This window comes from Phascolarctos cinereus, unplaced genomic scaffold (genome assembly GCF_003287225.1).
Source record: "Phascolarctos cinereus isolate Bilbo 61053 unplaced genomic scaffold, phaCin_HiC Scaffold_2;HRSCAF=192, whole genome shotgun sequence".
NCBI classification, from domain to species: domain Eukaryota; kingdom Metazoa; phylum Chordata; class Mammalia; order Diprotodontia; family Phascolarctidae; genus Phascolarctos; species Phascolarctos cinereus.
In genome coordinates, this window is record NW_027555625.1 from 63628827 (window position 1) to 63692438 (window position 63612).

At 38.4% G+C, this 63612-nt stretch overlaps 1 protein-coding gene across 1 annotated transcript; it reads left to right on the forward strand.

Moving 5' to 3' along the window:
• Positions 1 to 10038: 10038 nt before the first annotated feature.
• On the forward strand, positions 10039 to 59391 carry NAE1 (NEDD8 activating enzyme E1 subunit 1). Its single transcript, XM_020989441.2, is given in 21 exon segments — positions 10039 to 10067; positions 16390 to 16493; positions 16620 to 16680; positions 24877 to 24907; positions 25939 to 26010; positions 26408 to 26487; positions 27490 to 27599; positions 28268 to 28377; positions 31448 to 31510; positions 31906 to 31969; positions 32919 to 33010; positions 43493 to 43552; positions 43640 to 43773; positions 45064 to 45139; positions 45310 to 45349; positions 51570 to 51656; positions 53300 to 53392; positions 56507 to 56621; positions 56718 to 56767; positions 59137 to 59210; positions 59213 to 59391. Coding segments are annotated over 17 exon segments (1338 nt in total). The 5' UTR covers positions 10039 to 10067; positions 16390 to 16493; positions 16620 to 16680; positions 24877 to 24907; positions 25939 to 25956; the 3' UTR covers positions 59249 to 59391.
• Positions 59392 to 63612: the final 4221 nt, after the last annotated feature.

Sequence of the window (63612 nt, forward strand, 5' to 3'; positions counted from 1 at the left end):
TATGCCCTTTGACCCCTAAATACTGCTACTAGGTCTACACCTCAAAGAGATCAAAGAAAGAAGAAAAGGACCCATAAGTACAAAAATATTTAGAGCAATACTTTTTTGCGGTAGCAACAAATTATAAACTCAAGAGATACCCATCAATTGGAGAATGGCTGAACCAGTTATGTTATGTGAATGTAATGAAACAGTTTTGTACTCTAAGAAATGATGAAGGGGATGGTTTCAGAAAAACCTGGGAAGATTCGTAGGAATCTCTGTGGAGTGAAGAGAACAATTTATAAAGCAACAATGTAAAGATAATCAACTTGTAAAAGACTCAGGAACTCTGATCCACACAATGACCAATCACAATTCCAAACAATTCACTATGAAGCATACTATCCACCTCCAGATTGAGAGCTGGTGGACTCAGAGTTCCAACTGAAGCATGTTTTCTTCTAGCTTTTTTTTTTAAAAACATGGTTAATGCAAAAATTTGTTTTGCACGACGATAGTTATTTGTAATTGTTTTGTTTTCTCTTGCCTTCTCAATAGGTGAGAGAGCAAAGAGTAGTGAGAGAATTTGGAACTGAAAATTAAATTAAATTTTTTTTAAAAAGAGCACACTACTTGCCACATGAAAGAGCCAAAGCCAGAAAGGGCAAGCTGGAAGTTGTGTTGCCATTTAAAATGTCCACTGAGTCATTGGCCTCTCCAACTCAGAAGCCAAAGAGGGGATCTATTTATCACTTCAAAGCACCCACAGTATTCAACACTGAGTTTCCATGACAAGCAGTCAGAAATTCGTTATCATGTCTCGGAAATTTCTGGAGATACATAATCCCTGGAAGGGCCTTTATAGTTCAGTGTTTACTACCAGCCAATTCTAGCATTGTGTTAGGAGGTTGTATCAGATGACCTTTGATTTTTTTTCCCAGCTCTGTGATTGTATATTTTGATTTATAAGACACTAGGCTAATTTGAGTTTATTAACTAGGCTTATAACCAATGGGAAAGGTAGATGAAAATCAGAAACTAAAAAACTTAATCCTACTTTAGTAAAGGGGGGGCCCAAAAGTAGAAAGACTTTGCTGGGATATATACATATGAAAGTCAGCAATGTGACTAGGCTGGGAAAAAAGACTTCACCCTGTCCTCTGGGGTCTGATCTCAAGTGTCATTCCTTCCTTTCCCTCCCCACACCTCCTTCTTAGGAAAGCAAAACATGTTTCAGAATTGAGAAACTGGGAATCCTGAACTCCAAGAGCCTTGGAAATTTTTAGGAAAATTAGCATCTTCATGGATGATGACTTGCTTTAGTTAGGCCTGAGGCATCAAACACTGGGCCCACAAAACTCCTAGCACAGCCTGAACAGATTAAAATATAATGCAGAAATATTTAACAAAACAAATAAAATCATAATAAAGGATAGATTTTTTTTGGTTTTTTTAAATGTTATTAATTTATTTTGATTTATCAATAATCACTTCCATATGCTTTTCAGTTTAAAATTTTTCTCCCCCTTCCTCCCCACCACCCTCCCCAAGAAGGGGCACAATCTGATATAGGCTTTACATTTATATACCTATTAAACATATTTTCACATTAGTGAAGTTGTAAGTAAAAATTAAAACCAATAGGAGGAACCATCAGAAAGAGGAAACAAAACTTAACAGAAGAGGAAAAAAATGATAGTGATTCAACTTCCATAGTTCTTTCTTTGGATGTGGACAGCATTTTCCAACACGAGGCCTCTGGAGATATCTTAGATCCTCATATTGCTGGAAAAGGTTAAGTTTATCAATATTAGTCATTGAACAACATGGCTGTTATTGTGTACAACGTTCTCTTGGTTCTGCTCACTTCACTCAGCATCAGACCATACAAGTCTTTCTAGGTTTTTCTGAAGTCAGCCTGTTCATCATTTCTTATAGCACAATAGTATTCATTGCATTCATATACCACAACTTATTCAGCCATTCCCCAACTGATGGGTATCCTCTCAATTTCCAATTCTTTGCCACCACAAAAAGAGCTGCTATGAATATTTTTGTACATGTGGGTCCTTTTCCCATTTGTTTGATCTTGTTGGGATATAGCCCTAGAAGTGCTATTGCTGGGTCAAAGGGTATGCACATTTTTATAGCTCTTTGGGCATAATTCCAAATTGTTCTCCAAAATGGTTGGATCATTTCACAACTCCACCAACAATGCATTAGTGTTCCAATTTTCCCACATCTTATCCAACATTTATCATTTTTCTGTTCTGTCATGTTGGCCAGTCTGATAGGTGTGATGTGGTACCTCAGAGTTGTTTTGATTTGCATTTCCCTAATCAGTAATGATTTAGAGCATTTTTTCACATAATTATAGATGTCTTTAATTTCTTCATCTGAGAACTGCCTGTTCAAAGGATAATGTTAATATGTAGTTTTCTAAGTCAATGTGCACCCACAGAGATACTTACATGTGGTTTAGTGACCCTATCTATATTTGAGTTTGAGATTGATGAGGATGGGAGCTAAATCCCAAAAAGGAAAAACCCAGGACTTTCCCATGTGGCCAAATCTCTGGTGTTTGCCTGAGGCTATTGTTGTACCGAGAAATCATCGAGCCAGACGCAGACATAATTTGAAATGTGCATTTATTAGCGCGCGGCTGCAAGGGGTATGCACACCCAAATCAAGCAGCCCCAATCAGGGGCAGAGCTTGAGTTTATAAAGGCAGAGGCCACAGAGGAAACCGTCAGGGGTTGCGTAAGCGGGAAGTTATAGAAGCCAAACAAGCGACTGGTTAATCCTGCCTTTGGGACCATATAAGGATCGTGGAATAAGATTGGGGTGGGTATCTTTCTTGGCGGGTTTTCTAAGGTGGGAACTCCTACTTCCATGAAGAAGGGCATACAAAGTGAAGGTCAGAAAACAAAATGGAGTTCAGCACATGGAGTTCAGTACTTCACTATAATCCAGTCAACTGGCCTTTCTTTGTGGCTACACCCAATCTCCCAATTCTGTTACCCTTAACCTCGCCCAGCCCTCCCTGTGGCCCCCTGCCATTTCCCACACTTAATCCTAGCTAGGCTCCATTGTCTAGGTCCCAGGAGTCCTATTTACCCCAGTTTACTGGCCACTCTCATTCAGATCTTCCTTAGACCCCTCCTCCAGTCACCCCAAACTACTTGGCCACTCCTAGATCCCTCCCACAGTCTTTCTGTGTGTAAGGTCTTTCTTGTCTCCATTAAGGTGCTCAGATGGCTAAAATCTAGCCACTGCTCAGGTTCTTAGAATCTAGCCAATACTGCAGACTCCTATATTCCTCAAGAGTCTGGCAACATGGTAGATCTTTAATAAACCTTGTTTTTGGCTGAAAGAAGGCTTGGGTCGAATTCTTTCAGGCAGGATCCATGTGTCATGATGTTGGGTGTGAGAGATGATCTCTCAGAAGTGAAGCCTCCTCAGGGATTCAATGGTTCTTGTTAATATTTCTTGATTGAAACCCTCCCCTCAGAACCTGTTTTTAAATGCTTAGCAGAAAGAATAGCCCTGCCCCCAGTCTGAACTGGTTGCCCTTTGAAAAGCTTCCCGCTTTTTCTTGTCTCTGGGATAAGGGGAAAGGGGGTTAGGGGAGGGGAAATTGCAGTAAATTTCAGTTTCCCTAACTCATGGGAATTCGGCCCTACACCTCCTCCTGACCATCACACCACTGCTACGTCAACATTAGGTTTACTAAATAAGGACATGTATGTTTGGATTGGCTATACCCTGTTTCCTTGTTCTTGTGTCTTTGAATTTTCACGTGGAGAATGAAAGCCCGCCTCCCAGTTAACAGGATAGGAAAATTTTCTTTCGGTGAGCCTACTTCCCAACCAATGGGAGTAAGAGGTAGTGGCGGGTGGAGGTTTGTTTGCATTAGGGTATATAATCTCATTTTGATTTCTGTGCCTTGCCTCTCTCCTCCTGGTGGTGTGCCAGAGGAGCAGATATCCCTTCTCCCGAGATTGTAATAAAAAGTAACTTTTGCTTTCACCTTGAGAAGTCTCTGAGTTTAATTGATTTAGAGTCACTGTACCACACATTGGGGTTCCAGCACCCCTAAACCTCTAGACCTCATCAAGACCACTGCTCTAGGCTTCAGAGGCTAAAACCAGAAAGCATACTGAATGCTTACCTAAAGGTACAATGAGATCTCTGACAGAGAGACCCAAGCCCTGGAATAAAATTTTAGTTTTAAAGATTTGAGCCTGGAGGTACTAGCTATTTAGCTAGAAAGATCTCTGCCAGGGAAGATGGTTTCTCCATTCACCCTACCTGTCCTTCTCGGTTTGCAGCTGCAGTTGCTACTTTTCTATTAGGCCTATTTTTGTTTTTAAACCACAGTATTTTTCAATTAATAGATGGCGACAGAACCCACTCTTCTCATGAGAAAGAGATAACACTTTAACCACGAACTAAAGTTGAAGCCAGAAGCTGGAAGAAGAGACAAGTACCACAGTGGACCTGTTCCTGGCAGCGGTCAGCAGAGATTATGTACTAAACAGAGGAGCAGTGAGGGGGGAAGGTTGCGAATAAGCCCTCCCATCGCATCTCTATCTCTTGGCTTCCCAGGCTTCCTGCAAGTCCCAGCTGAAACTCTGTCTTCTACAGGAAACTTCTCCAGATTCCCTTTCATGCGGGTGATTCTGTTGATTTTTTCCAGTTTGTCCTGCATAGAGGTTGTTTGTACATAGTTGTTTGCATCTTGTCTCACAGACTAGAATCTATTAATCCAGAAGACAACAGCCACGTTGGACACGTGTGAGTCGTCGATTCATCTTCATGCCGTAGCCACAGATGTTTCCTACATGTGTGTCCCTCCTTGTGTTTCCCACGGCCATTGGCATTTCCTGCTTGTGTTATCTCTCCATGCACATGCCCAGCCCCACGTGTTCTGCGGGTGCCTGCCCGTGTGTGCTCCCTATCTTTGTCCACTGTTTCTACTGATGATGTACATCTTGATGGGAGTTTTTGCCCCTAGACTATGTGGGAAACCTTTTATTGATACTTTCCTTGCTATGCTATTATATGAAATACCTCTCTTTTGAAGTAATCATGTCCTCTAATTAGTTATTAAAGGTAAACACACTGGTAGGGGCTTGTAACATATGGTTTTCAGCGGATATGGACCCACAGGGTACCTTAAATTCAGAGTAGAGGGATCCAGTCCGAAAGTTGGAGCTGTTATGAATTCATTTAGAGTTGACACAGTTTTTTCTTCCCTTCTTCTCCCTAATAGGATTCTATGACCCAATAACTGAGGAAGGCCATTGAAGGTAGTCCCAATTGCCTGCAGCGGAGAGCTAACTTCATTTTAGGGAAACAATAAATCTACTGCCAAGTCCCCACCCGCACCCCCAAGTTTAATGCAAGCTCCTGAAAGGCAGGTTCTGTTCTGGTTTTGTCATTGTATCTCCAGCACTTAGCATAGTGACTTGCAGGGTAGGTGCGTAATAAATTTTTGACTTCCATGTGCCCAAATTTTGAAAATGTTTGTTGGTACCTTTTTTTTTTCACATCATCTTCATTTCCAAATTTATCCCTCTCCCTTCTCCCACCCAGGGAGCAATTCCTAATAATAAAGCATTAAAAAAATGAGGAGAATGGGGCAGCTAGGTGGCGCAATGGATAGAGTACTGGTTCTGGAGTCAGGAGGAGCTGAGTTCAAATCCAGCCTCAGACACATAATACTCACTAGCTGTGTGACTCTGGACAAGTCACTTAACCCGAATAGCCTCACCAAAAAAAAAAATGAGGAGTAAAAAAAAGTTTGGCAAGACTAGCCATTTCTTAACCAAGTCTGATGGTAAAGGCAATGTTCAGATAGTCATATTTGGATACACAAATAACTGCCCTTAGAGTAGATGAAATAGAGACAATTGCCGTGGTCCCAAACTTTAAAGGCCTCTCCCAAAAGCAACTGGTATTTTTAAAAAAAGATGACTTTTCATATACAATCAGACTATAAATTTTATCCTCCCAGTAAAGCAAAGTAGAACAAACTGCCCCTACTTTATTCCCAACCTTCCCTCAATGGTTACTTTTTCCTGAATCCTTATCTGGATGTTCAGTCAGTAAGTCAGTCAATAAACCTTTATGGACCTAGCATTTGCCAGACACCGTCCTAAGTATGTTCTGGGAATATGAAGAAAGATAAAATGTTGTCGCTTCTTGCTCTCACAGAGCTCACAGTCTAATGGTGGCACACTACATGCAACCAAACAATGATGTACAAACAAGTTCTATACACGATAAGCTGGAAATAACCAACCGATCACTAGCATTGAGGGGAATCGAGAAGCTTCTGGAGATGATGGGGTTTCAGCTGGGACTTGAAGGAAGCCAGGGAAGCCGGGAGGCAGAGACGAAGAGGGAGAGCATTCCAGATGTGGGGGACAGCCACAGGGAATGCTGGAAGTCAGAAGATGGAGTGTTACGTGGAAGGAACAGCAAGGAAGCCGCTGTCACTGGTCATGGGTTTTGTGGAGGGGAATAAAGTGAAAAAAGACTGGAGAGGTAGAGAAGGGCCAGGTTGTGACAGGCTTTAAAAGTCAGAGGACTTTATGTTTGGCCCTGCAGATCACAAGGAACCACTTGAATTGACAGACTGGCATATAGATTGCACTTTTAGGAAGAGCATTTGACTGATGAGTTTGACATCTGAGTGGCAGATATTCTGGCATGGGGAGAAGCTTGAGGCTGGGAGATCAATCCATGGGCTCTTGCAATATTCCAGGTGTCAGAAGATGAGGGCCTGTACCTGGATAGTGGCGCCTTTGTGGGTGGGGAGAAGAGGACTCACTTGCGCAAGGGATGTGGTAAAGGTGGAAACTACAAGAGTCAAGGGTGACCGATATCCAGTAGCCTGTAAGCCCCTTCCGGGTAGTGACTATTTTCATTTTTGTCCTTGTATCTCCAATACTTAAAGCACTTTTGGAACACAGCAGATGCTTAATGAATGCTTATTGAATTTAATTCTCTTGTTTGACTTTTGGAAGGGAGTATAATAAGGTCTGAGATTTTTTTCTCCCCCAAGCCTTTGGTATTATCTTCCCTGTGATTCCTCCAGGTCCTCAAAATTATGGTGTTTCTGGCACAAATCTCTTCTCTGTATAATCTTGGTTTAATTCAGCTGCTTTCCCCATATTTTTAGCACTATTTCCACTTCTTCATGTACCATATTTGAGCTAAGATGTTAAAGCCAATGTGGCAGTGTTACTGTAACTGATGGCAAAAGGAGTTATTTATAAAATTTTGTACAGTTCTTTCCCACTTTTCCTGCTTCTTGTTCTCCTGCCAGTTTTACCCCTGAATGCCTCAGGAAATCAAACAATTGATAAACTCTTAAAAACTTTATTTCTTGGGACAGCTAGGTGGCGCACTGGATAGAGTACTGGCCCTGAAGTCAGGAGGACCTGAGTTCAAATCCCCTCTCAGACCAAACAGTTGAGACTTACTAGCTCTGTGATCCTGGGCAAGTCACTTAACCCCAATTGCCTAAAAAAAAACCACCTTTTTTCTTTATTTTTTACATTCAGTTTTTTAAATTTTGAATTCCAAATTCTCTCACTCCCTCTAGCCCCTCCCCAACCCATTGAGAAGGCAAGCAATATATCACTTGAACATGTGAAGTCATGCAAAACATATTTCTATATCATCCATGTTGCCAAAAAGAAAAAAAAAAGAAAGTAAAAAAAATAGGATGCTTCATTTGCACTCAGAATTCATTGGTTCTTGGATGCTTGGACAGCATTTTTCATTATTCATTCCTTGGAATTGTATCATTATATTGATTAAAATAGCTAAGTCTTTCGCCATTGATCACCGTTACAATATTTCTGTTACTGTTTACAGTGTTCTGATTCTGCTCATTTCACTTTGCATCAGTTTATATAAGTCTTCCCAGATTTTTCTGAATTCACTCCTCTCTGTCATTTCTCGTAGCACAATAGTATTCCATCACATTCATATAACACAACTTGCAACAAGCATTTATTAAATGCTTGGCATATAGTAGGTATTTAATAAATGCTTGTGGCAAATTGTGTTAAGTGTTGGAATACTGACTTGAATATATACCAGTTTACAAAATCTTAGGAAGAAAAGTGATGAGAGATTTTGAGTAGTATCACCACATAAAACAGCAAAAAGCCATGGAAGTAACAAGTTTATGTAAGTTTGACAAGAAATGAAACCATGCAAAGTGGCTCTGGAATTGTCTCTGACTGTCCCCCATACTGTGAATGCTCTCTCTCCTCCACTCCCACTACTGACCTCCCTGACTTCCTGAAAGTTCTAACTAAAGCCTACCTTCTACAGGAAACCTTCCCTACTCTATTAATTCCAATGCTTTCCCTCTTAACTATTTCCTATTTACCCCCTATGTAACGTACCTTCTACAGGAAACCTTCCCTACTCTATTAATTCCAGTGCTTTCCCTCTTAATTATTTCCTGTTTACCCCCTATGTAGCTTGCTTGTAATCTATTTGTTTGCTTATTGTCTCTCCCGTTAGACTTAAGCAGGTTCCTGAGGGTAAGGACTCTTTTGCCAACCCAGCACTTAGCACAGTGCCTGGCCTATGGTAGGTACTTAATAAATGTTTACTGATTCTTTGCAGCAAATTTCTCATATAAAGGCCTCATTTCTCAAATATATAGAGAACTGAGCCAGATTTATAAAAATAAGTCATTTGCCATTTGATAAATGGTCAAAGGTATGATACAAGCAGTTCATATGATGATGAGCAGGCAGACTTCAGAAAACCCTGAAAAGACTTACATGAACTGATGCTGAGTGAAGCGAGCAGAACCAGGAGAACATTGTACACAGCAACAGCAACATTGTTCGATGATTAACTATGATAGACTTAGATCTTCTTAGCAACACAATGATCCAAAATAATTCCAAAAAAGTCATGATGGAAAATGCTATCTACATCCAGAGAAAGAGCTATGGAGTTTGAATGCAGATCAAAGCATACTATTTTCATTTGTTTTGTTTTTTCTTTCTTGTGCTTTTTTTCCCTTTTGTTCTGATTCTTCTTTCACAACATGATTGTACATGTATAACCTAACCTATATCGGATTGCTTGCTGTCTTGGGGAGGGGAGGAGAGAGGGAGAAAAATCTGGAACTCAAAATTTTACAAAAATGAATGTTGAAAACTATCTTTACATGTAATAATGAAAAAAGTAAGACACTATTAAGGGATAAAAGCTTGTTGCCGGCTTGCCACTTGTGTAAAAGAATAAAAGCCCTTCCCTTGTCAAGTTACTTCCCTTCTGTGGGACCCAATTTCTTCTCTGCCAAATGAGGTCAAAGCTCTTTTTCCAGGTTTAAATGCTTTGATCTTGGAAATTTTCTGGGTCTCACTTTCTTCATCTATAAAATGAGGGGGTGGCATTAAGTAGTCTTGGAGGCTTCTTCCAGTTCTAACCCAGTTAAGTCCAACGAGCTTTCAGAAGGCAGGTCCCACCAGGTGAAGATGCTCCAGACTTAGGGCTGTGAACCACACTTGTCTTCTCTATGCAGCAATTTAAAAAATTTATCTGGAAAAAAGACTTTCCGACTTTGCCCCAGGCAGGCGTATTGGTTCAGGCTGGTAGGGCTGTCCTGACCAGGAGGGGCCCTGCCCGAAGAGAGCTTGGGAGGAGAAATGAAAATGAAGCCGGCGGTCTTTTCGATAAGAGAATCGGAGCTCGGTACGCGTACACCCCGGCGTACCCATCGTAGCCCTCGCGCGTGCGCGGCCCTTTAGCGTCCCCGGCTGGCAGATTCGGGAAGCTGTAGGGTAAAGAGGAAGCGCGAAAAGTGCGGCTGCGCGGGGACGCAAGGGCACACTGGACGGCTGCGCGTAGGCTGGGGGAGCCTGGCCGGGCTGTAGTGCGCCTGCGTGTTGGGGGCGGGGCAGCCTGGTGTACCGGCGCGGTGGTGCCTGGCCCTCCTCCGGGGCGGGAGTGCAGCAGGTGTGAGGCCGGCCCGGGCGGGACGATGGCGCAGCCAGAGGCGGGGAAGCTGCCCAAGGAGCAGAAGTACGACGGCAGCTGAGGTGAGCCGGGAGGGGAGGATGCGGCAGGTGCCTCCGCCGAGCCCTGGCCGAGTCCGGGCCCGGGCTGGGCATCCTAGGAGAGCGCCGGGCTTGGGCCGGGCCCCGTCTACCTCGGGAGCCGCCGGCTGGAGGGAGCGGCCTGGCGGGAGGGAGCAGGGAGCGGCGCCGAGGCCTGCCGGCCTGCCCCCCGCGCCACCGTCAGACTGAGCTGTCATCGAGCCCTGGGGAGGAGCCAGGCTGGACCCGCCCCCCTCGTGGGGCCCCGGACTGTGAAGAGGGACCTGGCCTGGGAGCATCGAGGGGCGGAGGGGGAGTCCTAGGAGCATTGAGTGTCAGAGCAGGGAGAGGCCTGGGAGCGTTGAGTGTCAGGGCAGGGAGAGGCCTGGGAGCATCGAAGTGTGAGGGCAGGGAGAGGCCTGGGAGCATTGAGTGTCAAAACGAAAGTCAGAACCAAGAAGTCCTTGGAACATAGAATGTCAGAATAAGATGAGACCTTTGAGCATAGCATGTCAGAGCCAAAGGGACATTAAACATTATCTTTCAAAATTGGAAGGGCACTTAGTGCCCAGAGTGTCAGAGCTGGAAGAGATCTCAGAGGCTTGGAGATGGGGAAATTGATGCCTAGAGAATGACTTGCCTTTATTGTACAAGTACCAAATAGTAAGGCCAGGCTTTAAATCCAGCTGCACTACTTCTCAATCTGGTGTTCTTTCTGCTGTGTCTTCCACTGTGCCCTCTTGCCTTCCTTTGTGGGTGAGGGTTTCCATCTCAGGGTCCTCTAGGAAAGGAGATTCCCTCCCCCAATAACATACTTGGCTTTTGTACCCTTTTCCCTCCTCTTGTTCTTCCCCTGCCTCTCCCCTTCCAGCCGTTCTCAGACTGTTCTAGGCTTGTCTCTGAGGATGAGATGTGAGGGCTAGGGGTAGGGGGGGCAGACTCAATTTGGGGCACACCGTCCAAGACCTTGGAGATCAGTCCAGCCACCTCACTTTACTGATGAAGAAACAGATGCTCGGAGAGGACAAGCAACTTGCTTAATGTTCCACTGACATTAGTAGCAGAGCTGGGGCCAGAAATCAGGGCTCCTAACTCTGGAGTCTTTCTAGTACCCTTTACTGCTATCCTGGCTTTTTGTCTTCCTCTTCTTTTCATTCTTCCCCATGCCTGAGCCCCAAAAATTAAAATTATAGATCTGTCTTGAAGTGGTTGCCTTTTCCACTTATTTGAAACAACATTACCCCAGTGTCTGGGGGCTGTAACAGTGTAGCTTCATTAGGTTCCACTTATGGGTTTTTCTCTTGCAATTCATTGTGCATACATTTCAGGATTGTGTGTAAGGTCCTATGCTCCACGATGTGAATGATACAAGGATTTATAAAACAGGGTTCCTTGCTTCCAGGAATCTTAAAAGTATGGTTTCCAGTCCTTCCTGTTTAGGTCCCTGAGAGAAGAGAGCAAGTTTGGCAGATTCCCTGAAATCATACTTTTTTTTTTTTTTTTAGTGAGGCAGTTGCCCAGAGTCACACAGCTAGGAAGTATTAGGTGTCTGAGGCCAGATTTGAGCTCAGGTCCTCCAGACTCCAAAGCCAGTGCTCTATCCAATACACCATGTAGCTGCCCTGAAATCATAACTTTTAGTATTTGAATCTGGGCTTTTACAATCTAAGCGAAAGTGAATGTTAGAGAAATAATCCAGCAAACATTAATTATGTACAGTGGATTGTGCTAACCACAAAGCCCAAAGCAGTGGGAAATACCTCACTTCAAATATGCTCCCCACACTGTATTAGGAGTTAATATACAAATAGCAAGAGCTGAGTTTCATTGTCATCTCTGTTAACAGGTCCAACTCTTTACTCTTTCTTTCGCATCAGTAAACTTTACCGTTCACTGGTATGCAGATAGTAGATGTGAGCAGTGGGGATGGTAGAAGCATTGTACCACCGTTGCACTGGGTGGTAAAGAAAGTGTACCATAATGTTTTCATGTTCTGCACTTTCCTTGAAAGTAGGGTTCCTTTGGGCTATACCAAAATAAGTCAATCAGTGAGCATGTATTAAGCACCTACTAGGTACCACGTACCATGCTAGGCATTGGAAATGCAAAGACAAATATGAGAGTTTTGCCCTGAAAGAGCTTACATCCTAGGAGGAGAAACAACTTGTAAGCATTTAAGTAGATACAATATGTACACAAAATAATTAGAAGGGGATTTTTTGGGGGAGGTTTAACAAGTATAGGGATGGGGGAGGTTTAACAAGTGTAGGGATTGGAAAGAGGCTTCTATGGGAAGTTTCATTTAACTGATCTTTGAAGAAAAGTAGGAATTCTGAAAGGCACAAAGGTAAGTAGGGAGTGTGTTCTGGGATTGGACCATAACATGTTAAAAGTGTAGAGACTGAATATGGACTGTCATGGGCAAGGAACAACATGAATGCCAGTTTGGCTTAACTGTAGAGCGCTTAAAGGGGAATAACTTTTAATAATCCTGCAGAGGTACATTGGAACCATGTTGTGAAGGACCTTGCTTGCCAAATAGAAGAGTTTGTATTTGGTGCTCCAAGTCATAGGGAGACACTGTAGTTCATGAGCAGGTACTGACATGGTCAGACCTGTTCTTTAGGAATATCACTTTAGCAGCTGTATGGAGGTTAGATTAGAAAAGGGAGACTGGAGCCAACAGACCATTAGAAGGCTACCACAGGAGACCACTCCTGAAAGAAGATATAGCTGAATTCTCCCCCGCAACTATTCTACAAGGATTTAGAAAATGCAACAGACCAAATCTTGATTGGGAAATCCAAGAAAAAAAAATAACGGGATCCTTTTCTACCCCATATCAGCACAGGGAGACAGACAGAGTTCTACAGACATTGGAGATAAGGTTTAATGAAGAACAGAGAATGCACAGAGCATTCTAGTAAAGGGACTCAAAGAGGGCCTGCCTGTATCTATGCACCAGGGCAATAAGAGGTCCCGGATCTGGCACAGAGGGGCCTGACTTTTTGAAGGGGAAGAAATATTTGCCAATTGGTAGCTGTGTTGTTTACTATCCACCCAATTCTGGGTCACAGATCCAGTATGGATTGAGGAGGGGATTTGCACCTAGGGACAGCAGCCCAGGGCAAGGAACAGCCAAAGGCCCTTGGAGCAGATACGGAAGCAAGTAGCGGTGGCTTTGACCACATCAAAGTGACTTTGACCACATCTCTGGCCTTAACACAAAGTCTGAAGTTAGTAAGACTGGAAGAATGAGCAAACAAACAAAAAAAGAATCCTACCATAAAAATCTGTTAAAGTAGCAAGGGACGCTCAAGACCAGATCCAGAAGACAATGACCTAAAAATGTCTATAAAGCAAAGTCTCAGAGAAAAACACAGCTTGGGCATAAGTTCAACTAGAATTCCTAAAAGAGATGAAGCAAGAGGTTTTAAAAGTAGCTAAAAATGATTCTGTAAATGAAATGAGAATGCTAGAGGAAACAATTGGAAAAGAAATGAAAGCTATGAAAGAAAAAAAATGGAAAGAGAATGAATAGTTTGGCACAGAGGTAGAAAACCTTACCCAAGTAGCAGACTTCTTGAAAATTAGAAGGGAATAAATAGAAGATAATGATCACGTGAAACAATAATGAATATTAAAGCAAAGTCAAAAGACTGGAAAAAAATAGAAGAATGTGTAAAGTATCTTATATAAAAACCAACTGACCTGGAAAACAGATTAGAAAGAGATAATTTAAGAATCACTGACTACTTCAAAGCCATGACCAAAAAAAAAGAGCTTAAGATTTCAAGAAAACATGTAAGAAAATTTCCCAGATCTCTTGGAGCCAGAGAACAAAGTGCAAATAGAAGAAATCCATCTGTCACCTCCTGAAATAAAGCCTGAAATAAAAAGCCCCAGGAATATTATAACTAAAATCTAGGGCTTCCAGGTCAAAGAAAAAAAAATAATGCTATAAGCAGCCAGAAAGAAAGGATTTAAGTACTGAGGAGCCACAATCCAGATCATGCGTGACTTAGCAGTCACCAATAAAAAGGAGCAGAGAGCTTGGAATGTGATATTCCAGATGGCAAAAGACAGGGGTAGGGAACCTGCAGCCTTGAGGCCACATGTGGTGCTCTAGGACCTCAAGTGCAGCCCTTTGACTGAATCCAAACTTCACAGAACAAATCCCCTTAATGAAAGGATTTGTTCTGTAAAACTTGGATTCAGTCAAAAGACCTCACCCAAAGAACTAGAAGGCTATGTGTGGCCTTGAAGCCACAGGTTCCGAACCTTCCCCTGACTGGGCTAATAACCAAGAATAACTTAGCCAGCAAAATTCAGTACAATCCTATGGGAAGGAAAATGGACTTTCAGTGAAAGAGGATTTCCAAGTATTCCTGATGTAAAGACCAGATCAGGAAGCAAGGAGAAGTAAGAGGAGGTAAGAGAAACTGAAAATGGTAAACACGAGTGAGCAATCGTAAGAGACTAAGCAAAGCAAGTCTGATGTATTTACATTGTAATATAGGGAGATGATACATGGATCCCCTCAGAATCTCATCATCACCAGGGGTCATAGAGGGAGTCTAATATGATAGAGGGTATTGCAGGGGTTTTGTTTTTCTTTTTCAATAGCAGTGGGAGAGAGAGAAGGTGGATTTTTGTCAATTGAAAAAAATTAAAAAGAGGGTGTAGGTTTAATGCCGCTAAGATTAGAAGGGAAACAGTTAAATGGGGAAAAAAACATTTGAAGCAGGTTTATCTAATCAAGCATGATTTAAACTCAGGTCTTTTTGACTTCAAGTCCAGCTCTCTATCCACTGTGCTACCCAGCTGCCTTATTTTATATTAATACTGATTAGCTAAAGGATTTGTATCATTTCCAAGAAATATAAGAAAGAAAATTTGTAAGAATAAGTGCCATTCCTTAATTGGTAAATGGTTATGAGATATGAACAAGCAGTCTTCAAAGGAATAAATCCAAGCTATCAGTAGGGTGGTCAGGAGTATTGAATGCTTCAGAAAGGTCAAGAAGGATAAAGATTGAGAGAAAAGCCATTAATTTTGGTGACAAACAGCATTGATAATTTTGGAGAGAGAAGTTTCACTTGATTGATGAGGTCAGAAGCTAAATTGCAAGGGGTTGAGAGATGAATGAGAGGAGAGGAGGTAGAGGTAGTGAATGTAGACAGCTTTTTCTAGGAGTCTGGCAATGGAAGGAAGGAGAGCTGTAAGACAGTTTGAAGGGACGGTAGGATGTAGTAAGGGTTTTCTGAGAACAGTGGACGGCCCTGAAGCCAGGAGGACCTGAGTTCAAATCCGGCCTCAGCAAACACTTGACGCTAGCTCTGTGACCCTGGGCAAGTCACTTAATCCCAATTGCCTAAAAATAAAAAAAAAGAAAAGAGAATAGCGGAGACCTGAGTACGTTTGTAGGCAGCAGCGAAAGAACCAGTAGATAAGGAGAAATTGAAGATCAGAGAGAAAGAGGTAATAAATCTTAGAGCAGTCCTGGAGGATAGGAAGGAATGAGATAAAGGGTACAAGGAAATAGCCTTATTGAGAGAAAGGGCCATCTTATTTTTTCAGAGACTAAGGGGGGAGAGAATAGGGGATGATATCAAGGGGTTGTGAGATGGAGAGAAGGGAAGAAGAGGGAGCTCATGGGGAATTGTCTCTATTTTCTCAATATAATACAAGGGGAGATCCCTTTGGTGAAAGGGTTGTGGGGAGAGAGTGGTGTGATAAGCCTGTAGTATCACTTAATGAGTGCAATGATGCCTCTGTATTACATCAATGTTCTGTTCATCACTTCTTGGCTTTCTCATTAAAATTTGTTTCCTTGTATCCCAGTCATCTAACTCTAACCATCTCAGTCATCCATTCTATGCTCCTATTTTTTTTTCATTCTATGTTTTATAGCCATATTCTGTACCTACCTGACCCCTCTGACCCATTTTTGTATTTTGGAAAAAAAAAAGGAAACTGGGCAAGATATCATTTAGCTTTGGTCAGATATCATATCTCTGCTTTTTTTTTTTATACAAGTGGGTATATTAGGTAATAATATACATCTCATGTCCATATTTACTTATTTGTATTTTATCATTTGAATTTATTATATATACAATTATAGGGATTATTAATATTCAGTGTATTAATAAAGAGAAGAATTACCTATAGGAAGAAGATTTACATTAAGATCAAAGATACTCTTTCCTTGTTAATGATCAGTAAAGTGTATCTCAGAATTTTCTGTGCTTTTTAAGTTCTTTGGGCCTCCTTGTGTGAAACTTCAAAAATATTTGAAGTTTTTATGTTTCTTGTTTTATAGATTATGGGGTGATCATGGACAAGAAGCTTTGGAATCTGCTCATGTTTGCCTAATAAATGCAACAGCCACAGGAACAGAAATTCTGAAAAATCTGGTATTACCAGGTAATACATATGAATTATACAATTCTGTGGGAATATTATAAATATGTATATATGAACACATACAATATATATGCACACATATGTATGCATATCGACACACATATTTGACTTTTCTTTTCCCCAAAGGTATTGGCTCATTTACTATTGTTGATGGAAATCAGGTCAGCGGAGAAGATGCTGGAAATAAGTAGGTTGACTTTTTTCCACAAATATACACATTGAGGAATATGTTTGTGTCTTTTATTGTGACATCATTTTACTTCCAAAATATCTTGCATACTTCCAAGTTTGTTATAAAGTACACAAATTTAATATATGATCAAATCACATAAACATAATATTTTACATTTATTAGTGCTGTACAGTTTACGAAGTGTTTTCAAGTACACCATCTTATTTGGTCTGAGTATGTGTGAGAGTGAAGCATTGTCTGCTCTAGTGTGAGCCAGTCTGTTTAGAATGAGGAGAGTATTGGAGATGGAATCCAGAGTCCTGGGTTGGAGTACTAGTTCTGCTGTTTCCTGTGACAGTGGGCAGATGATTATCTTCTCTGTACCTCTATTTCATAATCTGTAAAAAGGCCATAATAATGTTTGTACTGCCACAGAAGTCTTAACAGTAGATGCATGGGACATGGAGGTGAATCTTGATTCTCAAGGCTATTTCAGTAAAGCATAAGCTCTGGCAGATTCTGCTTAGCAGAAAAGGCTTTGAGTACTGTCCTGGCAACAGATTGTTTCTGCTGTCTGCATGCCAGTCAAGTCAAATGTGGAGAAGGATCATCACCAGCGAACTGGCCACTAAGTGATGAATTCTTAGGCTACAGTTACCTATGAAAGAGAAACCATATGAAAGAAGCTCCTGGTCCTGTATGGCCCTTTCTGCTTTTGCACTGGCAGTGACAGAAGATGAGCAGAATTGCTAAGAAAACAAATATTGATTTAACTGTTGATACTTTAAAGTATGTGATCTTTTTCCCAATATCACTGCATGGATATACTATAGAAGGAACTGGATCACGTAAATATTGACATTCTTGCTGCAAATAAAACCAGAAGACAAAAAGAAGTTGCATCTAACTGGAAGTATGGCTTACGGGTTCTTCTCTAAGGTGAATGAAGGAATAGATTTAATCTTGTTCCTGCAGGAAGCAAAAGCATCATTTTGGGGGTAATTTTGCCTTGTGATACTTAGAACTCATATAAGTAAACAAACCACCATGAAGATCATGGTGAGTTAGATGCCAGTGTCTGTAGTAGGTGAGTACTTGGGAAAACTCTCTAAAGGATCAGTGAGTCAGCTCTATTGTTATTATTATTATTGTTATTTGCTTTTTTGGTGAGACAATCGGGGTTGAGTGACTTGCCCAGGGTCACATAGTAAGTGTCAGGTGTCTGACGCCAGATTTGAACTCATGTCCTCCTGACTCCAAAGCTGGAGTTCCATCCAATGTGCCACTTAACTGCCCCAATATTATTATTAAGTGCCTGCTCTGTGTCCTGCACTGTGCTGGCTGCTGGGGATACAAACACAAAGAATCAAATTATTTCTTTTCTCAAGAAGCTTCCATTCTGACAGAGGACACAACAATATACAAATAACAAAATGCAGATGTAAATATATTTCATATTCTCTAAACCAAATCGATATACATCTTAATATTCATTGACTATGACAGGAAGTTGGACACAGGAGAAGACATGGAAAATTATTCAGAAATGTGGCTTAGGATCAAGAAAGGAAAGAGACCTAAGGCTTAGAGACTATTTGGCAGCCTCATACCTTTATATCATAGGTACTTTCTTCAAATGATCATCAGAAGGTGCTAAATGTGGCAAATAGAACAATATTACCAAAAATGAAATTGAATGTATCTGAGAAAGGAAATGACTGATTAGCTATGTGAGAGTCATCACAGAACTGGATGTCTGTATGGAGTCAAATTGCCTGGTAAATCAATATCAACTTAAAAAAAAAGATAAAGATAGGGACACTGTGTACAATAAAGTGTCCTCCAGCCAGACCTATTTAAATAAGCTTGTTGACTCTGAAGAATGGGAAATGGACAAAAATAAAGTTATTGACTCTTCTCTTCATTTCCTGAAGAAAGTTAACCATTATAAAAGTTTTCACAACAAGAAGCCAAAAGAACCTAGAAATCACCTTCATCGGTAAACACCTGATTTCCTTACCAGATGGAAAGACAGACGTGATAACCAGGCACATTACCACTTTGGAATACAGAATATGGAAGATAATTTCCAAAATTGTTTCCAAAATATGGAAGATAATTTATTATGGACTGAGTAGCTTCATAAAATAGCGATGGTGGCTGTGGTACTGAAGAAGAAGCGGGGAAGAAGAGCTGGACCTCACAAAGAAAAGGAGGGACACATGTTGGCGACAACAAAATTTTTTTAAAAATAAATTTATTTATTTTTAGCTTTCAACATTCACTCCCACAAGTTTTTGAATTCCAAATTTATACCCCATCTCCCCCCTCCTCCCACCCCAAGATGGCATGCATTCTGAATATCCCTTCCCCTAGTCTGTCCTCTCTTCTATCTCTCTCCCCTTCTCTTATCCTTTTACCCTTCTATTTTCCTGTAGGGCAGTAGAGACTTCTGAACCCCATTTCCTGTATTTCTTATTTCCCAGTAGCATGTGAAAACATTTTTTTTAAACATATGTTTTTAAAACTTTAGGTTTCAAATTTTCTCTCTTCTTCCCTCCCCACCCACCCTCATTGAAAAGGCAAGCAACTCAATATAGGTTGTACATGTGCAGTTATGCAAAGCACGTCCATAGTAGACATGTTGTGAAAAACGAACTCTATTTTCCTTAATCCTATCCTGCCCTCCCATTTATTCTATTCTTTCTTTTGACCCTGTCCCTCCTCAGAAGTATTTACTTCTGATTACTCCCTTTCCCAATCTCCCTCCTCTCTATCATCCCCCTGCTCTCTTGTCCCCTTCTCCCCCTATTTTCCTGTAGGTAAGACAGATTTCCATACCCAATTGAATGTGTTGTTATTCCCTCCTTAAGCCAAATCCTATGAGAATAAGATTCCCTCATTCTCTCTCACCTTCCCCTGTTTCCCCTCCACTGTAAGAGACTTTTCTGGTTTTTTTTGTGAGATAGTTTACCCCATTCTACCTCTCCCTTTCTTCTTCTCTGAGTATAATCTTCTCTCATCCCTTAATTTTATTCTCCAGATATGACCCCTTAATCTTCAACTCACCCTGTGCCCTCTATCTGTCTATCTACATATACATACATATAATTTTTTCCTCCAACTACCCTAATACTGACAAAGGTCTCATGAGTTATAAATATCATCTTTCCATGCAGGAATGTAAACAGTTCAATCTTAATAAGTCTCTTATGATTTCTCTTTCCTGTTTACCTCTTCATGTTCCACTTGAGTCCTGTATTTGAAAGTCAAATTTTCTATTCAGCTCTGGTCTTTTCATCAAGAATGCTTGAAAGTCCTCTATTTCACTGAATGAGCATTTTTTCCCTGAAGGATTATACTCAGTTTTGCTGGGTAGGTGATTCTTGGTTGTAATCCTATCTCCTTTGCCCTCTGGAATATTATATTCCATGCCCTGCGGTCCTTTAATGTAGAAGCTGCTAAATCTTGTGTTATCCTGATTGTGTTTCCACAGTACTTGAACTGTTTCCTTCTGGCAGCTTGTAATATTTTCTCCTTGACCTGGGAACTCTGGAATTTGGCTACAATATTCCTAGGAGTTTTCCTTTGGGGATCTCTTTCAGGAGGAGATCTGTGGATTCTTTCAATTTCTATTTTGCCCTCTGGTTCTAAATATCAGGGCAGTTTTCCTTGATAATTTCTTGAAAGATGATGTCTAGGCTCTTTTTTGATCATGGCTTTCAGATAGCTCAATAATTTTTAAATTCTCTCTCCTGGATCTATTTTCCAGGTCAGTTATTTTTCCAATGAGATATTTCACATTGTTTTCTAATTTTTCATTCTTTTGGATTTGTTCTACTGTGTTGATTTCTCATAAAGTCACTGTCTTCCAATTGCTCTATTCTAATTTTTAAGGAAGTATTTTCTTCAGTAATCTTTTGGACTTCCTTTTCCATTTGGCCAATTTTGCTTTTTAGGGCATTCTTCTCCTCATTGGCTTTTTGGACCTCTTTTGCCATTTGGGTTAGGCTATTTTTTAAGGTGTTATTTTCTTCAGTATTTTTTGGGTCTCCTTTAGCAGGTTGTTGACTTATTTTTCGTGATTTTCTTGCATTACTCTCAGTTTTTCCTCTACTTCCCTTACTTGCTTCTCAAAATCCCTTTTGAGCTCTTCCAAGGCCTGGGACTGATTCATATTTTTCTTGGAGGCTTTGGATGTAGGAGCTTTGACTTTGTTGTCTTCTTCTGGTTGTATATTTTGATCTTCTTTTTCACCAAAGTAAGATTCTATGGTCTGACTCTTTTTGCGCTGCTTGCTCATGATCCCAGCCAGTTACTTGAGTTTTAAACTCTTTGTTAAGGTAAGAGTCTGCTTCCAATGTGGAGAATGTATTGCCCCAAGCTTCAGGGGTTTGTATAGCTGTTTTCAGAGATACATGTAGGGACCTGCAAATTTTCAGTTCTTCCAAGGTGGTATGATAAGGGGCGAGGTGTTTACTCCTTTCCTGGCCTGTGATCACAAATATTCCTTTCTGTCCCGTAACTGTGAGGAAGGGTTCCTCTCCACAGCCACTACAAGCTCCACTACGCCAGCGTTCCTCCTCACCCCAGCACTGCCGCCCAGAACTGTGGCCCAGATCCAAACAGGGGCAAAGCAAGAGATTCCTGCCTCAGCACTGGCAAAGAGATCCCTGCAGTCCCTCTCTGATCAGCCACTGGATTCCCCCTCAGTCTGTGGGCCGGAAGCTCGGGAAGCAGCTGCCCCTCCCCAGGGCCACACTCTTGGGGAATGGAGCTGAAACCCCACCTTACTGTCTCAGCACCCACAGAAACAGACTTTTCCCACTGACCTCCTAAGTTGTCTTTGGCATTCGTGGATTGAGGAGTCTGGAAATCTCCACAGCTGCCCAAAATTCAGTCTTCTGAGGCTCACTCCAGGTTTGCTGCAGCCTGTGCGCGCATGCTGCGCTGCACTGCTGCGCTCCCAGCCTGGCGCGATACACCTTTGTGATCAATCATCCAGGTTGTCTTGGGCTGGAAATTTGTTTCACTCTGTCTTTTTGTGGGTTCTGCTGCTTCAGAATTTGTTTAGAGCCATTTTTTATGAGTATTTAGAGGGGTTTGGAGGAGAGCTTAAGCAAGTCACTGCTTTCACTCCACCATCTTGGCTCCGCCCCGTGACAACAAAATTTTAAAATCCTTAGGAGTAAATTTTCAAGATATCCCATAGAGGAGAGAATCCCAGAAGAATGGGAAAGATCATGAATGGTAGTTACCAAAAATAGGTGATTTATGAAGACACTAGTAGCTACTATCTCACATGTAACTTTGTAGTAACTACTATTTCAAATGAGATAATGTTTGTATAGCGCTTAGCACAGTACCTGGCATTTGGTAGGTGCTGTATAAATGCTTATTTCCCCTTCCTCCCCCCATATATCTACTTTCTTAGCTTTCTAAAATCTTTGAGAAAGGGCCATATATATTTTGAAGGTTTCCTTAAGGAAATTAGAAGAAGAGAATGCTCAGACTCTCTCCGGCAATTTTCTACCATTTTCATATCTTCACTGATGTGTAAAGATTATAAGGGCACTGTTTGTCTATTGTTTGCTGATTATATGAAAGCGCTTGAGTCATTTGGGTAAAATAAAGACTACAAAGATAAACCGATTTTAAAGACTATCCGTGGAGTCTTCTGGCATATATTTACAGCCTGCAAAATGACATGACCCATCCAACCACCAAGGTAACTTTAGCAGACTGAGAAGTTTTATATCAAGAGGAGCATCTAAGATAGAGACAGCCATCCAGGATGTTTGCCGTTGTCGTGGAGAGGGCGCACTGTACAAAGTGCAATTAATAGAGAGGTGCTCTCTTGATGAGGAGATTTTACAGATGCTTTTGTTTACCTGTGACATTGTGCTAATTGCTTAATCCTTTTTTTTATTAATTTATTTTGATTTATCAGTAATCACTTCCATATGCTTTTGAGTTTAAAATTTTTCTACCCACCAGCCTCCCCAAGACAGCGCACAATAGGCTCTACATATTAAACATATTTTCACATTAGTGATGTTATAGGTAAGAATCAGAACTAAAAAGAGGAACTGCCAGAAAGAGGAAACACAACTCAACAGAATAGAAAAAAGAAATAGCAAATAATATCCTTCGATCTGCATTCAAACTCCATGGTTCTTTGTGGATGGCATTTTCCATCACGAGGCCTTTGGAGATGTCTTAGATCCTTGTATTGCTGGGAAGGGTTAAGTTTATCAGTATTAGTCATCGCACAACGTGGCTGTTATTGTGTACAATGTTCTCTTGGTTCTGCTCACTTCACTCAGCATCAGACCATACAAGTATTTCCAGGTTTTTCTGAAGTCAGTCTGTTCATCATTTCTTAGAGCACAATAGTATTCCATTGCATTCATCGCTTAATCCTTTTCAGGGCTTTCTAAATGATAGCTGTGATTCCTCAGTGGAGATTGGTTTAGTAATGCAAAAAAGCCAAAGTGGATAAAGAACACCTATTGAACAGATTGTGACTTATACATGGATGTGTAACTCATCGAGTTCGTCCATTTGTACTTTTATCTTGGACAGGAGGAGAGAGGGACAGGACAATAGGGAGAGTGAATTATATTGGAAGAGAGATTGGGCTGGATCACATTGAGAAGATTGTGTCATGTTTTCAGGGATCCCTTGCTACATCAGTATTCTCCCAGGGATGGTCTATGACATTGAGCCATGGGACACCATAATCTCAGAAGATTCACAATTGTAGGTGACCCACAGAACAACAGAAAAATGCCCAGTGGCTGGATGCAAGCGTCAACATATTACCAAGAAGGGCTTGCATGGGAAGTGCAATAAAGGGCATATAGGACCAGAAATAGAAGTAGACTAGTCACATGATTCAGTTTAACAAGAATTTATTAAGCACCTATTAGCTTCAAGATACTGCTGCTAGGCATTGGGGGTACAAATACAAAGACAAAATAGTCCCTGCCCTCAAGGAGTTTACATTCTACCAGAAGGAAAACAATAGGAACACAGACAGGTAAATATAACATATATATAACCTGTGACCAAGATTTTGGGCTCACACAGGCCAGGATCAATTCTAAGGGCTACGGTAAGAAGATTATTTTGTCTTCTGAGGTTTTTGTTCTTATGAGGACTTACAAAAAGATGTAGAACTGTTAACCACAGGGGCCACATAACTGAAAAGTTACAGAGTTTAGAGCAGGCCTTCTTTTTCCTAGCTCAGTGTTCTATCATGCTACCTTAATGAAATAAATTTTAAAAGATATCTTTGAATTTTGTAAACTTTGAATCATGTGTTAATTATTACTACTATTTTCCTGGATATGCAGTAGTCCTAGGAACAGGGGAAAAAAAGCACTTTATAGTGAATCTGATAAGTACTTTGTGCTTTGGAAAAGTCTTCTCATGGTGCCCATTCCCAAAAGAGGTTTAATTTAAACGTAAACTAAAAATAAGTTTAAATTAAAAAAAAATAAAGATATCTGTGCACAAGGCTGTAAAGAACATTCTACTTAGAATTTGTAGAACTATAAGGGAAAAGTTATTCCCAAATTTAATTTCTAGTATTCATATTCTTTGAGAAAATCTTTGAGAGTGTTTTCAGAGAATAATGATGGGAAAAGGCAAGGATAATGTGAATGCAGTCCATGTTGGCATGTTAGACAAACTTAAGTTCATAAGAAAAACATAATAGTAAAACCATGTTTTCCTGTTGATAAACAGCTCTTTGGTTTGACTTCATGCATAAAATGAAAGTACTGTTGTTTGTTACCTTAAATCACTTTATTGTGGTCTGATCGGTTAGCTTTGTTTATTCAGGCATGGTGCTCCAGGAAGGCTCCCTTCCATTCCTACACTAGTCAGTTGACTGGCCACAGATTGTGTGGCCAGGACTTCTTACTCCATACAACCATCTCATAGATGTGTGTTACTGATCTAGATTAAAATGTGGAAAGATATGAATGAAATAGAAAAATCAGCATTATATAAAGAAAGGTTTGACTTTTCATATGGAATTTTAGTCTTTTCCAGAAAATTGCTAAACTCTGAAATAATTTTATTTTAAAATAATAATTGGAAATTTTATTTTTCTTTTGTGAACTGAATTTATTTTGTGGTGCAAGTAATATTTCCTTATGGTAAAGTAAGACTTTAATTTCTCTCTTGTTTTGTCACCTTTAGTTTTTTTCTTCAAAGAAGCAGCATTGGAAAGGTAAAAGCACATTTGCTCTGCGTATTTGAATGTACTTCTGTCTTGCTTGGAAATTCTGAAGAACTTCTTTAGTTCAGACTGAAGAAAAATTGAATCAGATTATTTGTTATGTAATGTTTATAAAGGTATCTGAAAATGGAAATCTATGTAATTTTTGGGTAGTTATAAAAAACTTAAACGTGTAAGTATATATAATACATGTATACACACATATACATATATTTATTTGTTAGGTTTTTACTCTGTGCCATTTAAGTTACATTGTGATCAGCAAGAATGTTCAGGGCTTATGGGGTATTTTGAGGTTTTATATTGTCTCAATATCTCAGGCACTCAAATTTTTTAAAAGTTGTATTACTGTTTTAATTAAAGATTAGCCAAAAAATTCTATCTTTAAATAGTTTTTCCTCAAAATTTATTACTCTATTTTCCTGCCTGAGTGCTACATGCCGAACTTAAAATCAGTCTTTCTTTGACTGCCAGCCCCTTGTTCTGATCATCAGTAGTCAGTCACTGTCTGCTTGTGTAGATGGAGGAGATTGGACTGAATTGTACTGGCCTCAGAACTCACCCTGGTAGTTAGATTTTAAAAATTGAAGCAAAATATTAGCTTATTTTCTTATTTGCCAAGTACCAAAAATATGTGGTATTGTTTTTTAAAAAATTCTTCTCAATTGTATTCTGGTTAATTAAGTTTTTCACAGAAAGTTAGATCTTGAAGGGACCATGGGAGTCTCATCCCACCCTTGTTTTACAGATAAGGAAACTTGAAACCCTGAGAGGGTGTGACTACCTATGGTCACACAGTGGCTGAGCTGGAATTCAAGTCTCCTAATTATAAGTTCAGTGTATATTTTAAGTGATATTTTCTTTTGCTTACAATTTAAAGTATCATTTTAAAGAGGATTGCTGGAAATATGCACGCAGTTTTAATAACATTGCAGGGCAAGTTTTGCAATATGTGTAAATTAGTAGTTTTATAACCAGAATATCTCTAACTTCAATCAATTGCTTTGTTTATTTTGAAAAAGAACCGAGCTCAAGCTGCCATGGAACTCTTACAAGAATTAAATAATGATGTCTCCGGGAGTTTTGTGGAAGAGGTGTGTGTATCTTTAACTTATTGCTGCCTTTTAAAAACTGATCATGGAGTCATTTTCCAATTTGTTTACTTGGTAACTGATGAAATTCCTGGGATTTGTTGTCTTGAATTTTAAATAATGTCATGTTAAGGATGAAGGATGAGAACAGAAAGAGCTGCAGAGATCAACTGAGTCCTGTGGTAGGACGTGGTAGCCGAAAGAGTATTAAAGAAGAGATTAGTAGAACTGGGTTCAATCTTAAATAGTGTGATCCCTTAATGGTATCTGTCGTTGACCTGATTTAACTTTGGTAATGCATGCATTATTTCCTGTTTTCTAACATTATTTGAAATTATTTTCTGCCTTACTGAAATGTGAATGTGAAATTGTTGGATTTTTTTTCCCCTGTCCTATTTAGAGTCCAGAAAAACTCCTAGACAATGATCCTTCATTTTTCTGTAGGTTTGATGTGGTGGTAGCGACTCATTTACCAGAAAGGTACATCTTTTGCCCACAGCCATTGGGACCAGGGGGGAAGGGGCTTTCATTCTGCTCTTAGACCTAGGTTGCTTCTTTTTCCCAGAGAGGATGATACAATGCAAATAATGCACGAATGCTACATAGTAGCTATTTGCTTGAATGCATGAATGAATGCAAAAGCATGAATGCGTTTATAGTAAGCACCTAAAAACTGGTTATTCCTGAAAAGACAAGCAAAGGAATAGAGTGGGGAAGGGAAACATTTTTTTAAAATATTGGAATAGTACCCTAAATGTTTACCAGATAGAAATATCAATAACAATTATGATTATAGAAAACATTTTATTCAAGCCTAAGTGGTTCATAAATATTTCTCACCATTTAATTTTCTTGTGTTATAACAATGATAGAGATGTTTGAAAATGTTTTCAAGCAGTACTGTAATTGGAAAAATTGGAAATTTCATCCCCTTCTAGTCCTAAGGATATATATTCGCTTTGAGTTTGAGCCCATATGCATGTAAACGTTTTTATTTCTCTGCAATACTTAATTTCTTTGTCTAAATATACCATTTGTATCTTTCCCTTTGTTGTAGTCAGTTAACAAACATTTATTAAGCACCTACTGTGTGCCAGGCTCCATGCTAAATGCTGGGGATACAAAGAAAGGCAAAAAGATAGTTTCTGCCCTCAAGGAGCTCATAGTCTAATGGAGGAGGCACCAAGCAAACAAATATGTACACTGTATACAGGATTAAAAGTAGATGTTTAACAGAAGGAAGGCACTAGAATTAGGAGGGTTTGGGAAAAGCTTTTTGTAGAAGATGGGATTTTAGCGAGGACTTGAAGGAAACCCAGAGGCAGAGACATGGTGGGGACAGCCAGAAGAAATGCTTAGAACTGAAAGACATACCAGTAAGGAGAGCTTTACATTGCTTTATTTTAATGCTGTTTCATGTTTGGGGTATATTTGTGTCTATTTTCTTCTTCACATTTTGATGTATTTTGCTTTCTTTTGCAGTACGTTGCTGCATTTAGCAGAAATCCTTTGGAATGCTTGCATCCCTCTTTTGGTCTGTAGAACATATGGGTTGGTTGGTTATATGAGAATCATTATAAAAGAACATCCAGGTAAGAGAATTTAAAAGCAATTTGAGTTTGAATTTTTGTGCATGTAAATTTGATACAATTTTAGAAAATGAATTTTAGTTTAATCACATTGAAGAGGATTCTACCCCTAGAAGAAATTTTTTTAGAGGCATAGTTATCAAAATTTTATTAAAGTTGGGGTCTTTGGTTTTAGAAGGTATATAATTTATAATTTGCCCAGGACAAAGCATGAATATACTTGTTCTTAACTATCAAAGGAAAAAAAAAAGATACCATGTATCTTGAGCAATGAGTGAAAGAAAAGTGTTGGCAAAGAGTTTAAACCCTAACTCTACTCCTGATTCACTGTGTGACCTTGGGTGAGTCATTTCTCCTTTCTTTGGGCTCAGTTTTTCAGTATCTGTGAAAGAAGAGGGTTCATCAGGAGATGGTAGATCCCAGGGTTAGGAGAGACTGTAGAATTCATGTAGTTCGGCTCCTCATTTTACAGGTGATGCACCTGAGGCCCGGAGAGAGAGAGAAATGACTTGCCCAAGGTCATTCGGGAAGTCATTAGTAGAGCTGAGATTTGAACCTAGATCCTCTGATGCTCTTTCTGCTCCTGTGTAGTGCCTCAAGACTCAGTTGATCTCTGTAGCCCCTTCTGCTCTCGTAAACCCAGCTGGTCACACGTCTTATTTGTTTCACAGTGATAGAATCCCATCCAGACAATGCACTAGAAGATCTTCGGCTGGATAAGCCTTTTCCTGAACTAAGAGAGCACATACAGTCCTATGATTTAGACCACATGGAGAAGAAGGTGGGGACTACGTTTGTGATTTATCCTTATGATGAGAAATTGGCACATTTTGTGCATTGATTTGCCTGTGCAATTGGTCATCGCTGTTAAGGGCAGTTTTCACTCATATTGACATGGCTCAGAGCCTTCTTCTAGTTTTGTTTATTCTGTTATAGGACTCATGACTTCTGAAGTCAGGCTGTATCTAATTTCTTACATAGCCATGTGAATTCAATAAATGTGTTCATTAAGTTTATCAGTAACCATGTAAAGGGAGAGTACATTTTTTCCTGTAGACCAGGAGTGGGGATCCTGTGACCTTGAGGCCACATGTGGCCTTCTAGGTCCCCAAGTGTAGCCCTTTGAATCCAAACTTCACAGAACAAATCCCCTTAATAAAAGGATTGGTTCTGTAAAATGTGGACTTAGTCTAAAGGTGGCACCCAAGGACCTAGAAGGCCACAGGTTCCCCACCCCTGTTCTGCTTTGAGAACACCAATAGAATGCCTGTCCTTCCCCCCTCCCCCCCAACCTGTTTACTATGTGGCCATCTTTTAAAGATCAGCTCAGACTCTGTCTCCTCCAGGAAGTTCTTCCTCCTCTTCCCAGTGAGGAATCACCTTATTTCCCCTCAAATCTCATACCATCTTCTGGTTAGTAATGACTTTTCCTTACCTCAAACAGGACTTTGCCTTTCTCCTACACATTTATCGTGGGTTATTTTGCATTGTTATCATCTGTACCTATGTCTTATCCCCATACTAGACTATAAGCTTTATGAGGGCAGGGAATATAAATTATCTAAACTTTGTTTCTCCCCCAGAGCTCAACACATAGAAGGTGCTCAGTGAATATTTGCCAAATTAAATTGGAATCCTGAGATTTGAGTTCCAGCTGAGCTGCTTTCTGTGTTTTGTGACCTCTGGGATCTTCCCAGGACCCTGCCTAAACTTACCTCTCTACCAAGGGGTGGGCGGGTGATAATAGCACCAGGTAGTTGGCTTTGAATTTATTAAGCACCTACTTTGTGCCAGGCCTGGGGGATATAAAGACCCAAATGCAAAAATCCCTTCTCAAGTTGAGAGATAACCCATACTCATATAAGCCTATGCAGAATCAATGCACAGCTGTATAGGGAGGGAAGGAGCAAGCAACTAAGGAGATTAGGAAAAAATCCTGGTAGAAGGTGGTCCTTGAACTGAGTCTTTGAAGGAAATGAGAGATTCTCTGGGCTGGAGATGAGGATGGCGCATGCTAGCCTACGGGAACAGTAGCAGAGCAGAGACACAGACAGAGTGTTGTCTGGCCAGAAGAGAAGCATCATAATGAAGCTGCAAAGGTCAGCTGAGACCAGATCATGAAGGGCTTCACATATGCACTGGAGGAGTCTCTATTTTATCCTTGAGGTAGCAGGAAGCCACGCACACCTGCGCTTAGAGAAAACCAGAAAGGGCAGCAGTGTGGAGCCTGTGTCTGAGAGGGGAGAGGCAGAGAGAGCAAGTGGAAGACAATTGCAGCAGTCCAGACAGGAAGTGAGGCAGAATTAAGATGGGGGCTATGGGAGTAGAAAGAAATGGATGTGTATGAGAAATGTCATGGAGGCAGAGAAGGGAAGAATTGGCAACTTATAAACTATTTGGGGTGAATGAGAGTGAGGAATAAAGTTGAGTTTCAATAGGGAAATTTGGTGGGGGAGGGGAGTTTTTTTTATATTTAAGTATATACTGTATTTAAGAAATCCATAGGGCATGCAGTTTGAAATGTCCAGTTGGTGATTTGTGATGTAAGATTAGATCTCAGGAGAGAGACTTTGGTCTGGTTATGTAAGTCTGGGCATCATCTGAATAGAGATGATAATCCAACTTATGGAAGCTGGTGAGATCTCCAAGTGAAAACATAGAGAAACAAGATCCCAGCTGAGGAGCTTTGGGTATAGCCACAGTTAGGGCCAGTCAAAGAGACAGAGCAGTGGTCACACTTAGGAAGAGAACCAGGGAACAGGGTGTCACAAACACCCAGAGAGGAGAGAGTATTCAGGAGAGAGGCTGGTGCTGCACAGAGATCTAGAAGGATGAAGGCTAAGATCAGAACCATTAGATTTGGTAGCAAATAGTGTATTGGGAACTTTGGAAAGTATTTTCAGTGGGCGATATTGTCAGAAGCTGGATTGAAAAGAGTTAAAAAGTTAGAAGAGAGGAGGTGGATGAAGTGAGTGGAGACTTTTTCTAGGAGTTTGTCTGGGAAAGGGAGGAGAGATACAGGCTGATAGCTTGCAGAGATGGTTAGGTCAACGGAGGATTTTCTTTTTCTTTTGAATAATATTTTATTTTTTCCTCCAATTAAATGTTAAAACAATTTTTAAACTTTTTTTTAAAAAGTTTTGAGTTCCAAATTCTATCCCTCCCTCATTCCCCACCCCACTCCCTGAGATGGTAAGCAATCCAATATAGGTTGTACATGTGCAATTATGTAAAACATTCAAAGGAGGATTTTCTAAGGATGGAGGAGACCTAGATGTAAACACAGCAGGGAAGGAGGCAGCAGATAAGAAGAGATTGGAAATTAGAGAGAAGGGGGATGATTGCTAATGAGACCTGATGAGAGGAATCCTGTTGGCTTTGGTGAGAAGGGCTGCCTCTTTATCAGAGTGCAGAGGAGAGGAGGAAAAAGGTGAAGTAATTCGAGGGGACTTAATGGTCACGGGGGGCTCATGGCGAATGAATGGCCTCTGCATCACAGGGGGATGGAGGATGGATTAGAAAATGCCTGTAAGTATTTGGTACATCTCAAAGAAAGACATTAACAGGAAAAATGTAATCTAAATAAATAATCTACCCAGTGACCATAATAATAGCTTCTGTTTCTGGGAGACCTTCAAGTTTACTGAGTACTTTCCCCCCCAAAACCCTACAGGGTATTGGAAGGATTTGAGTTCAAAGAGGGTCATGATTTACCTGCTCATGGCATTGTAACTAGGAGTGTTAGAGTGGGGCTTCTGAGCCAGAGCTCTTGGGTTCAAGTCTGTGGGCCTTTTATCAACCACTACTGTGGATTCAGCTTTTCTCTGCTTTCTCTCTCCTCTTATTCTCAGGACCACAGCCACACTCCATGGATTGTAATTGTAGCTAAGTATTTGGCACAGTGGCACAGTGATGTAAGTCTTTTTTTTCCCTGTTTTTTTTTAACAGTTATTGTATTTTCAGCATGTTATAAAACACCAGTTGTTAGATTTTTTTGGGCTATTCATTTTTCCTTGGAAAAAAGGGCTTTTAAAATTGAGTAGTTCTTTGATGCTTTTTAATCAGCAAAAATATTTAATTACGTGAAAGTCATTCTGAGATTTTTTTGAAGAGGAAAGTTGGGAAGGTATAGCAAAACACTATAAAATGATCTTTTAAATTCACCCAATGATTCTTTGATTATTTATTGAAAAACAAGTGAATAGTAATTAGTTGTGTGGTTGTGGAAATTTAAAACATGTGAACTCTAGATTTTTGTGTATTAATAGTTTATATAACCATGTGAGGCTTTTTATTCTAACTACTTTAGAAGAATGGACAAATACCTAAAACATACAAAGAGAAAGAAGCCTTCAGAGATTTGATTAGACAAGGTAATGTTTTTTTTCCTTGATAATTAATTTATTTTTAGTTTTCAACATTCACTTCTATGAGATTTTGAGTTTTAAATTTTCTCCCCCTCTCATGCCTTTCTACCTCTACCCCAAGACAGCATGCAATCTGATATAGGCTCTACTTATATATTCATATTAAGCATATTTTCCCATTAGTCATGATGTAAAGAACAATTAGAACTAATGGGCAGAGAACCATGACAATGAAGCAATAAAACAAAACAACAAACGAAAAGGAGAGCAAATAGTATGCTTCCATCTGCATTCAGACTGCATAGCTCTTTCTCTGGATGTGGACAGCAATTTCTATCGTGAGTTTTTTGGAGTTGTCTTAGCTTCTTGCATTGCTGTGAAGAGACAAGTCTATCAAAGTCAGTCATCACGCAGTGTGGCTGTTACTGTGTACAATGCAGACAAGGTAGTGTTATAAAATGTAATTGTGGATTGTACCGTATTTGAAAGAGCAACCAGAAATCTGGTTTTTTTTCATTTGAGGCAAATGTTTTTATTTAGCTTTGAGACTGCATTTCTGAAGATTTTTTAGTATCTGTTCCTGTCTACTAGAGATATAAACTCTTTTCCTTTAGGGAAGCTAAGATCCATTTTTCATTTTTCTTTTTTAATTTTAATATCTTATTTTTCCCAATTACATGTAAAAAGCAACTATTAACCTTTAAACTCTCTCCCACCCGCCCTCCCCCATCATTGAGAAGGCAAGCAATTTGATAAAGGTTATACATGTGCAGTCCTGCAAAATATATTTCCATATTGTCAAAATCCATTTTTCATATAAAGTTTAAAGTTTTTCATAAACCATATCCATCTTAAAGTACAGTGTACTGACCTGTCCCTCAAAATGCTAGAATGTGAGATGATGGGGAGAGAAAGAAGGAAGAACTCATTTCTTTATTAATTTCTGCTCAAACAGGTATTCTGAAGAATGAAAATGGCATTCCAGAAGATGAAGAAAATTTTGAAGAAGCTATTAAAAATGTGAACACAGCACTAGGTACCACTCAGGTATTGTTGAGTATTATCAGTTCATTAAATAGGTTGTCAGGTGCAATGATCGCCATCTGGAATACAAAGAAAGGCAAAAGGAGCTCACATTCTAACGGGGGAGAAACAACATAGAAATGATTAAGTAGATACAAGATAGGTAGAGTGTAAAGGAAAGGTAATCTTGGGGAGAAGGGACTTTAGAGGGAAAGGAGGGCTGGTAACTGGGAAAGGTCTCTTGCCAGAAGGCAGGATTTGAGCTGAGTCTTGAAGGTAGGAGTTAGAGGAGAGAAGAGAGAGCATTCTAGGTGTGGAGGACTGCCAGTATGAATTCACTGAAGAGGGAGATGGAGGGCCTATTCAAGGACTGGTAAATAGGTCATTACAGCTGTGCAAAGATAGGAAGGGGCCAAGTGGTAAAGGGCTTTATTTTATTTTTTATGAATGTCTTCTGTTAATTTGTTGATCTCTCTCACCCCACTCCATTCTCTTTTGTGATTTTAGCTCAGTCTAAATGACCTTGCTACTAGCCACTTATTAATTAAGTTAAAGTCTTTGTTCCCTTGATGTTCTCCTCTGATTTCTGGTTATTACAAGTACAGAAGTAGAGTGTATATACTAAACTTTTAAATATAAGGCAGATTCTTCTAGTTTATCAAATGCAGTTCTACCCTTAACTTTTCACACACATCCAACATTTAAATCATCAAGAACTTTATAAATACAGTAATCTATAAGAGTGTACCCAATAACTTATCATTATGCACATAACTGTTCTCCATTTTATGTGACACTGCTCCAGGTCATAATAACCTTTCTAGGTTTTTGCTTACCCAAAATAACATTATTGATGTTTCCCCTACTCAGACAGAAGTTGTTTTGCTTCTGACCAGTCCTTCCCTTAATCTGCCCTTTCTTTTATCATTCTCTTCCCTTTCTATTATCCCCTTCCCCTCCTACTTCCTTGTTGAGTAAGATATATTTCTATGCCTATGAATGTGTATATCTGTACTTCCCTCTTTAAACCAATTCAGATGAGAGGGAGGTTCAAATGTTACTCCACCTTATTTTCCCGTCCACCAGAAAAGCTCTTCCTTGAATCCCTCTTTTATGTTAGACAGTTTTCCCCATTCTTCTCTGTTCCTCCTTTTTCACTCATCCATTTTTAAAATTAATTTATTTTTAGTTTTCAACATTCACTTCCACAAAATTTTGAGTTCCAAATTTTCTCCCTATCTCCTCACTCCCCCCACCCCAAGATGGCATGCATTCTGAATATTCCTTCCCCTAGTCTGCCCTCCCTTCTATCTCTCCCCTGCTTTTCTTATCCCCTTCCCCTTCAGTTTTCCTGTAGGGCAGGATAGATTTCTATACCCCATTTCTTGTATATCTTAGTTTCTAGTTGCATGTGAAAACAATTTTTTTCTAACATTTGTTTTTAGAACTTTGGGTTTCATCTATTTTATAAAATATCATCCCAACGTAATCAGCTTACTCTCGTGCCTTCTTCTATGTAGAGTCCTTTTAACTGCCCTAATAATGATAAAATTCATAGGAGTTTCTTGTAAACAATTTAACGTATTGATTTCTCTTTCACATTCACCTTTTTATGCTTCACTTGAGTCTTGTTTTTGAAAGTCAAATTTTCTATTCATCGCTGGTCTTTACATCAGGAATGCTTGAAAGTCCTCTGTTTCATTAAATATCCATTTTTTCCTCCTGAAGGAATATACTTAATTTTGCTGGATAGATTATTCTCAATTATAATCCTAGCTCTTTTGCCTTCCTTTAATGTGGTAGCTACTAAAACTTGTGTGATCCTAACTGTGGCTTCATGGCATTTAAATAGTTACTTTCTGACTACTTGAAGTATTTTCTCTTTGACCTGGGAGCTCTAGAATTTGGCTCTAATATTTCTGGGAGTTTTCATTTTGAGATCTCTTTCAGGAGATGATTTGTGGATTCTTTCAATTTCTCTTTTACCGTGTGGTTCTAGGATATTGAGGCAGTTTTCTTTATAATTTCTTGGAATATGATCTCTAGGCTTTCTTTGATCATGGCTTTTAGGCAGTCCAGTAATTCTTAAATTATCTCTCCTTGATTGATTTTCTAGGTCAGGTTTTTTGTTTTTTGTTTTTTGGCTGAAGCAGTTGGGGTTAAATGACTTGCCCAGGGTCACACAGCTAGTGAGTGTCAAATATCTGAGTCCAGATTTGAACTCAGATCCTCTTGACTCCAAGGCTAGAGCTGTATCCACTGTGCCACCTAGCTGCACCCCCCCTTTTTTTTTTCAGCCAAAGACAAGGTTTATTAGAACATCCATCATATTGGACAGACTCTTAAGGAATCTAAGCATTCGTATCACTTAATGCAAACAGAGCAGTGGCTACATTTTAAGAATGTGAGCCTCAGGTCTTTTTCTGATGAAATATTTCACCTTTTCTTCATTTTTAATTCTTTTTTTATTGTTTTTTGATGTCTCATGAAGTCATTGGCTTCCACTTGCCCAGTTCTAATTTTTCAGAAGTTATTTTCATCAGTGAAGTTTTGTACCTCTTTTCTTTCTTTTATTAATATTTTAATAGCATTAATAGTATTAATACACGTCAAGAAAAATTTTAGCATTCATTTTTACAAGATTTTGAGTTCCAAATTTTTCTCCTTCTCTCCCCTCCCCTCTTCTGAAAATGGTAAGGAGTTTGATATAGTTTATACGTAAGCTGTCATGTAAGAAATATTTCCATATTAGTCACAGTTGTGAAAGAAGAAACAGATAAAATAAATGAGAAAGAATAGAGTGAAAAAATATGCTTGGCCAGTTCTATTTTTTTAAGGTGTTATTTTCTTCAGTATTTTTTGTGCCTCTTTTACCAAGCTATTAATTGTCTTTTCATAATTTTCTTGCACCACTCTCATTTATCTTCCTAGTTTTTCTTCTTCCACTCTTATTTGATATTTAAAATTCTTTTTTAGGCTCTTTTAGGAATTCCTGTTGGGCTTGTTTCCAATTCACTTTTTTTTTTTTTGAAGCTTTGCCTGTGGTTGTTTTGAAAGCATTCTAAATTTGTGTTTTGATCTTCCCTGTCACCATAGTACATTTTTGTGGTCAGGTTCTTTGAACTTTTTGTTAAAGTTGGGCTCTATTCTGGGGTTGGGGTGTACTGTTCCAAGCTTCAGGCTTTTTCCACATTGCTATTTTCAGAGCTAGTGCTAGAGGTTTGTAAGTTTTCAGTTTTACAAGGTGTTATGATTCGGGGAGAAGTTTGGTCATTGCTTTTCTGGTCTGTACTCTGGTCCTTACCCAGAAAGGGCCCCTACTTCCTTGAGACTGAAAGCCACGTTGCTCCTCAGGTCCCCTGCTGCCTTGGGACAGCAGATGTTATTGCTCCTTATGGCTCTTGATCCCTTGTGATCGAAAGCAATATGCTTCTGAGGAACTCTGATCTTTGACTGTAGGCAGTCCTCTCTGCTCTGGAACTGTGACCCAGAAGTAGGATTGGGCAATGGAGCTGCCAAACAGTGTTCGATCCTGTGTCCCATTGTAGCACAGTCTTTTTCTGACCAGTTTCCAGATCCCTCTATTGTTTCTGGCTTGAGAACTCCCAAAGCTGCTGCTACTGTTGTTGCTTCTTCCAAGGCCTGCAGCTGGTGTTGCCACCACATGGGCTCCAGGCTAGCCCCTACCCAGTATCACAGACCTCTCCTTCTGATCTCTTAAGTTGTCTTGGTCTGGAAAAATATCTCACTCTGACCTTTTGTTGGCTGTGCTGCTCCAGAATTCTATTTGAGGTATTGATTTAAAAGTTCTTTGGAGGAAATGAATGTTGGTAGAGCTTGGCTGTTTCTTCTACTCTGCGATCTTGGCTCTGCCCTTGGCACAAAGTTGATGGCTTTAAATGCCAAACAGGATTTTGTATTTGATCCTGGAGGTCATAGGGAGTCCCTGGAGTTGATGAATGTAAGATTTATAAATTTGTAAATTATTATAACAACTTTATGAGTTAGCTTTGTTGTTCCCATTTTATGTATGAAGAAATTGAAGCTCAGAGGAAAAAGAGACTTGCCAATCATTACATAGCTAGTCAATGTTAGAGACCCAGGATGTGAACCCATATCTCCTGAATACTCTGCCTGCTATTCTAGGGCAGAGCTTCTTAAGCTTTTCCCACTTGCAACCCCTTCAGCACTTCTTTATAATTTTCTTTTTTTTTTCTTTTTGGTGTGGCATTTGGGGTTAAGTGACTGCCCAGGGTCACACAGCTGGTAAATGTCATGTGTTTGAGACTGGATTTGAACTCATGTCCTCCTGACTCCAAGGCTGGAGCCTTCAGTGCTTCTTAAAAATGTGGGTTTAAGAAGTTTAAGAAGCTCTGGGGATGTCTGTCAACTGTTTTTATTTTTTATTTTTCCTTTTATTTTATTTTCATTTTTTCCAATTACATAGGACAATTTTTAACTTACATTTTTTAAATAAAATTTTGAGTTCAAAACTTTCTCCCTATCTCCTTTACTTACCTCCTCCTTGAGACAGTAAGCAATTTGGTATAGATTATGTATGTTCAGTCATGTAAAACATATTTCTATATTAGTCTTGTTGGATAAGAAGAAGCAGAACAAAAAAAATAAACAAAGTAAAAATAATATGATTCAATCTGCATTCAGACTCCATCAGTTCTTTTTCTGGATGTGCACAGCATTTTCTATCAGGAGTCTTTTGGAATTGTCTTGGATCATTGTATTGCTGAGAAGAGCTAAGTCAGTCACAGTTGATCGTCACACAATATGACTGTTACTGTGTACAGTGTTCTTCTGGTTCTGTTCACTTCACTCAGCATCAGTTCATCTAAATCTTTGCAGGTTTTTCAGAAGTCTGCCTGTTCTTCATTTCTTATGAAACAATAGTATTCCATTATATTCATATACTAAAACTTGTGCAGCCATTCCCCAAATGATGGGCATCTCCTCAATTTCCGATTCTTAGCCACCACAAAAAGAGCTGCTATAAATATTTTTGTACATGTGAGTCCTTTTTCCCTTTTTATGATCTCTTTGGAATACAACCCTAGAAGTAGTATTGCTGGGTATGCACAGTTTTATAGCCCTCTGGGCATAGTTTCAGGTATTTTTTAAAATTGCTAAAGGGAAAGGATTTAGGTAAGAAAGGCAACTGAGTTTTAATAGAGTTGACATCTGAGTAATAATTATGTATAGGAATTTGGGAACATACTTTCAGAATGTAGGTGGTGTGACTGAATACACATTTATAACACAAATAGAATCCTGTTTTAATGAGCTTGAAGAAATGTATTGCTTGCTGTAAGCAAGCCACAGTAATATGGTGATCCATTCTTGCTAGCCAGAGTCTGCAGAAATGGTAACGGAGTTCTGTGGGGTCTTCTGACTCCTTTCCAGATAGGGCAGATGTTAGTGTACGTGCTTGTATATGATGACAAATTGAAGCTAGGAGGCTTGTGTGAAAAGCAGTGCTCTGTTAGCCTGATGTGTCAGCCAGGGAAGGGGGGAGCTCACCCGACGTCTCATTTCTTACCTGGCCTTACAACTTTGGGATTTCTCGGACTGTTCCATGTCCTGGCTGCCGTCCTACCCTGCTCCATTCTGTTTCTCTGTGCTGTCTTCCCCTGTTAGATTGTAAACTTCTTGAGGTCATGGACTGTCTTTTTTCGTGTTTCATATCGCCAGAACTTAGCACAGGACCTGGCATATAGTGGGTGCTTAATAAATGTTTATTGACTGACTGCTAGAGAGGAAGATAATGACAGGTGTAGTGCAAAATCTGGTGTTGGTAACCCAGTACTTGTTTCTTCTTTTATTATGATGAATTCTTAATGAAAATTTTATATATTTCAAAATGTTTATGATTTTTAAAAATAAATTAAGGCTGGAATTGTTGGGGAAAGATTGCCTATCTAGTTTTAGCTCTTGGGGGCTATAAAACAGTACAGTTCATTGGGTGGCCCCAAAATCCTAAACATGCTTTGAGGTCTCTTGGGCAGCAGAAGCACTGAGCAATCACTCCAGGAATAACCACTTGGCAGTCACTGATCATCTCCCCCACATGGTAGGGTAAGCCCTTAGCCAAGCCATGGCACTTCCCAGAACATTCCAGGATTTCTTTCTACTCTGAGCTGGTTCCTCTCATTGCACAGGCCCCGCTAGGAATGACTTAAAGAAAATGTCTCTAAAGTGCTTGGAATTACCGTATCCTTTCCTCTCCCCTACAGTAAATACATAGCCATTTATAAAACCTCAATGTGTTATTTTTTAAAAAATGTCAGTTTTATTCATATTCAGCCTTGTACAGATATTCATGATGGTGGTTTTCAAAACATTCATCATAACTCTGGGATATATGTGCTATAAATATTATCCTTATTTAATACATGAGGAAACTAGAGGAGGAAGGGAAGAGAAGGGAGAGAATGAGCATTTATATAGCACCTACTCCATGCCAAGCGCTGCTAAATGCTTTACAGATATGTTTTCATCTGATCTGTTGTCTCTTGAATTAAGATGCAGATTAGGTGGCAGGCCTTCATAAGTGTCGAGCTGAGACTCCAGTCTGCCCCATGTAAGTCTGCCATACTACCTGTACAACACAGATATCATATGTAACTTTGAGTTATTTTGGTATAGTAAAAGGAATACAAAATTTGTAGATGGGGCACCTCAGTTCTTAGCGCTGCAGCTTAGGCAAGTACCTCTCTTAGCCTCAGTGTCCTCATATGTAAAATGAGAACAATAATACTTGTACTACATACCTGACACGGTGGTTGTTTGGCTCCGATAATATTAAAAACTACTTTTAAAATACAGAAGTGCTCTATAAATGAGCTATGAAATATGTTTCTAGAGATATCTAAAGACATATCAAAGTATTTCAGAGCTCGGTTATAGACCACTTCTTTATAGTTGATATCAACACTATTAACATTCAGTGTATATACCTGCACAGTCTGTACTTGAATCAGAAATTGTAATTAATGCTCAAGTTTTGCTGCTATTTTAGAGACTCATGTGTCTGTGACACATGCAGTAAGATGTGTTTATTTAACATATCCGTCTACTTTTGATCAGTGTGATCTTTGTGAGGTTATTCTTTATTTTTCATGAAATTGGAAAAATTCACAGCTATTAAGTCCATTTTAGTGCTAGCAGGCATTTTTGTTACATTCCAAACTTTTTCCACTTTTCTCAAGCCCCAACTACGTTATCATGCCTCACACTTACAGCAGATGATTTAGCCTCCTACTTCACTGAAAAGAGTGGAGCCATCTGATGAGAACTCCCTCTCATCTTCCCTTCTTCATCCCTCACTACCCAGCATCATCACCCACCTTCTTTTCCTTCCCTCCTATGTCATAATGCATATTCTGAGAACTTGCCCTATCCTTCTTCCTCTCTCACGTGTCTTTTCTTCTTTTTTGAATTACATTTTATCTTCAGGTTCACAGTCTCTTTTGACCTTCTTTCCCCTTCCCCCTGCCCAAATTGAGAAAGCAAGAAAAATAAAACTCCTGTTACAAAAATGTATAGTCAAGCAAAATGAATTCCAGCATTGACTGTGTCCAAAAAAAATTCTGTCTCATATATCTAAGTTTATCATCTCTCTATCAGGAGGGGGTAGCATGTTTCATCTTGAGTTCTCTGGAATTGTGGTGGTTCATTATGTTGATTAGAATTCCTCAGTCTTTTAAAGTTTTTGTCTTTAAAATGTTGCTGTTATTGTATATGTTGTTCTCCTGACCTTTCCCCATGTTCCTCTGAAACCATCCCCTTCATCATTTCTCATAGCACAGTAGTATTTGATCACATTTATATAATGTAACTTATTTAGCCATTTCCTAAGTTGATAGGCATCCCCCTCAGTTTCCAGTTCTTTGATAGCACAAAAAAGAGCTGCCATAATTTTTTTTTTTTACATATAGATCTTTTCTTCTTTCCTTGATCTCTTTGGGGTATAAATCTAGTAGTATTACCACTAGGTCATTGAGTATGTACAGTCTACTAGCTTTTTGGGCATGGTTCCAAATTGCTTCCTATAATGGCTGGACGAGTTCACAGCTCAAGTGACAGTGCTTTAATGTCCTTGTTTTCCCACAGCTCCAACAGCATCATCATTTTCCTTTTTTGTTAACTTTTCCAAACTGATAGGTGTCACACATATTTTGAATCTGTCCATCTCCCGTGCCTTCTCCTCTTGCTACAAGCATATTGAAGTCTCTTCATTCGTTCTTTATGTTAACAATAACTTATAATGAGATAGTGCTAAACTGAATAAAGTTACTTATACCTGATGCTTCTGCTGGCTCCCCAAAACCTTTGCAGTCTGGTTTCTGTCCACAGTACTCTAACTGCTGTCTGAAGCGTTGTCAGTTACTTTCTTATCAACAAATTGAATTGCCTTTGCCCCCAATCCCCATCTTCTTTGATGTCTTTGAAGCGTCAGATACTTTTGGTCACCTTTCCTTTGGCTTTAGAGAGACCATACTCTCCTCATTCTCCTTTTCTCTTTCTAATTAGTTCTCCTTCATTCTCCTTCTTCCTCCTTTTGTTGACTTTTTAGCATCCTGTTCTTGGCTATTTTCTTTTCTTTCTCTACAAGGAGAGAGGGTGTAATCTCATTCTTTCCCAAGAGCACCTCTATACAGTTCTATAAGAGGATTCCCAAATCTCAACCTCCTTTCTTCATCCTTCATCTGCACTCCAAAATTACATCTCCAAATGCCTATAGCATATCTCTATGTGGGTATTCTGCTATCATTTCAAATTTCAACATATCTAAAATCGAATTTATTATCTTTTTCACCAAAACATACTCAACCTCCTGCTTTTATTAGTTCTGTCAGTGGCACCACCATTTATCCAGTTTCTTACCTTGAAAACATTTGTTTTGAATTTTTAGTTTTTTCCTTTTTTACCTTTCATATCTGATATCAAAGTTCTATCTTTTCTGCCTCCACAGTATCTCACAATTTTGCCCCGATTGCCACTCATCTGGACTATTGCAATAGTACTGTGTACTGGTCTTCCCAGTGTCAGGCCTCTAAATTTTTACTAATAATAGCTAGCATTTACATAATGCTTTAAGGTTTGCAAAGTGCTTTACAAATATTATCACATTTTATCCTCACAGCAACTTTGGAGATAGGTGCTATTATTATACTCATTTTATAGATGAGAAAACTGAAACAGACAGGCTAAGTGACTTGCCTAGGATCACATAACTAGTAAGCATCTAAATCAAGATTTGAACTCGTCTTCCTGACTTCAAATTTTGCACTCTATCTACTGTGACATCTACTTACTCTCTTCTTTCCAATCACTCTTTCAATGCAAGCTTCCTTATGCAAAGATCTAGTTATGACTTATCATAGGTTCCCAAAGTGGGTGATACCGCCCCCTAGAGGGCGCTGGAACTATCCAAGGGAATGGTAGTAGCCTCAAGTGCAATTGGGGGGTGTTGAATAAAAAGAAGGGTTAACCTAACCTGACCCCAGGGGGACACTGAGTAATTTTTTTTTTGGCTAAGTGGTGGAGTTAAGTGACTTACTCAGAGTCACACAGCTAGTAAGTGTTATGTATCTGAGGCCAGATTTGAACTGAGGTCCTCCTGAATCCAGGGCCGGTGCTCTATCCATTGCGCCACCTAGCTACCCCATAATTTTTTTTTTTAAATGAGGCTGTTGGATCAATGAGTTTGGGAACCTCTGACTTAGATAAAGGCAAATATATATAGTACAATAATATTCCATCATAATCACATACCACAACTTCAGCCGTTCCTCAATTGATTGGTATCCCCTCAATTTCTAATTCTTTACCCCCAGAAAAGAGCTGCCTTAAATATTTTTGTACATGTAGGTCCTTTTCCTTTTTGGTTTCCATCTCTTTTGGGATACAGACCTAGCAGTGGTATTGTTAGGTCAAAGGGTATGCATAGTTTTATAGCCCTTTGGGCATAGTTCCAAACTGCCCTACAGAATAGTAAGCATTTATTAAATGCCAGCTATGTGCCAGGTGTTGTTATGGGCATTGGAGATATAAATCCAAAGAATTAAACAATCTTTGATTTTTAAAGAGCTTATATTCAAATGGGGGACACATTATCCCCATCAACCTAAGTACCTGGGGGAGAAAAAGAATTTGTCTTTTCTGTTTGATATCTTGTTTTATTATCACCTCACATAGATTCATCTTGAAAATGCAATTTGATTATTTAAAGAACTGAATTTATATGAAAAAGAAAAGTCAGGTAATGCAAACTGGGCCAATTCGTAAGGGAATCCAGAGCTGGAAGGGACTACAGAGCCATCTAGTCTAACCCTTCATTTTACAGAAGAGGAAACTGAGGCCCAAGAATGTTAAATGACTTAAGCCCCAGAGGCAGAATTGGAATCCAAGTTCTTTGACTCTGGAATCAGTGTTCTTTTCCCTGTTCTTAAATAAGAAATAGAAATGAATGCTTTCTCTGTTCTTTTCTAGATACCAAGCAGTATTGAAGACATATTTAATGATGATCACTGTATCAATATTACCAAACAGGTAATAAGATTCTTTAAGAGCACTGTTACCTAAACATACATGTTACAAAGTGAAATTTCAGTTGGCATTTTTTTTATGTGCTTATAGAGTCCACCCTTTTGGATTTTGGCTCGGGCTTTAAAAGAATTTGTGGCAAGAGAGGGTCAAGGAAACTTACCTGTTCGAGGTACTATTCCTGATATGATTGCAGATTCTGGAAAATTTATAAAATTACAAAATGTGTAAGTAATTTTTTTTGAACATCTAATTTTGGAAAAGATCTTTAACCTCACTGTTCCACTGGTTCCCCATATATATAAAATTCTAATAATGTCTTTCACTGATTCAAATAAGAGAGCAAATAAATTATATGAAGTTTCTTGGTTTCCTAGGGTAAAAATAGAACTTCATATGTATGTGAATATTTCATTGGATCTTTGATCTTGGTACAAGTCTTCCCTTGGCACAGATCATAAGCCATCCATAACTTCTCATCCTGTTCATTTCTTGTTCATGTTCCTCCCAGAGATTTTTCCTCATTTTTTAATTCTTAAAAAACAACCAAAACAAGCACTTCTTTTTACTCAGTAGAACCAGGAAGGTTGTACGTGAAACTATGAATCTTTATGTAACACTTGCTCTTTTTTTTAGTATGTTATAAATGCAACATGTTACTCTCAAAAGCTGTCCTATTTGTCTTTAATTCTGTCCTTCCTTCTGTTCTCTTCTGTGCATTTCAAAACATGTTTCAATTTCATTTCATTTTTTTGGCAACCTTATCCCTGGCTCCCCACAACCTACTCTGTCTCCTCCCAAACTGAGAAAAAAGAAGAAAAAAACTTCTGTAACCAAAATTCATAGTCAAGTAAGGCAAATCCCCACATTGGCCATGTTCAAAAACGTATCTCATGCTGTATATTGAGTTCATTCCCTCTCTGTCAGAAGGTAGATGCTTCATCATAAAGTTGTTTGTTCTCATAGGCTTTCCATAGAGGATCTGTTCATCATACTCAAGTTTTTCTCTAAATTTTCTTGTATTTCACGGGTATGTTGGAATATTTGCCTCAAAATGACTAGCACACATTGTGGATTAATTAATATATGGTAAAGACTGAATTTCAAATAGCACTAGAACTATTTTAGTTTCTACACATAGTATATGTATGATCAAAGATTTAAAACTAGAAAGAGACATTAGAGATCATATAAGTAGTCCTTTATTTTTACAGATGAATCAGGGTCAAGTTTTGTGACTTGCCAAAGGTCCTGGGATTAGCCAGTTGTGGAGTCAGAACCAAAACCCTGATTTCTTAACTCTTGGAATCCAGTGCTTTTAATACCATATCAGGTTCACTGATTGCAAGTGTCATTTTCATATCATACTGTGTGATGACAAATGTCAGGTTTACCAAATCAGCATCTTGTTGAGGAGGAGAAATGGATGCCTTTTGTTGTCTGGTTTCAGGATATTAATTTTAAGAGTGTATCAAATTGTGTTCTGAGTATCTATTTTTAATTCTCCTATTTTCTAGTTACCGTGAAAAAGCAAAAACAGATGCTGCTGCTGTGGGTAATCATGCTGCCAAATTGCTCCAGTCTATTGGTCAGGTGAGTTGTTGGCCTAGGCTCTGCTTTCGTCTACACAGTCCCATTTTAAAAATACCCTCCCAGGTCCTGGGAAAAGCTCTTCTGATCTGTTATTGATCCTATTGCTCGTTGGATTCTCTTTTAACATCTGCTTTTACTCTGGAACAAAACAAACATTTGTCTTTTTACAGGCACCAGAGTCCATTTCACAGAAAGAATTAAAGTTACTCTGTAAGTTGCCTTGGATTCATTTGCTTTATTATTTTGCTTGTTGTAATGTACACAAAGCATGTTGTTGGGGAGACTGTCAGGAAGTTTAAATGATTCAAAATCTGCACAGGTTCCTCTGTTGATGAAACCTTACCTAAATGTATAGAGCTATGATGATTAGTTAGGTGTGTAAATTGTCATTTAAAAAAAGGAAGAATTAACTTTGCCAACAAACATTTATTAAGTACCTAATATATATAAGGTACTAGACTGGGTACAATAGTGCAAAACTTAGCCACTGAGTAAATATTATATCTATAACAATACTGAAAGGAAATTAAAATTAAACACTATTTACATTTATACAAAATTCATTTCTTTATTCATTTTAAGTAATGAGGAATAAATTAGTATAAATGGTTATCTAAAATGTATGTTGAAGATGAACTCTTATAGGACATTCAAGCTCCCTTCTACTTATTTACTAGGTCTTATCAACTATGTCAGTTTCAGTGCTCATTTTGGTCCTTGTGGTTGGAATATAAGGAAGAGTTTCTCAAGTCCTGTGGAGAATGATTGTTGTCCAAAAGATTGATAATATTTTCTTTCATTTCTTAAAAGTCAGTTTTAAAACAACAAAACCCAAGTTTGGATGGGACCGTCATAGAATTTTCCCAACAGCTTCTCTGTTTCGATAACAAGCGAAAAAATACAGACATTCTGATTTGAGGAGGCAGGTTTTACCTCATAGTTATCACCGAGGCTCAGTTGGAATCAGTGACATCTTCCAGTCCCAATTCCTTTATTCAGAGGCAACAGGATAAGTAAAAGTGAGGTTAGAATAATATTGTATATGAAAAAGATAAAGTTGTGTGGAAATCCAGAAACCGGAGGAGGAGGAGAAAAAGAAGGAGCATGATGGAGAGTCTTTGCAGGAAGATTAATGAAGGCAGAAACAGAAGACATATTGTTACTCAATTCATTTCAATTCACCAGGCATTTGTAGAGACCATCTTATATGCGAGGCACTAGGGCTATGTGCTGAGCACCCAGAGACAAAATGAAATAGTAGCCCTTGCACAGAAGGAGCTGACATTCTGTTACTTACATTTATTGGAGGAGACTACAGACCACGTACTCAAAAAGAAGAGATAGAAGAGTTTGGGAAATGTATCACCCACCTGGTGTGAAGGCATGATTCTTTTTTTTTTTAATTGCTTTTTTTTGGTGAGGCACTCAGGGTTAAGTGACTTGGCCAGGGTCACACAGCTACTTAAGTGTCAAGTGTCAGAGGCCAGATTTGAACTCGGGTCCTCCTGACTCCGAGGCTGGAGTTCTTTGCACTGTGCCACCTAACTGCCCCCGTGAAGGCATGATCTTGTAGTGACAAGGCCCTTTAGCTATCCAGACATCTGCTAGAGTTCTCTGTCTGCCCAAAGCAGAGCAGCCACTTTCTCGGGTATATGAATGATAATTTTGTCCTTCGAAAGTTAGAAAACTGCTTTTTATTAGAGGCCGTGTGGCTTGGAGTCAGAAAAACCTGGGTTTAAATCCTATCTCTGACTCGTATTTGTGTGACTATGGTTATGTCACTTCACTGGGCCTCATTTTCTTCATCTACAAAATGGAGAGGTATTATCAGGTTTAAATAAGATAAGTAAAGTGCTTTGTAAACTTTAAAATACTTCATGAATTTCAGTTAAAGTTAGAAGGTGTTTTTGGTTTTTTAATGAGGAGAATTGCTATTCTGTGTCTGATTCTCACTAATAAAGAGGAACTGGTTACTGGGATGGAAATGGTGAGAGTTCAGTAAATGACCATTCCATTTTAAAACTAGTAATAGAAGAGGAGAGAATTTAGTCTGACATAGATTTTAGGAAAACTTCAGGCTTTCAAAGAGTTCAGACGAATGATAGGTGGGATTCCGTGGCTTAAAATTCTGTAGCCTAAGAGGAATAGGAAGCTCTTGATATTGAAATTCTGAAGACACAAAGAGAAGAAACAATTCCATGCAGAAGAAAAGGGTAACCTGTCTAATGAGACTTATGTAGATGCACAGAGAACTCATCAATCAACTTAATTTTTAAAAGACACTTGGAGTAGATGGAATCAAGAGCAGATAGTAGAGCAGGAACACAGAATTGTGACATCATCTTACAATAAGATTATCATGTCAGAAGTACTAAAGCTAAGAATAAATAGGTTCATGAGGAAAAGCAAGGAGGACAAAAAGAGAAAACGAAACTATTGAATCTAAGAAAGTCAAAGCAGAAAGGTACCATATTTATCAAAGTATTCATAATAACCCTCTTTCATTTCTTCCCCTTTTTATTATTAGGAACTTGACAAACATCAACAACAGTAACATTCCCCTATTAAAAGAACAAGAAAACAAAAAGGAACTGTATCTTAAATCTTGACATTCTACCATGTACAGTTTATTTTTTTTAAAGTATGTATATTTCAAATTTAGCATGGTAGTTCCAGCACAATTCAGCTTATCTGAACATCCTTCTGCTCTCCTATGTATTTTTAAATGAGTCCTTGACACTCTTTTCATAGTTTTATATCCCTACCTTCACTTCTATTCTCCCCTTCCCCCAGAGTAAAAGCTCTCCTATGTATAGTCCCTAAAATCAAATCCACACATTGGTCATGTCTGAAAATGTATATCTCATTTAGCTCTTCTAGTCCATCACCTCTCTGCCAAGAGGTAGGAAGCATAATTCATCATCTGTCTTTCTGAGGTTAAGGCTGGTAATACATCAGTCTTTAAGAGTTTTTTCCCTTCGGTGTTACTGTCATTTGTATAAATTGTTCTTCTGGGCCTATTCACTTCACCCTGCAACAGTTCATACAGATTTTCTCAGGTTTTTCTGAATCCCTCATTTCTTATAACTCAATAATATTCCATTACATTCATATTACCATAATTTGTTCGGCAATTTTCCATCTGATAGACACTTTGTCTCTTGTTCTGTTACAACAAAAAGTGGTGCTATAGTTATTTTTGTACATGAGTTTTTTTCCCCTCTTTGATCTCGTTGGGGGATAAGCCTACTAGTACTATGCATATGATAGGAACAATTTAATGACTTTTGGGGTATAGTTCCAAATTGCATAGCAAGCCTTTTTTGTGATAGCAAAGAACTAGAAACAGAGTGGATATCCATAATTTATGAAATGGCTGAACTAATTAAGGCATATGCATACATACTTATATTGTAAGTGAATGTAAGGAATTCAGAGAAACATGGGAAACTTACATTAATTCAGAGAGACATAAGCTGTACTAGGAAAACACTATATACAGTGACTACAACAGTACAAATGGAAAAAAAAAAGATGACACTGAACATTTTGCAATAATTACAGTGATCCTAGAGCTTGGCCCTGGAGAAGAAATGAGGAGATGAGTTGCTTTCTTTTGGTTAAGAAGTGGGCTACTCTTGGTATAGATTGTTGCACATGCTGTCAGATATGGTTTATTTGTTAATTGGTTTGGATGAACTGTTATTCTTTTTTCTGTCTCATTGGAGGGCTGGGAGGGTATACTCAAAATGAAAGTTATATTAGAGCAAAAGGCATCCGTAAAACTTTTAAAAGCAATATTGATTGAATAAGAATAAATTGACTCAGGAGGACACGGTAGCTATCTTCACATATTTGAAGGTCTTGTTTTGTGTGGCTCCACAGAAAAATAGATAAAAGTTGTGGATGTTGGGGAAAAAAAAAGCTTCCTAACATTAGAAAGATCCCAAAGTGAAGTGGTCTGGCTTGGGAAGTAGTAGGGTTTGGCCTCACTGATGTTCTTTAAGCAAGGGCTGCATATACACTGGTTTGGTATGGTGTGGAGGAATTTCTTATTCAGATATAGTTGAACTAGATGGCCTTTAAGGACCCTTCCAGCCTTGATGTTCTGTGATTGATAAGATTATATGCTTAATCCTACTTCCCAACCCTAAAGTGAATAAAGTAAGTAGAAATGGACTCTGTATATTCTATAAGAATCATAATTTCTTTTTTTATTAATTTATTTTGATTTATCAAGAAGCACTTCCATAAGCTTTTGAGTTTTAAATTTTTCTCCCCCTCCCTACCTACCTGCCTCTCCAAAATGGGGCGAAATCTGATGTAGCCTATATGTGTACATTCCTATTAAACATATTTTCACATTAGTGATGTTGTAAGGAAGAATTAGAACCAATAGGAGGAACCACCAGAAAGAGGAAACAAAACAAAACAGAAGAAAATAAAATAGCCAATAGTATACTTCAATCTTCGTTCAAACTCCATAGTTCTTTCTTTGGATGTGGATAGCATTTTCCATCATGAGACCTTTGGAGATGTTTTAGATCCTTACCTTGCTGAAAAGGGCCAAGTCTATCAATGTTAGTCATCGCACAACGTGGCTGTTACTGTGTACAGTGTTCTCCTAGTTCTGCTCACTTCACTCAGCATCAGTCCATGCAGGTCTTTCCAGGTTTTTCTGTTTTCTGAAGTCTGCCTGCTCATCATTTCTTATAGCACAATAGTATCCCATTACATTCATGTATCACAACTTCTTCAGCCATTCCCCAACTGATAAGAATCATAATTTCAACAAAAATTTAGACATTTTTATTATTAGAATTACAAAATTACAAAAATTACAATTAGAAGGAGTTAGTTGGTGCAGTGGTTAGAGCACTAGACCTGAAGTCAGAAAGACCTGAGTTTGAATCTAGCCTCAAACACTAGCTGCACGACTCTGAGCAAGTCATCTAACTTCTGCCTTTCTTAGTTTCCTCATCTGGAAAATGGAGATAATAATCTTCCAGGGTTGTTGTGAGGGTGAAATGACATAATAATTGTAAAGCATTTTGTAATCCTTACAGTGCTATGTAAAGGCTTTGTTATTATTATTAGTTAAACTAGGTTTAGCATAAGAATGAGAATATAGTCCAAGCCTTTATGTAGTGTAAAAGAGATGGATGTGCAGACCTGGGTTCACATCTCAGTTATCCTACTTGTTGGCCATGACTTTGGGCAGGCCATGAATTTCACCACACCTATTGTATCTCCTGTAAAATGAGGACATAGAATTAGATCTCTAAATTCTCTTCTGGATAGAAATAACAGGATCCTATGATTTTCCACATTGCTTAAAATGAACAAGGTCAGTTACTTTTGTGTAGCGGTAAAACATTTTTATCCTGGTGCTTGGAGGTTCCTGTCCTAGCTTCATCAGGGATCTTTAGCTTCCCTGATCCACAGTCCCTTCCTTAAAATGGGATCCTGATACCTGGACTCTCTTTGTCACAGGGTTCCATCCTTTAATGGGTCTGTGCTAGCTTGTCTCTGGCAACCCATAGGTTTGTGATGAGGATCCAGTGAGGCAGTGTGTGTGAAAGTACTTTGTAACTGTAACTGGTCAGGTATTGTTATATACCACATCATCTATTCATGGATTTATGAATTTAGAAAAAGTAGAGCTTTTAATTAGGCCTGAATTTCAGTCAAAGTAAATGCCAAGGCAAAATTATGCAATTGAATCATTCTCTACCCCACTCCTACACAAAAGATAGTTCCTCCCATTTCACTTGCTGGGACAGGAGGAAACACTGCATGCATAACTCCTGTCCCAGAGCTGTCTCCAAGAAGCCAGCTGAGCCTATGCCCGTGCAGCTGCCGTTCCTCTGTGACCCGAAGCCTCTGCTGCTGTGCTCTACAGGCAACTGTCGTGATTACTGTTCTCCTTTCATTGTACGCCCTGTCACTTGTGCATCCACATCCAAGTTGTCTCTTAAGTTTTAAACTCCCAGATGTCTGAAAGATTGAGTCCAGTTAATACTGAGCTTTGCACATATTAGATACTCAAGTATTAGTTGATTTGATTTACTTTAATACCTTTTTTTAAAAATGTTTTTAGTACCTGAAAATAAACAGTCACACAGTACAGCCACATGGTCCTCCTCTCTCAGGAATACTGAAGTCTACCTTGATGGTTTTAATGGCCTTTGTTGTCACATATGTGGCATCATGCATTTACTGAAGGCAGGATGCTGAACTAGATGCGGAGTCAGCCATTTCAGATTCCTTTTAGAATCTGTTCTCTTCCCTGTTGGTGGAAGAAATCTCTTCATAGCACATTTCTGTGAAGGGTTTACACAGAATGTCATGTAGCTATAAGGACCTGTGATTTAGAACATTAATCTGCTGCAACCATTCATTTAATTTGATAATGTTTCCCTGTGTTTAGGCAGCAATTCAGCATTTCTTCGAGTGGTGAGGTGTCGATCCCTCGCTGAAGAATATGGCGTGGACACTATTAATAAGGAGGAAATTAGTGAGTATATGAGATCTCCAAACAGCTATCTTACTACCTTGAAACAATTCTTTTTATTGCTGGCCTTGCAGACATATAAGCACTTTTACCGTGTAATATATGATAGAATCACTTGTGTGGGGGTCATGTGAAGCCTATATCACTGTGACCCTGCCTAAAGCTGGATAACAGCTGTTATTTTTCTCAGGTGATACTGAGGTGAAGGGATAGGCTTCCAGTGCAATGGTTCTTATGGCGAAGGTTCTTAGAACCAGAAACTATATTTTTAGCATTCAGAAGGCTATAATCAGCCTGCCTGGAGTGACCTGAACTCAGAAGGAAAAAGACTCAGACAGCTAATTTTACTTATTTATTTGTATGTTTATGTATGTGCTTCTGTATGCATTTATATATAGAAAGTCAGACAATGAAAATACATTTTAAATTATTTTGAAATGTTAAAACTAATTTAATTAAAAACAATTACATTAAGTTACCAAGGAAGTATTAATTTAACTATTTCAGTTATGAAAAAAGATAACTTTCAGATTAGTGTCTTTTTTTTTCTTTAATTTTGATATAAGGATAGCCATAAATATTCTCCTTCTCCCACACCTGCCTGTCTACTGTAAGGTGGGATGTGATTCCACATGAAGAGATTTCTTTTGATGATTTGTACCTTCCACAATTAAGGGCAGTGAACGTATCCACACACTCATTTTTACCATTAAAGACCTATGTAAATAGTTGTGATTGTCAGTTTGTATGTGTGATATGGGAAGCCTCTATAAAATCTGTTATCTGGTCACACATTTACATGACAATCAAAGAATTAGAGATTAGCATATTACCAAGTAGTAGAGAACAGAATTTGGAGGTCAATAAATAGAGGTGGATTTTTTTTTTCAATTCAGCTACCATTTGTCAAGTGCCCACCATATGCCAGGTGCTATGCTAGACATTGGGAACCCAGAGACAAAATCAAAACTATTCCTGCCCTCAAAGAGTTTACATTCTATTGGGGAGAGGGCTTTTTTAAAAGAAACATTTTTGTTGGGCTTTTTAAAAGACTGGCCTGGGCTTCATAAGACTTTTTTTTTAATGTAATTTATTATTTTTTTTTAATTACATGTAAATATAGTTTTCATCATTCATTTTTTAGAAGATTTTGAATTCCAAATTTTTCTCCCTCTCTTTCCCCTCTCCCTTCCCCAAGACAGCGAGAAATCTGATATAGGTTATACATGTTAAACATATTCGTAGGGCTTCTTTCATGCGTAATCATTTCACTAGTAATAGTTTTGCTACTTACAGCATGGCCTTGGCGGTGGGGCGCAATGGAAAGGATGCTGGATCTGTGGCTAGAAGGCCTGGGCTCACGTCCTGCCTCTGCTGCCTTTCTGACTCTGGGCAGATCACTTTACCTCTGTGGGCCTGAAAATGGACTTAATGTGGAATCATGGAAATTTGAATGTTCCTTCCAGCTCTAATTCCTATAATTCTGCTATTTAGTAATAGGTAATGTTTAAGTAGTGAAATTATCTTCCATACTGAAACTGGTTATGCACTAAAATATTCTGTGTCCATTACACTTTTCTCTTGACTGTTTCTTATTGTGTGATATGTCCAAATGAGATGTTTTTTTTCCCCTTTGCCATTTCCAGGTTCCAGCTTGGACAATCCAGATAGTGAAATAGTGTTGTACTTAATGCTCCGAGCTGTTGATAGATTCCAAAAACAATATGGAAGATATCCAGGTAACCATTGCATTAGCAGAGCAGATATCAATGAAAGTTCAGGTTTGTGAATTACGTTCAGGAAGTATTTTCAGAGAATTTGTATTAGGGGTGCTTATATTTTTAGGGGGAATTGATTAAATTAAGAACATTTTATAATTTCCCAGCCCTTCTGGATATTAATTTAATAATATAATAAATATAATAAGTTATAATAATATAATTAAAATCCAGTAAACAATATTGAGGAACTGCCCTTAAATTTTTAAAGAAAATTTTAATGTAAATGTTTGCAAAACACATTGATAGTTTAAATGCAAATGCCCCCTCCTTGTAGCCTTCCCTGATTCCCATCCCCCCAAGTTATTCTTTCTTTCTTTGATTTCTCATAGCAGTTATAGCTCTCCTATAATAGTAATTATAGCTGCCATTGATAGGTAGTGCTTTAAAGTTCACAGAGTACTTAATCAAGTACTTTGTACTTGTCAAGTTCTAACTGGATCCTCACATGTCTTGTGAGGTATAGGTAGGATGGGTGGTATTAGCTCTATTTTATTTATTTTTTTTTTAAATTTTTATTTTTTAAATTTTTTTCCATATACTTTTGAGTTGAAAATTTTTCTCCCTTTTTCTCCCCCCCACCCCCCCCCAAGACGGCGCACAATCTGACATAGGCTTTATATTTACATACCCATTAAACATATTTTCACATTAGTGAAGCTGTAAGTAAAAATTAAAACCAATAGGAGGAACCATCATAAAGGTGAAACAAAACTCAACAGAAGGTAAAAATAAGTGAGAGCAATTCGACTTCCATACTTCTTTCTTTGGATGTGGACAGCATTTTCCATCCCGAGGCCTCTGGAGATGTCTTAGATCCTCATAATGCTGAGAAGGGTTCAGTTTAACATTCTTAGTCATTGCATAACGTGGCTGCTATTGTGTACAAAGTCCTCTTGGTTCTGCTCATTTCACTCAGCATCAGACCATATAAGTCTTTCCAGGTTTTTCTGAAGTTAGCCTGTTCATCATTTCTTATAGCACAATAGTATTCCATTACATTCATATACCACAACTTGCTCCCCCATTCCCCAGTTGATGGGCATCCTCTCAATTTCCAATTCTTTGCCACCACAAAAAGAGCTGCTATGTATATTTTGGTACATGTGGGTCCTTTTCCCATTTGTTTGATCTCTTTGGGATATAGCCCCAGAACTGCTATTGCTGGATCAAAGGGTATGCACATTTTTGTAGCCCTTTGGGCATAGTTCCAAATTGTTCTTCAAAATGGTTGGATCATTTCACAACTCCACCAACAATACATTAGCATTCCAATTTTTCCACATCCTCTCCAACATTTATCATTTTCATGTTTTGTCATGTTGGCCAATCTGATAGGTGTGATGTGGTACCTCAGAGTTGTTTTGATTTGCATTTCTCTAATCAATAATGATTTAGAGCATTTTTTCATATGACTATAGATGGCTTTAATTTTTTCATCTGAAAACCATCTGTTCATATCCTTTGACCATCTCTCAATTGGGGAATAGCTTGTGTTCTTATAAATTTGTCTTAATTCTCTATATATTTTAGAAATGAGGCCTTTATCAGAAAGACTGGTTGTAAAAATTCTTTCCCAATTTTCTACCTTCCTTCTAATCTTAGTTGCATTGGCTTTGTTTGTGCAAAAACTTTTCAATTTAATGTAATCAAAATTATCCATTTTGCTTTTCATAATGTTCTCTATCTCCTATTTGGTCATGAATTCTTCTGTTCTCCATAGATCTGATAGGTAAACTATTCCTTGTTCTCCCAGTTTACTTATGGTATCAGCCTTTATATCTAAGTCCTGAACCCATTTTGACTTTATTTTGGTATATGGTGTGAGATTTGGGTCTATGCCTAGTTTCTGCCATACTCTTTTCCAGTTTTCCCAGCAGTTTTTTTCAAAGAGTGTGTTCTTATCCCAGAAGCTGGGGTCTTTGGGTTTATCAAATAATAGATTACTATAGTCATTGACTACTGTGTCTTGCATATTTAACCTATTCCACTGATCCACCTCCCTATTTCTTAGCCAGTACCAAGCAGTTTTGATGTATTAGCTCTATTTTACTGATAGGAAGCTGAAGCTCAGAAAGGTACTTATTTGTGCTCACACAGGCAGGAAGAGATGGAGCTTTCACTCAGCCTTGTAAATTACTGTCTGTTTGTATAAATGGCTTTTCTCCATTTACTGGATTGTAAACTCTGCTAGAGTTTAGAACATGCCTTATTTACCTTTGTCTCCCTCACAACATCTAGTACACTGCACATACTAGATGCCCAGTAAGTATTTGTTTTTTGAATGAAAAGAATTTAATTCTTGGTCTGACAAATGCTGGGTAAATTTATTATACTGCTGTCTTAGTATGTGGGAACCAGAGAATATTATTAATCTTAAGGTCTAGTATTGTACTAGGGAGATTATTATCGACAAAATTAGTAATATTATTTATGGTCACTGTTGCAGAGCACAGGGTATAGTATAAACACTGCTCTAAACTGCCTGTTCTCCTGGGACCTGCTATTTTAATTAGCAGGCCTAACAAAAGAGTTTATTATTGTACTTATACCAGCTCATTTGATTCAAGAGGTTTAACAAATGAATGTGGATCTAGATTAGGATATTTTTAAAAATTCATTGAAGTTATGGTTGCCTTTTTCGTTTGAATAGATAAGCCCTAATATGTTACTTCAATAAGAGTAGCAATGAGTGTTTGCATACTGAGTAGTATAACAATGTTTCAGGACAGGTATTGTGGTGTGTGTAGTCTCAGAATCAGGAAGCCCTAGGTTTAAATGCTGTCTCTCAGCACATTTTGGCTGGGTGACTTGGCCAGGCCACTGTATAAGACTGTAAATTGCAGAGTAGATACCAGTCTGCATCAACAAAGAGCAGGGGTGGGTTTCCTCACCAGGTGTTCCCTGTGCCATTGCAATCAGAGGTTGTCCCTAAGTCTGCCAGTCCCCTTATGAGCATTATATAGGATGTAAGAATGCATAAAGATTATAAAAAGCTGAGTAAATATAAGCTAGCTGTTAATTGTTAAAGCAATTTGTCTTTAAATGGAAAATAATTTACATTTATTTTATTAGGAGTTTATAACTATCAAGTTGAAGATGATATAGGGAAACTGAAATCTTGCCTGACCAGCTTCCTTCAGGAATATGGTTTATCTGTAATGGTAAAAGATGATTACGTTCATGAATTGTAAGTAATTTCTATTTTTAGTAGTAGTAATGATAATAATAAATTGTTTTAATGGCTAAGACTAACTTCAAGATGTTTTTCTTGGTGCTTATGTAGCTGTCGGTACGGAGCTGCTGAGCCCCATACGATCGCAGCATTCTTGGGAGGTGAGTTTGGTAGAAAGGTTCATTTGTTACAGTTCTACTTAGCTACTTTCTGAGAAGCACTTAGTCCAATATTTTACCTTTTAAAATAACCTTTGCCATATAAACTGAAATAGAATACTCCCTTCAGATGTTAAGTTTCTGGTGGATAAACATTCTAGGCTAAAGTCCTTTTCCAGGAGCTCCTCATGGTGTAGGGATGACACTGGGTTCCTGGAGGTTTGGCCAGTAGGATGCAGTTTCTGGGAGGCCTTGCCAAACTGGAAAGAAAGGCTTCAGGACACGCCTGGTGAAAGACCACCCCATTTCATTAGGGAGGGGCTGGTCACCAGATCAGCAGCAGGCTGATGGATTTTTCCTCCAGAGCAGCTCTCAGGTATCATCCACTAAAATGTCCTCTGACAATTTAGCACAGTTACATTATGCATTATGATCGGGGAATACCTGCACCAATGAAATCATTCATCTTTCAAGTATTTAAGAAGTGAATATGATAGCTGAAACTTGTACTGTTTTTTTTTCTGAATTTTAATAGTTATCATTAAAATTTCATGAAAAGAACTTATATCTTATGTATTTAGAATCCCCAAACACCAAAGGCTTAATTTCTTTTTTTGAGATTGTTCATGTTTATAATCAATGTAATTTAAGTAATTATTTTAAAAAAGATTCCTCTTAAAAGGATTATTTTCTAAGTAAGGAATTGAGCCATATCCCCACTAAAGCCAGATTTTTAATAATATTTTTTCTCAGACAAAGATTGAAACCATATCCTTTATTTTTCATGCAGTGAAAGAGAGGATTTGAAGAAACATAAATAAAATAATGCAAGGTGTCTAGTAATTTCAAGGTATATTTCATAACTAGTCTCCCAGGTGTATTTTCTAAAGCCTTTTAATTGGCATGAGAATTTTTGTTTTTTTTTAAACCAGGAAATTGTTATTCTTTCATAATAGAAAAATTGCCCCTTTTTGTATATGAAAAAAAAAACCTGAGACTCTAGCATCATAACACCAAAACACCTTGTAAATTTGGTTTAAAAAAAAGTCTCCTTGAGTTTTACCCCTCTTCTTTTTCTGGTTAGGTCAGCTTATTAAGACAAAGCCCCTTGGGATATTGAGATTCAGAAAAGTTGTTGTGTTATACCAATATTTTGGTGTTATTCAGTAGCCACAAATTGGGCAGCTAGGTGGTACAGTAGGGAGAGTACCAGGCCTGGAGTCAAGAAGACTTTTCTTTGTGAGTTCAAATCTGGCCTCAGACACTTACTAGCTGTGTGACCTTGGGCAGGTCACTTCACCCTATTTGCCTCAGTTTCCTCATCTGTAATATGAGCTGAAGAAGGACATGGCAAACCATTCCAGTAGCTTTGCCAAGAAAACCCCACAAAGGGGTCATGAAGAGTTGCACATGACTGAAAAATGACTGAAAAAAATAGCCACAAATAATAACTGATTGTTTGGTAGTGGGCCAGTCAGCTGAGGAAAACCAGTTGGTAAAGTACCCTAGTGGACATCAACTAGTTAGATGCCTTCCTTGCATCTGAAATGAAACGAAACTTGAATGTGACTTGCCTGTGTCTCCACTTTCATCCTACATAATCACATCACTTATCCTTCAAGGGGAAGCTCTGTTCAGAGGAGTCAGTGACATAATTTTTAATAAGCAGTCTTAGCAATCTTGTAGTATTTCAGATAGAGAAAAATGCAGCAGCATCTGTCTGTCTTCCCGATTAGAAGTTCATAGTATTTAGAGAAAAAAGTTCTAGCCTTCCCTCCCTATACCTACCTTCCCCCCCCCCACTTCCCCATGCATAATGGTCATTTGTGCAGGGAACTCCCAGTGAGGACACAGCCTTTATCAATGCTAATAATCAGCTGTGTGGATGGCAGTGTGTGTGTACGTGCACATACACACGTACATATATACACACATGTGTAGTTGTGTGTGTGTATACACATACACACAGAGTACACATGCACATGTATACATAAACACATATTTAATGTGTGGGGCACTTAGAGGTTAAGTGACTTATTTAGGATCACAGAGATATGTCAGAAATGAATTTAAACCTAGATCTTCCTTACTTGGAGGTTGGCTCTCTATCATACCATGCTGTCTCTCTATTGATCATATTTAGAAAAGATATACTCTTTAACTTACTCTTTTTCAAACATGATGTATATATAAAGAGCTTGTAAAGAATTGTTCTCGTCTTTTATGTGGAGATACACAAAAACCTGGCATTTTGGGACTACTTATGAAGTACTCAGTTTGAAATATTAATATGATGGAGTTCTTAATTTAAATTTTGTGCAACTATTGTAAACTATTTAAAACATTTTACTTTTCTCATTTTTCTTTCATAGGAGCTGCTGCTCAGGAGGTTATCAAAATAATTACAAAACAGTTTGTAATTTTTAATAATACTTATATTTACAGTGGGGCATGTCACAAACCTCAGCAACTTTCCAGTTATAGAAAAAAATTACAGTATGTTGAAAGCATGCCAGTGCTTAAAACTGTAATTGTCTTCAAGTTGTGCTAAGTTCCGTATAATTCTACTAATACAGGGCTGCTAAATTCTTTCATTAATAAACATTAAAAATGATTTTTTAAAATAATTGTGTCATTCTTGATTATTTTGGAGGAAGACAGTAGTGGAGCCACCATTTTTAACAGAATACCTGTCATGAATTTAATTCAATAAATGCAGTATAGTATTTGTAAGTTGTTAACCATAATCATCATAATCTCTTTTTATAAATTAAAAATGAATTGAAAGAATTCATAGAATGTTAAAACTTGAAAGAATCTTACAGGTCATTCAGTCCAAGCTCCTCATTTTGTAGATGAGGACACTAAACCATCCACCTGTATCCTTGATCCCTTTTCTTTGGTGACCCTTGCTCCATCAGTCATCTCCCTTTCTCATGCATCTTCAATCTCACCTATTTTCTTTCTTTTTTTTAATTTAAAATTTTTATTTTCAGTTCTAAATTCTTTATTTTCCTTTATTCCCTCTTCCATTCATGGAGAAGACATGAAGCATGATACCCGTTATGCAGATGAAGTCATGCAAAACATATTTCCACATTAGCTATGTTGTGGAGAAAAAATAAAGTGGAAAAATGCTTTAAATACTTAGAGTTCATTAGTTCTCTCACTGGAGGTGGATAGCATTTTCTATCATGAGTCCTTTGGAATTGTCTTGGATCACTGTATTGATCAGAAGTAGCTAATTTTTTCACTTATGATTATCACTATAGTATTGCTATTACTGTGTACAATGTTGTCCTGGTTCTGTTCATTTCACTTTGCATCAGTTCATGTCTTCTCAGGCTTTTCTGAAACCATCCTGCTTGTCATATTTTATAGCAGAATTGTATTCTATCTATCACAATCATATACCACAACTTGTTTAGCCATTCCCCAAATGATGAGTCTCCCTTCAGTTTCCAATTCTTTGCCACCACAAAAAGAGCTAATATAAATGTTTTTGTACATATAGGTCTTTTTCCTTTTTCTTTGATCTCTTTGGGGTGTAGACCTAGAAGTGATATTGCATGGTCAAAGCATGTGCACAGTTTTAAAGCCTTTTGGGTATAGTTCCAAACTATTCTCCCAGAATGGTAGGACCAATTTACCATTCCACCAACAGTGCATTAATGTCCCTATTTTTGCACATCCTCTCCAGCACTTGTCATTTTCTTTTTCTGTTATGTTAGTCAATCTGATGAGTTTGAAGTGGTACCTCAGAGTTGTTTTAATTTGCATTTCTCTAATTATTAGTGATTTAGGGCATTTTTTCATATGAGTATTGATAGCTTTAATTTCTTCTGAAAACTTCCTCTTCCTATGCTTTGACCATTTGTCAGTTGGGAATGGCTCTTATTTTTATAAATTTGGCTCATTTTCTTGTATATTTGAGAAATGAGGCCTTTATCAGAGAAATTTGTTGTAATTTCCTCCCTCTCCCTCCCAGTTTTCTGTTTTCCTTCTGATTTTGGCTGCATTGGAGGTTTTTTGTGCAAAAACTTTTTAATGTAATCAAAATTATCTATTTTACTTTCCATGATCCTCTCTATGTCTTGTTTGGTCATGAACTCTTCCCTTATCCATTGATCTGATGATTTTTTTTCCATGTTCTCTTAATTTGCTTATGATATTACCCTATATATGTAAATCATTTACCCACTTTGACCTTATCTTGGTATATGGTGTGAGATGTTGGTCTGTCTATGCTTAGTTTCTTCTAGACCATTTTTCAACTTTCCCAGCAGTTTTTGTTAAATAGTGAGTTCTTTCCCCAGTAGCTTAAATCTTTGGGTTACTACGGTCATTTACTACTGTGTACTGTGTACCTAATCAAGGGGTGGGGAACCTGCAGCCTCAAGGCCACGTGTAGCCCTCTAGGTTCTCAAGTGCGGCCCTTTGACTGAATCCAAACTTCACAGAACAAATCCCCTTAGTAAAAGGATTTGTTCTGTAAAACTTGACTCAGTCAAAAACTTGCACTCAAGGACCTAGAAGGCCACATGTGGCCTCGAGGCTGCAGGTTCTCCAGCCCTGACTAATCTATTCCATGGATCCACAACTCTATTTCTTATCCAGTATGAGAGTGTTTTGATATTTACCACTTTGCAATATAGTTTGAGATCTGGTACTGCTTAGCTGCCTTCCTTCACTTTTTTTCTTTGATTCCCTTGATATTCTTGACCTTTTGTTCCTCCAGGTGAATTTTATTATTGTTTCTAGATGCATAAAACAATTATCTGGTAGTTTGACATGGCATGGAATAAGTAAATTAATTTAGGTAATAGTATAATTTTTATTATGTTGACTTGGCCTACCCACAAACAATTAGTATTTCTCCCATTGTTTAGATCTCTTTATTTGTGTGGAAAATTTTTTGTAATTTTGTTCATATAGTTCTTTTGTGTGTCTTGGCAGATAGACTTCCAAGTATTTTAAACTGTCTGCAGTTATTTTAAATAGAATCTCTCTATCTCTTCCTGCTGGGTTTTGTTGGCAATATATAGAAATGCTGATGATTTATGTGGCTTTATTTTATATCCTGCTGAAGTTGTTAATTGTTTCAGCTAGTTTTTTAGTTGATTTTCTTGGGTTCTCTAAGTATACCGTCATAGCATCTACAAAAAGTTAATAGTTTTGTTTCCTTGTTACCTATTATTCCTTCCATTTCTTTTTCTTGTCTTATGCCATAGCTAGCATTTCTAGTACAGTATCGAATTAACAGTGGTGATAATGGAAATCCTTGCTTCATTCCTGATCTTATTGTTTACAATAAGATCTAAGTTTGTCTTCATTACATATAAGGCTTCCTGAAGGGTTTAGATAGATGCTACTTATCATTTTAAGAAAAGTTCCATTTATTCCCATGCTGTCTAGTGTTTTTAATAGGAATAAGCATTGTATTTTGCCAAAAGCTTTTTCTGCATCTGTTGAGATAGTACAGTTTTTTGCTTTTGTTATTGATATGGTCAGTTATGCTTATAGTTTTCCTAATTTGAACCAGCTCTGCATTCCTGGTTAAATCCCACCTGGTCATAATATATGGTCTTTGTGATATATTGCTGTAGTCTTCTTGATAATATTTTATTACATTTTTTTTGTATCAGTATTCACGAGAGAAATTAATCTATAGTTTTCTTTCTGTGTTCTTGCTCTCCCTGGCTTAGGTATCAAAACCATATTTGTGTCATAGAAGGAATTTGGTAGAACTCTTTCTTTGCCCATATTTTCAAATAGTATAGTATTGGGATTCATTGTTATTTAAATGTTTGGTAGAATTCACTTATAAATCCATCTAGTCTTGGGGATTTTTTCCTAGGGAGTTCATTTATGGCTTGTTTAGTTATTTTTTTCCCAAGATAAGGTTATTTACTTCCTCTTCTGTTAATCTGGGCATTTTATATTTTTGTAAATATTCATCCATTTCACTTAGATTGTCAGTTTTAATTGGGCAAAATAGAATCTCGCCTATTTTCTGTACTTAATGCTTCTACTTGCTCACCACCTCTTCACTCTGTCTTCTGCAGTCTGGCTTTAATCTCCTCTACACTGCTCTGCTCAAACATGTCTCTTCAAGGTCACTGTTGGCTTCAGTATTGCTATATTTAACAGCTTCTTCCTGTCCTAATCCCCATGGATCTCTCTGTGGAATTTAATCCTGTGAGCTCTCTTCCTCATACTCTCTTCTCCCTTGACTTCAATGAAAATACTCTTATGTTTTTCTTTCTACCTCTCTGACCACTCCTCTCTCTGCCTTTTGGTGGCTGCTCATTCTCCAGTCCTTTAAAGAGGTGTCTACCAAGGTTCTGGCCTTGTCTTTCCTCCTTCTATATGCCTCCCCTTTGTAGCTCCATGCATGACTTCAGTTATTTTCTGTAGGAGGATAATTCTTTCCTTGGAGGGTCAGTTCTTTTTTTTTTAAAAAACTTTTTTTGCTTTTTTAAGGCAATTGGGGTTAAGTGACTTGCCCAGGGTCACACAGCTAGTAAGTGTCAAGTGTTTGGTCTGAGGCTGGATTTGAACTCAGGTCCTCCTGATTTCAGGGCTAGTGCTCTATACACTGTGCCACCTACCTGCCCCGAAGGGTCAGTTCTGTATTTCCAACTGCCTCATGGCATGTCTCCACTTGGATGTCCTTATGGCACCTCAAACTTAATATCTGCAAATCTGAATTTATTTTCATTAAACCTGAACTACCACCTAACTTCACTGTTTTCTTGGATACTACCATAGCCTCAGTCATCCAAATTCAAGTGCACAGAATCATCTTTGACTTTTCCCCACATTTACCCACCCCACATCAAATCTTG